Raw genomic sequence first — 70057 nt, 5'->3', positions numbered from 1 at the left:
CTTTGCTAATTTTATCATTTTCATAATATTGATTCTGCCAATCTGTGAGTGGTATGTGCAGGTGCCTTCCCATCTTTAATTTTTTATTACATATTTTCTTTATTTAAATTTCAAGTGTTTTCCCTTTCCTGATTTTCCCTTCAGAATCCCCCATCCCATTCCTCCTCCCCTTGACTCTATGAGTGTGTTCCCCCACCCAAATACTCACGACTTCCTACCCTGGCATTCACATACACTGGGGCATCAAACACCCTCAGGTCCAAGGGCATTTCCTCCCACTGATGACAACGAGACCATGATCTACCACATATGTAGGAAGAGCCATGCATGTGTACACTTTGGTTTGTAGTCCAGTCACTTGGAGCTCCAGAGTCTGGCCAATTGACCCTGTTGTTCCCTCTATGAGTCTGCAAACCCGATCAGCTCCTTCAGTCCCTTCTCCATCTCCACCATTGTGGACCCAATGCTCAGTCCAGTGGTTGACTGCAAGCATTTGCCTCTGTATTTACCAGGCTCTGGCAGAACCTCTCAGGAGACAACCATATCAGGCTTCTGTCAGCAAGCACTTCACAGCATCCACAATAGTGTAGTGTATGGTGAATGTATATGGGATAGTTAATATCCACTTACCAGTAAGTATATATGGTGTATGTTCTTTTGAGACTCAATTACCTCACTCAGGATGGTATTTTCAAGTTCCATCCATTTGCCTGTGAATTTCATGAAGTCACTGTTTTTAATGGCTGGTTAGTATTCCATTGTGTAAATGTTCCTCATTTTCTGTATCCATTTTTCTGTTGAGGGGCATCTGGTTGTTTCCAGCTTCTGACTATTATAAATATGGCTGCTATGAACATAGTGGAGCATGTGTCCTTATTACATGTTGAAGCATCTTCTGGGTATACATGCAGAAGTGGTATAGCTAGGTTCTCAAGGAGTACTATGCCTAATTTTCTGAGGAGAACCACCAGACTGATTTTCAGAGTGGTTGTACCAGCTGGCAATTCCTGCAGCAGATCTACATGTTTTCCTCTTAGCACTGTTTTCATTTTTTCCCAAAACTTTGGGTATGCTGTATCTTTATTTTCATAAAATTCAGAAAAGTATTTCATTTCTTTCTTTCTTTTTCCTTGAACAATTATCAATGAGCAGGGTATTGTTCAGCTTCCACATGTATGTGGGTTTTCTGTTGTTTTAGTTGGTATTGAAGACTGGCCTTAGTCCACGGTGATCTATTAGAATAACTAGGATTGTTTTAATCTTCTTGTATCTGATGAGGCCTGTTTTGTGACCAATTCTATGGTTAATTTTGTAGAAGGTACCATGGGGTGCTAAGAAGAAGGTACATTAAATCGTTTTAGAATGATCTGTTCTATAGATTTGGATATGTCAAATCCATTTTGTCCATAAATTCTGTTAGTTTCAATGTGTCTTTTTTTAGTTTATGTTTCCATGATCTGTCCATTGATGATGATGGTTCAGTATTGAAGTCTCTACTATTGTTTTGTGAGGTCCAATATGTGCTTTGAGCTTTAATATATATATATATATATATATATATATATATATATATATATATATATATATATATATATATTTTTTTTTTAATATTCTTGGTACCCTTGTATTTGGAGCATAGATTTTTCAGAATTGAGAGTTGAGCTTGGTAGATTTTTCCTTTAACCAGTATGAAGTGTCCTTCCTTATCCTTTTTGGTAAATTTGGTTGAAATTTGATTTTCTTCAATATTAGAATAGAATAGAATATTAGAATGGCCACTTCAATTTGTTTCTTAAGACCATTTGCTTGGAAACTGGTTTTCCAGCCTTTTCTCCGATGTAGTGAAGGTCTTTGTCACTAAGGTGCATTTTCTGTATGCAGCAAAGGGCTGGGTCTTATCTTTTGTAGGGCTGGATTTGTGGAAAGATGCTGCGGACCCTCAGGGTCCCTTTGTCTGCGTGGAACGGGTCTCTGGGGCAGGTGGACAGGGCGTCAGTAGGTGACAGACAGAACAACATGCAAGATTGTAGAGAATCTGATTGTATTGTGTCAGGTCAAGCATCAAACTTTTTATACCAAAGAAATAACAAGAAAACAGGCAAAATAAAATCCACAAAGTTACAATGACGCAATACAAAAGGAATATATGCATCAAAAGAAGGTGGGGACCAGGCTGCTGCTGCAAAAGAAGGGAACTAGGTGTAAACTAGTCTATTGTTAAACCCACCACCTGGAGTTCTGCACTAGTAGACCTTTTCATGAATACTGCAATACCCCAACACCCCATTTCCTGTGTCTACAGAAGGATTTACCAAATTGCTTCTAATGTGAAGCTTGCAATACCTAGCTGTAGAGAAGATCTCTGTCTCAGTGGGATTCCCTAGCTCTAATATGGCATTCCCTTGTTTGGGTGAGATTTGCTACTGTCCTTGGTAGACCAGCTCTGAGCTACTGGCTCCATCTTTTGTAATGCTTAATTAGTTACTGAATAGGTAAACTTCCTTACTGCATTCCTATGAGATTTCAAGCTTGGATTTCAAGCTTGCAGGCTTCTGGGACCTTGAAACAATGGGGAGACTTAACTATAACAGAATTTAATCTTAAAAGGCATTTATAATAAAATATTAAAAGAGAGCTCATAGATCCATACACCAGACTAACTCGGGAATAGAGATGAGTATATGGGTAAACGAGAACGCCAAAACTCCAGGAGGTGAGCTTCCTTGAAACTCTTTTCCTCACTGAGTGCTTACAGATGTTTTTCAGCCTGTCAAAGTGACACGACCAGAGGGCATGGCAGAAAGATATTGTGTAAATTTGGATTTGCCATGGGATATCTTAGTTTCTCCATTTATGGTAATTGCGAATTTTGCTGGGTATAGTAGTTATGCTGGTATTTGTGTATTCTTAGGGTCTGTATGACATCTGCCCAGGATCTTCTAGCTTTTATAGTCTCTGGTGAGATGTCTGGTTTAATTCTGATAAGTCTGCCTTTATATATTACTTACTTTTTTCTCTTATTGCATTTAATATTCTTTGTTTTTTTTTCTGCATTTGGTGTTTTGACTGTTATATGACAAGAGAAATTTACTTTCTGTTCCAATCTATTTGGAGTTCGGTAGGTTTCATATATTTTCTTGGACATCTATTTCTTTAGGTTAGGGAAGTTTTCTTCTATAATTTTGTTGAAGATATTTGCTGGTCCTTTAAGTTGGGAATCTTTGCTCTCTTCTATACCTATTACCTTTAGGTTTCTTCTTCTCAATGTGTCGTGGATTTCCTGAAAGTTTGGGTTTAGGAGCTTTTGGCATTCTGTATTTTCTTTGACTGTTGGGTCAATGTTTTCTATGTCATCTTCTGCACCTGGGATTCTCTCTTTTATCTACATTCTGTTGGTGATGCTTACATCTATGACTCCTGATCTCTTTCCTAGGTTTTCTTTCTCCAGAGATGTCTCCCTTTGTGATTCCTTTATTGTTTCTCTTTCCATTTTTAGATCACGGATGGTTTTTGTAAGTTACTTCACCTGTTTGATTGTGTTTCCCTATAATTCTTTAAGGGGTTTTTGTGTTTCCTGTTTAAGTGCTTCTACCTGTTTACCTGTGTTCTCCTGTAATTTCTTTAAGGGAGTTATTTAAGTCTTTCTTAAAGTCCTCTAAAAATCATCATGAGATGTGATTTTTATCAATCAGGATCTTGGTTTTCCAGTATGTTGGGATATCCAGGGCTTGCCATGGTGGGAGAACTGAATTCTGGTGATGCCAAATAGCCCTGTTTTCTGTTGCTTATGTACTTTCCTTTGCTTCTCACCATCTGGTTATCTCTGGTGCCAGCTGGTCTTACTATCTCTGACTGTGGCTTTTCCCTCCTTCAAGCCTGTGTGTCAGTATTCCTGGAAGACCAGTTCTCTCTGGGAAGACTTTGTATATGGAGTGCTGTGGTACAGGCTCAGCTCTGGGCTCAGACAGAAAATGGATGGATCCTGTCCCTTGCTGTTACTTGGTTTCTGTGTCCTGATGGATAATGGTGGGTCCCTCTTGGACCAGTAATTTGAGCAGAAATGGTGGTCTTACCAATGTTCAAAGGTATTTTGGCATTCCTGGGAGTTCAGCTCTCTTCCAGCCACTTTTGGGTATGGAGTCCTTTTGCACAGGATCAACTCCAGGGGCTATCTTACACAAGGAGCTTCTGGCACAGATGTAATCAACAAGGAACCAGTCCATGTTTTCCCATTTTTTAGGTTATTTAAAAAAAAATGGTGTCTTCTAAAGTAGAGAAACAAGGAGGGAAGCCAACTGGGGATATTTGAATCTCACTTAGAAGGGGGAACAAAATAGTCATGGAGGCAGATGGAGTGAAGGAACTTTGTAACTTTGTAAAGAGAGGGTTGGCGGGGGGGGGGATGTGGGTTTCAGGATTAGGTGTGAGGAGGGACAGGAGAGATGTCCAGATGGCTATGAGAATGAATGGAAAACAGCAACTGACAGGGGAGGTTGGAGGATCTGGAAGACATGCTAGAAATCTGGGGTGGGGGAGACATTCAAACTGTGACTCACAGCATTGGAGATATGCAATATGAAGTTGATCACCAGTAGAGGGTAGGTACAGTAATCCACTTACAATACTTTTGACCTAAAATTTATACTGTCTAGAAGAACTATAGTCAGGGAGGTTGGAGGAGATTCTGAGGAAATAGCCAACCAATAACCAGCCCAACTAAAGACCCATCCTATGGTTAAGGAACAATCCCTTATGCTATTAATGATATTCTGTTATGCTTGCAGACAGGAGTCTAGCATGACTGTCCCTTGAGAGGCACTATCCAGCAGCTAATTTAGATAGATGCAGAGACCCACATCCCAACAGAGGATGGAGATTGGGACCTATTCTATAAGTATTTAGGGAAGGATTGAGGGGCCCAAAAGGGGACAGGAACAATGCAGGAAGACCAACAGAGTCAACTAACCTGAACCCTTGGGGCTCTCAAAGCTGAAACACCAACTAAGAACACAAGCTGGACCTAGCCCCTACCCCACTCCACCATATTTATGTAGCAGTTGGACAAATTGTTCTTCATATGGGTACCAAGCAACTGGAGCCAGGGCTATCCTGAAAGTTGTTTCCATTCTCTAGGATATGTTATTTTAGCTGGGCTGTGTTGTCTGGTCTCAGTAAGAGAGAAAGTGCCTATCTCTGCAGAAATTTGTTTTGCCAGTGTTGGGGGTATATCAGTGGGGGTCTACATATCTTAGAAGAGAATGGGAGGTAGTAGAGATAAGGGTTGTAGGAGAGTATGATTGGAATGAGGACAGGAATCAGGATATAAAATGAATAAATAAAACTTTATTTTTATCATAAATTTTTATTGTAAAATTCTTTCACTCCATTTTTCAGAATTATTTCCAATATATTCTAAACTATTATAAATTATATTTTTTCTAAACATGTCCATTGTTGACATTTAGGAATACTACTAATTTTTGCATAGTAATTTTGTTTAATCCAACAACGCAGATAGGCAAGCAGATTACAACATTTTGCTGTCTACAAGGAACACACCTCCAGGATAAAGACAGACAATACCTCAGAGTAAAAGGATGGATAAATTCTGCCAAGCAAATAGTCCCCCAAAAAAGATGGAGTTGCCATTGTCATATCCAATAAAATAACCTTTCAACCAAAATTTATCAAGTGAGATAGGGAAGGAACCTTCATATATATTAAAAGAAAAATCCACTAAGGTACAGTCTCAATTCTGAACACCTATGCCCAAATACAAGGGCAACCTCATTAATAAAAGAAACTTACTAAAGCTCTGAACACACATTGAATCCCATACAATAATATTGGGAGATTTTGCCGCCCCACTCTCACTAATGTATAGGTCATTGACACAGAAACTAAACAGAGACACAGTGAAACTAAGATAGGTTATGAAACAAATGGATTGAATAGATATATACAGAATATTTCACCCTAAATCAAAAGAATATACCTTCTTCTCAGGACCTCACTGTGCCTTCTCCAAAATGAACATATAATCTGTAACAGAACAAACCTCAAATAGTACAAGACGATTGAAATGATCCCATGTACTTTATCAGATCACCTTGGACTGAGGCTAGACTTCCATAACAACCAAAAAACAGAAAACTTATATACCAATGGAAACTTAACAACTCTCTTCCTAGTGAGAAATTGGTCATGGAAGAACTAAAGAAAGTAATTAGATGCCCAGTCCTTTTTGCTGGGGCAGATTCTCTGCTGGTCTGCTTCAGTGAATACACCATATTCTGATCTATTCTATAAAACTTGATGCACTCTGAGCAGTTGAGGATTACTGCACTCAGAGTAATTGAGGATCAGCTGTACTCAGAGAAGTTGTACAACAGATTGAATGTTTCACTGAAGACACAAGAGTTTGAAGGGCTCCCAGGAGTTCTCTACCCCTGTGAAGAGCTCCTAAGTTGGAGGCACACACAAGGTAGTCTGCTTCAACCAAGGATGCAGGAGACCTGAAGTAATCCATGGACAAAACAGGCAGACTCCAGACAGTAACCCAGAGCAACAAACACCAGGGATAAGCAGATGGCAAAAGGCAAGTGCAAGACAATCAACAACAGAAGCCAATATCCAAGGACATCATCAGAACACAGTTCCCTCACAACAGCAAGCCCTGAATACAACAGACCTGAAAAATCAGAAAGATGACACAAAATCATATCTCATGAAGATAATAGAGTTTTTAAGAAGGATACAATAACTCACTGAAATAAACACAAGAAAACACAGATAAACAGGCATAGGAATTGAATAAAGTCATCCAGAACCTAAAAGTGGAAGTAGAAATAATAAAGAAAATACAAATGGAGGCAAACCTGGGAATGGGAAACCTAGGAAAGATGTCAGGAATTACAGATGTAAGTATCAACAACAGAATCCAAGAGATAGAAGAAAAAATAGCTGACAGGACCCTGCTATAGCTATCTCTTGAGAGGCTATGCCAGTTCCTGGCAAATACAGAAGTGGATGCTCACAGTCATCTATTTTATGGAACACAGGGCCCCCAATGAAGGAGCTAGCGAAAGTAACCAAGGAGCTATAGGGGTCTGCAAACCTATAGGAGGATCAACAATATGAACTAACCATTACCCCTCAGAACTGTGTTTCTAGTTGCATATATAGCAGAGGATGGCCTAGTCATCCATCAATAGGAGGAGAGGCCCCAGGTCTTATGAAGATCATATGCCCTAGTATAGGGGAATTCCAGGGCAAGGAAGCAGATTGGGTGTGTTTGGGAGCAAGGCATGGGGAGGTTATAGGGGACTTTTGGGATAGTATTTGAAATGTAAATGAAGAAAATATCTAATAAAAATAAATTAAAATTAAAAAGAAAAAGAAGAGAAAATCTCAGGTGTAGAAGATAAAATAGAAGAGATTGATACAACAGTCAAAGAAAATTTAAAACATTAAAAAACTCCTACCCCAAACCATCCAAGAAATTCAAGACACGTTGACAAAAACAAACAAACAAACAAACGTAGGAATAATCAGAATAGAAGACAATCAAAGGTTCCCAGCTCGTTGGACCTGAAAAAGTTTTCAACAAAATTATAGAAGAAAACTTCCCCAACCTAAAGAAAAAGTTGGCCATAAAGGTACAGGACCCCCATAGAACATCAAATAAATGGGACCAGAAAAGAAAATCCTCATGTCACATAATAATCAAAACACTAAAAGCACAGAACAAAGAAACAATATTAGAAGATTTAAGGTGAAAGGGCCAAATAACATTCAAAGTTATCAGAATTAAGCAAGACTTCTGAATAGAGACTTTGAAAGCCAGAAGAACCTGGTCAGAGGTCATGCAGAATCTAAGGCAACACAAATGTAAGGCCAGTCTACTAGACCCAGAAAAACACTGAATCAACACATATGAAGAAACCAAAATATTCAGGGCAAAACCATACTATATACCAGGCCAGTCCCTATTACAGAAGTTATAGAAAGCTCACATACGTATAGAAACTGAACAACTGTACTCAATGATAACTTGGTTAGGGAAGAATAAAGAAAGAAATTAAAGACTTTCTGGAATTTCATGAAAATGTTGATACATCATACCCAAACTTATGGGACACAATGGAAGCAGTGATAAGAGGAAAGTTCATTGTATTTGCCCTGCTAAAGAAATTGGAGAGATCTTAAGCTAACAATTTAACTGATCACCTGTGAGCTCTAGAATAAAAAGAAGCGTACTCACTTGAGTCAAATAGAAGGCAGAAAACAGTCAAAATCAGAGACAAAATCAACCAAACACAAACAAAGAAAACAATACGAAGAATCAACAAAACCAGAAGAAAAAACAAACGAACAAACAAACATCATATCCTACTCTAAAAGCCTATTCTCAACAAAACCGAAAAATCTAAAAGAAATGGAAGTTTTTATGGACAGATACCACATACCAAAGTTTAATTAACATAGGTAAACTATTTAAATAGGTCCATATCACACATCGATATAAAAGAAGTAATTAAAAATCTCCCAACCAAAAGAACTACAGGGCCTGATGGATTTAGTACGGAATTCTAGCAGACCTTCAAAGAAGTCTTGATACCAATTTTCCTCAAACTATTCCATATAATAAAAAGAGAACGAACACTACCTAATTTCTTCTATGAAGCCATAATTATTCTGATACCTAAACCACACAAGGACCCAACCAAAAAATAAAAACTCAGACCAATCTTTCTTATGAATATCTATGCAAAAATACTTAGTAAAATTCTTGCAAACTAATTGCAAGAACACATCAAAACCACCATTCACCATGAGTGAATTCATCACAACCATCAAGACAAATTCATCCTAGTGATGCAAGGTTAGTTTAATATATGAAAATCCATTAATGTAATCCACTATATAAACAAACTCAAATTAGAAAATCACATGGTCATCTCCTTAGAAGCTGAAAAAGCATTTGACAGATTACAACATCACTTCTTTGCCACACCCACTCCAGTAAAAACTGAGTTGCAGGCCCAAAAGTTTGGATAAAATCCTGAGGCAAAAAGTTTTAGGGAAACATAGTCTTCTGAAGCCTTGGCATCCCATAGCATGAATGCTCCAAACTTGTCCTTGCATTAGACAATGAATCAATCTGTGTTTTGTATTATTGTTTTATTAGAGGTACCTCCAAACAATGACTTGTCAAATACCTAAGCAAAATTCACCTTTGCTTCCTGGCCTTCACCAATGTCCTAGGCAGTCCCTGAACTGACCCTGGTCTTAGAATTCTGTAAGAATGTTACCTATTCAGTAACATTCAGAATTACCACTAGTATTATAAGAGAGATAATGAAAGAAATCAAACATTACTATCTACTACATAGAATTAGAAATTTCTGGGCAACCTTAGCAAAGTGAGTTTAGAATTATATCATAATTATGTATGGCACATTACATTGCTTAATAGAAGAAAGTCCCCAACAATGTCACTTACAATAGCAGCCACATCAATTCCATTTACAGGAATTTACAATGGTTTAGGAAGAAGATCTGGCTGTGGTTTAAGGAGGTATTGCATTATTCATGAGAAGGTTAGCTAGAGTGGAACTCCCTGAACTTGGGCATGAAAGCCCTTAGTCCAGAGTGTAAAGATCTCATACCTGTCTTCTAAAAATGTAGTTGACCTTAGATAGAACAGACTTTGTCTCAGTTGTTTTATTGCCTAGTTCCTATCAGTCTTTATGTATGTAGTCCTCTGTTTTGGATAAGAGTCATTAATCATCAGAAAACCTCAATGTACCTTGACTGATGTGTCACCTAAATTCCTTATTTTCTTCTGTAGTAAAAATGTAATGCTCGCTTTGAGAAATTATATTCAGATACAGCACTCTCTGTGTCTGTCTGTCATCCTCTCCAACTCCTTGCTTGCCTGATTACCGAAATCCTGGTTTCTCGTGGATTGAGGGACTGACTGAGTCCAGTCAATGGCAGCTGGCACCTTGAACAGGGACTTTGGACATGTAAGACTCTCTCTCTCTCTCTCTCTCTCTCTCTCTCTCTCTCTCTCTCTCTCTCTCTCTCTCTCTCTCTCTGTCCGTCTTCCTATTTTCTACCTTCTCTCTTTCCCCTGCATTTCTATAATGAATCTCTTAAACCATAGAAAGTCTCTGCTCCATCAAGATTCCACTGCACACTCTGTTCAGTGTTGGGAACCTCTTCCCCTATTCCTTCTCTCCTGCAACCCTGGTGTGTTAGCAAGGTTGCTCCAATGAGGTCCCTGGTCCGGGGCTGTCCCTTTTCCAAACCCACTGGGTGGGTCAGGCATGCTCACACAGGGACCTGTGGAAAAGTGTCCAGCAGCTCTGCCTGCATCTGCCTGCCCTGTACACAGGAGCACCTTCCCTTCCCCTGGGCCCCCACAGGGCCCCCCTTTATTTTGTTCCATAGGGCTTACAATGGCTTAAAATCGTTCCTTTTTTTCATATACTGCTAATTCTCAAATTTGCAATTGATGTGCTTATATAACTCAAGTTAAGAAAAAACATACTATTCCTTTAAAGGATTGTCTTTGGACAATTAAGAACTCATCCTAATTTGCCTGGTCAAGACCTCAACTCCCTTCCAAATAGCCACAAATAATATAAAATATCTTGGGGTAACTCTCACCAAACAAGTGAAAGTCTTATAAAACAATAACTTCAAGTCTCTCAAGAAAGAAATTAAAGAAGATCTCAGAAATGGAGAGATCTCCCATGCTCTCAGATTGGTAGAGTTCACATCATAAAAATGGCCACCCTATCAAAGGCAATCTATAGATTCAATGCAATTACCATCAGAATCCCAATACAATTCTTCAAAGTCATGGAAAGCACAATTCTCATATTCGTTTGGTGAGGCAAAAAACCCAAAATAGTGAAAACAATTTTTAACAATAAAAGAACAGCTGGGGAAATGAACATCCCTGACCTCATGCTTTACTATAGAGCTATAGTGATAAAAAGTGTCTGGATGAGGAGGAGTTATGGGATGTGGAGCAGTCCAAGTGCCGGCCTGGCAGGTGCTGATAAAATATGGAGTGTGAAAACATTAATATTTAATTAAAAGAAAAAAGAAATAAATTGAAGCCTTATAAATATAAGACCGAATCTCAATATAATTTTGGTTTGTATTTCCCCTCCAGGGCCAATCCCAGTGGGATTCTTCTTTCTTGTCTGTTCTTCTTGATGTAGAGATGAGGGAAGTGCATCAGCAGAGAGTAAGACTTGGTTTCATGAGATACAGGCATAAGACTTTGTCTTACTAGATATTTAGGGTTGTTGTATAATAATAAACAGTTTACTTATTGTACTGGCTATTTTTATGTGTCAACTTCACACAGGCTGGGGTTATCACAGAGAAAGGAGCTTTAGTTGGGGAAGTGCCTCCATGAGATCCAGCTGTGAGATATTTTCTCAATTATTGATCAAGGGGGAAAGGCCCCTTGTGGGACCATCTCTGGGCTGGCAGTCTTGGGTTCTATAAAAGAGCAGGCTGGGCAAAGCCACAAAAGAGCATCCCTCCATGGCCTCTGCATCAGCTCCTGCTTCCTGAACTGCTTGAGTTCCAGTCCTGACTTGCTTGGTGATGAATAGCAGTATGGAAATGTAAGCGGAATAAACCTTTTCCTCCCCAACTTGCTTCTTGGTCATGATGTTTGTGCAGGAATAGAAAACCTCACTATGACACTTAGATCTAAGTCTATGTTACCTTGCTACTGTAGTTGACCTGCCTCCTGAGATCATCTGAGATCAGAAACTAATTTCTTCCTAAAACTGTCAAAGGATTAAGTGAATAGCCTTTGTACTATCTCAGCAGGAACTCTACTGCTCTATCAGCCACCTATTTGTAAATAGCAGGAAGAGAAAGGGACACTTAGAAAAGTGATTATAGTATTTATTACTATGTTGTAAAAACATTCCTATGAAAGCAAACTTAGGAGAAAAGCAGAAAGATCCAAAGTGGGGTAGGGCTAGGGGAAGGGGCAAAAATCCTAGTAAGGGAAAAAATGTTCTAAGGGAAAAATTCTTCTGTATTTGCCTCTCATTATTTGTCCTCAGTACTTATACATCTTTCAGAATACATGGTCACATGTTACAAGGTTCTTCACAAGTTCACACAAATAAATCATAGCATAAATTGAAATAGTTTTCAACAGAGAATATTTACATGCAAATCCAATAGGCGTAATTATCTGGCTAAACATCCTTCACCAGTCACAAATTCACAGGTTTACAGAAGGTTTAAAACCATAACTAAGTTATTAGTGAAGTTTTGTATAGAAAAACCAGTCAATATTTTATCTTCTATCCTCTAACCTGTAAAAAGTCATTAGATCTCTTTTATGACCTTTGATTAATTGTTTTACAACCTCTTGGAATATGCTCTGAGTAGGAGAGAGTCTGGTTACTACTAAGAGAGGTTAAAGTGTGACACATGGGAGACTGGCAGAGTTCTCATTGCAGTTTTTACTATCAGAAAAGGACCTAATAGCAGTCCCACTACAAAAAAGCATATTAATCACAAATATAATTTAGGAATTCTTTTAGGATAATCATTAAGACATAAGAAGTCATCTATTTGTCTATATAGCATCATTTCAAGAAAATGCATCTTTGTGTATCTGCAGTGACCTGCTCCAAAGGCTTGTGCTGTTACTTAATGATTGTTATATAGGTTTAATAACAACAGGAAAAGTATATTAATAGTAGGAAACTTTCCTAAAATGTATTTCCTTAAAGCATTTCCCAATAAGGGCAACCCTGTCACAGATTATATTATAATCAGAAGCAGGCCATCTCAGAAAGATCACGTGCTAGATATTACCTTGTCACATTATGGCTCCTGACAACTGAGAATTGATAAACGGGACCTCATGAAACTGAAAAGCTTCTCCAAGGCAAAGGACATAGCCAATAGGACAAATAGGCAAATTACAGACTAGGAAAAAACCTCAATAACCCCACATCCAATGGAGGGGTAATAATCAAAATATATTAAGAAGTCAAGGAGCTAACCTCCCAGAAATCAACCCACCAATAAGAAAATGGAGAATAGAGCTAAACAGAGAATTTATGACAGAGGAATTTCAAATGACCAAGAAGCAGTTAAAGAAATATTCAAAGTCCTTAGCGATCAGGGAAATGCAAATCAAAATGACATTGAGACCCTTAGACCAAACCTCACACAAGTCAGAATGGCTAAGATAAAAAAAAAAAAAATCAGGTGTTAGCACCTCCATTGCTAGTGCGATATCAAGGTGATAAGAACACTTTGGAAATCAGTCTGGTGGTGCCTCAGAAAATAGGATATAGTACTGCCTGAGGACCCAGCTATACCACTCCTGCACATATACCCAAAAGACACTCCAACATGTAATAAGGACATATACACAAGCTCCACTATGTTCGTAGCAGCCATATTAATGATAGCTCAAACCTGTAAACAACCCAGATGTCCCTCAACAGAGGAATGGATATGGAAAATATGGTACATTTACACACGAAATACTACTCAGCTCTTAAAAACAATGACTTCAAGAAATTCACAGGCAAATGATGGAACTTGAAAATAATATCCTGAGTGAGGTAACTCAGTCACAAAATAGCACATACAGTATATACTCACTGATAACTGAATATTAGCACAAAAGTTCGGAACATACAAGGTTAAATTTACAGACCATATGTAGCCTAGGTGAAGGAAGTCCAATATGTGGATTCTTCAGTGCTTCTTAGAACTAATAAGAAAATACTCACAGTTGGAACTATGGAGACAAAGTGTGGAGCAGAGACTGAAGGAAAAGTCATCTAAAGACTGATTCATCCGGGGATCCATACCATATATAGTGACCAAATATGGATTCTGGGAAGGGCTTGGTAATGGAAGACTAATATGGCTATCTTCTGAGAGGCTCTGCCAGTGTCTTTCAAATACAGAGGAGGATACTCACAGCCAACCATTTGACTGAGCATGGGGGTCTCTGATAAAGGAATTGGAAAAGAGCCTGAGGAGCTGAGAGGAGTTGGTTTGCAGCCCCATGGAGGGAGCAACAGTGTCATCAGGCCAGAAACCCTGGAGCTCCTGGGGACTGAACCACCAACCAAAGAATACACATGGAGGGACCCATGGTGTTGATATCATATGTAGCAGAGGATGGCTTTGTTGGACATCAGTGGGAGGAGAGGCCCTTGGGCCTGAGGGTTTTCAATGACCCTAAGTAGGGGAATGCCAAGGAGGGAAGTTGGGAGAGGGTGCATGGATGGGAGAGCATCCCAATAGATTCAGTGGGAGGAGGGAGGAGGTAGGGATTTTCCAAAGGGAAGACCTGGAAGGGGAAAACATTTGAAATAAGAACAAAAACAAAAACGAAAACAAAAATTACCCTGAGATTCTTCCTCATACCAATCAGAATGACTATGATCAAAAACCCAGGTGACAGCAACTGTTGGGGAGAATGTGGAGAAAGAGCAATATTCCTCCATTGGTACTGGGATTGCAAACTGGTACAATCAATATGGAAATCAATCTGGAGGTTCCTTAGAAAATTGGAAATATATCTCCCTGAAGCCACAGCTGTACACTTGAGCATATACCCAAAAGATATATGTGTCTACCATGCCACAGGGACATTTGATCTACTATGTTCACAGCAGCTTTTCACAATGGAATACTATTCAGGTATTAAGAATGACGACAATATGAGTTTGCAAGCAAGTGGATGGAACTAGAAAATATCATCCTGAGTAAAGTAAGTCAGACCCAAAAGGACCCACATAATATGTACTCACTAATATGTGGCTTTAGTCAAAAAACACAGGATATTCAGGATATGATCCACAGAAGTCAAGAGGTTACCGAGCTAAATGGCCTAAGTAAGGGTGGTTCAATCATACTAGGGAGGTAGCAAAAAAAAAAAAAAATCATGGGGGCAGAAGGAGGGAGAGGAAGGGAGAGGTGGAGAAAAGGGGAGCATGATCAGGTATTGGGGGTGACATAGGAAAAAGCCCTTAGGACCAGTAGAAGGAATGGAAATATGCAATCTTGGGGATATGATGTGTGAGGACCCTCTAGAATGTACCTACAACCTTGGAGGTGAGAGTTTCTCAGTACTCAAAGGGAGGGACCTTAGATGAAATGGACAACACTGGGGAGAGGGAGCTTGTACAGTCCACCTCCAGATGAAAGACAGGACATCTATTTGAGAGATGGGCTTGCCATTCCACAGTCAATAACTCTGATCCAGAATTGTTCCTTTCTAAAAGAACTTCAGGGGAAAATATGGAAAAAAAAAAAAACTGAAAGAAGTGACTGGCCAAATTTGGAATCCATCTCAAGGGGAGGCTCCACGGCCTGTTACTATTATTGTTGCTATGGTGTCCTTACAGACAGGAGCATGGCTGCCCTCTGTGTGGCCCAACAAGCAGCTGACTGAGATAGATGTAGATACTTACACTCAATCAATGGACTGAGTTTGGAGACTCCTGTTTCCCTAGAATTAGGCAAACACTGGAAGAAGATGAGAAGGAAGGCAAACCCACAGTAAGACCAGTAGTCTCAGCTATCCCAGACACCTGAGATGTCTCAGATACTGAGCCATCAATCCAGGCAGCATATACTAGCTTGTATGAGCACCCCAAAACATACATATACAACAAAGGACTACCTGGTCTGGTTTCTTGAGAGAAGATGAATGTAACTCTCTAGAAACTTGAGGCCACAGGTATTATGGATGTCAGAGGGCTGGTGCAGTTGTGGGTTGGAAGTTGAGGGATTTAAAAAAAGGGGAGGAAGAATGGTATGAGGAATTGTGGGAGGTAGGACTGGGAGGTGGATAATGACTGGACTGTAAAAAAAAATAAAGTTAATAATAAAAGAAAAATGCCCTGCAACCAGATCTTATGGAGGCATTTTCTGAATTGAGGTTCCCTCCTTTAAGAAAAGTTGTGTCAAGTTGATATGAAACTGTTATGATATATAATATTATATAGTATAATTACATTATGGATATGGGTCACCACTTGTGTGTGGAGGACAAAAAGAACTCTGTGGGGAGTTATTACTTATTTCTGCTTTATGGATGATATGCAAGGAACTCATTACATTCAGCTTGCAAAGCAGGTGCCGGTATCTGCTGTGCCAGCTATTGATTTTAACATTTTTTTTCCAACTTGAAGAAGGGCACTTTACAAAGTCATGTTAGGAGGCTACTCTGGTGGTCTCTACACTGTACTGGCTAACCAATGGTAATAATAAATGACCCTCTGCTGTTACACAATTATAGCTGAGGAGAAATAAAAGTATTTTTCTCAGTGTGAGGGTTTGGGCAATGTATTTATGTGTCATTGCCAGGGAAGAACACATAGACAATAAAAGGATAGCAAATCTTATTCCTCCCTGGCATAATTAATAAGTTTGGCTTAGGCTAGGATTATCAATAAGAGGGCTGATTCCATCCACACTCTGAGAGGGTGTCAGAGGTTTTGAATTTTCTAAATCCCACTGGTTTATGGTCTGAATTCCTTCATTGGATTAATGTTAGAAGAGGAATACATAATCAGAGATGGTATTGGCACCTCCAGAAAGTTTCATTTCTTTCCCTCATAATTTATTTTTTTATTCACATTACATCCCAATCGCACATCCTCCCTTCTCTCCTCCTATCATAGTCTTCTGAAAATGTGGACCTTACAGCTACTATCCATTTGTTGTGGATTGCCCTGTTGCTGTTTGTATTTTGATGCTAATTCTGCTTACCCAAGAGGAGGCTGCCTGGAACAAGGAGTGAAATACTCAGGTGACTTCAGGTGGAATTTCCTCTAATGAATAAAGATTTCAAGGAATCAATCATTGGGTTAATAGGCAGAACTTCCTGGTTGGAGAAAGGAAGAGGAGAAGCAGGAGAGAGATCTTTTGAATGGGAGAGTGGATGGAGGACATATGTAGGTACCAAAGGCCCCAGGTTCAGTTGGTAGATCCACTGGAATTCATTACCAGAGGATATGTAACTCAGAAGAGCTTACAAATTAGAACACTACCTGCTGCACTTAGCGATTGTGTTACCTGTTGATTTTAAACTAAGTTGTGTGGTGTTTGTCTTCATGTGGCAAGTGAGTTCTAGAGAGAATGGTACTGCAGCAAAGCATGGGAATGTGAGAAGTGCCATGTGAACTTAGTGAGCCAGGTGGAGAGATTTCAGAACTCTGGGTCAAAGAGTCTGCTGGGCTGAGAAGAGTCTAGCCTATCCACTGGTGCCTAGTTGGTGGTAGTGTGGGATTCTTATTTCATAATTACAGCTACAGGTGTTATTCCAAACTGTGAGGCAAAAATCTACTATGAATTTAAAATTATTAGCCTATGAGTTAAAAATTTGGAGGTTTGGAGAGCTGAGCAGAGTCTAGTGATGTGATGACTCAAGCATGGAAACCTTGAAAGAAAGAAAGAGGGCTCTGAGAAGGAGTGTGAAGAGTCAAGATGGCTGCTCTGAGTCAGCAAACTGGAGAATGCAAGCTGCCTACTTCTTGTGTCAGATATTGATTGAACTGTGAATTTATAAAATTGGGACTATTTGCTTTTAGGATAGATTTATATACACACTAATAAATCAAGAAAGACAAGATACAGACCAGAAGATGTAGGTAAGGTAGCTGAGAGTTCATATAAGTTGGTCCAAAAATCTGAATTATATATAATACTCATGGTGTTGTCAGATTTTCAAGGGTCTCTTACTACATTAACTGCCTCTCAATATGCAGAAAGCACTGTTTTACACATAGAGACTACTAAACTTATTCAGGATGATTTTGAATTGACTTCACTATATATTCAGCTACAAGAAATGATTAGAAATAGGAGTAATCCACTATATATAATCTCATACAGGTCTGCAAGGCCGTCTGTTACAAGGTAATAATGAAATTGACCAGCTATTGATAGGAAGTATATGAGAGGACTCAGAATTCCATTAAAAATAACAAAACATGTTAACAGCAAAGAATTAAAGAATTCTCTATCACTTGGCATCAAGCCAAGAAAATTGTGAGGCACTTTCCTACTTGTTTACTATATAACCATACTCCATTACCTCCTGGAAGTAACCTTAATGGTAGGCAAAGAAATGAAATTTGGCAGAGATATGTTCCTTTTTACAGAGTTTGATAAACTGATATGTGCATCATACTATAGAAACATTCAGGATTTCAATGGACAATAACCAAAGGCTGATTCTGGTATTACACATTTGTTAGAAGTTATGGCCATTATGGGAATACCCACATAAACTAAAATGGACAACAGTCTGACATATGTCTTTAATAAGATGAAACAATTTTTAATACATTATATGATAAAACATGTTATAGTCATATAACATAATCAATATAGGACAAGCAATTGTGGAACGATCCAATTGAATTCTAAAAGAGATGCTTAACAGGCAATGGCGGGCAACAAAAGCACCCAGAGATAGATTACATAGTGCTTTATTAACCTTAATTTTTAAAATGCTAATCAAAAGAAAACTAACACTGCTAAAAGATATTGAATTTTTGAAAAAAAAAAAAAACTGCTAAACTAAACCAGCCTGTTTTACTTTAAGGATGTTCAGACATCAGAATGGAAGATGAGAAATGTGTTAGGCAGAAGGGTTATGCCTATATTTCTATAAGGAGAGAAAAGCTATGGGTTCTTTCCAAATTTGTAGCTTTCCCCAGCCTGAAGTGGGCTGGTACAAACCTTGTTGCCACTGAGGTGGTGCCACCTGCTGTACAGCTTTCAGACTTGGTTTGCTCCTTTTTGAAGTGACAACTGCTCTGAGATTCTATTGTCTGCAGAGAGGCTGAACCTCTCTTCCTGAGACATTACTGAATAAGCAACCAGTCTGGTGACCAAGAGCTGACAGAATGGCTCCAGGCACCAAGAATGGATTGGCGGAGGTGGTAGGGGGTGGGAGGGTGGCTTCCCCCTTATAAACACCATCTCTTAGTACACTCACAGGCCTTGAACAGAAATGTGTCATGGTCTCCATTAATTTCTCTCGTAGTCTAAGTCTCTTTCAGCTCCAGCCTGCCTCCCAGGTGTACCTGGTTCATGTAGGCGGTGGGCAGGCATACAACAGATTGGCGCCTGAACAGCTACCAGCTGGAAACATGGAAATGGCAGGGAAACACTGAGGGAATTGTTGTCTTGTGTGGAGCTCCATGAGAAGGAAGAATCAGAGGATCATATCTGGCACAGTGAAAAACAGGTATTTATGCTAGCGCTGGCTTTAAACATCATTTTTTAAAAGTGTTTCTGGAGGTGCGATAGGAATAGGGCTAAGTTTGAAATAGTGCTGACCTGGCACTAGGTCCACTTAGGTTTGACAGCAAAATATATGTGGGACTAGAAACTTTGAATCAGGGTGTTGTCCGCAGCTTTCAAAGCTGCTTCAGGCAAGAGGGATAGGGTTTAAAATAATAAAACATGTGGTTGTCCGCAGTCGAGAACTGCATCAGGCTAGAGGAATAGTGCTTAAAATAATAAAATAAAATAAAATAATATAATATAAAATAAAATAAGATAATAAAATTAAATAAAATAGAGGAAAATGGATTTTGAAACTCTCCCGGAGACAGAGAGAAAATCGGGGGATGTCCTGCTTTATTCTCTCTGGCCCCTACAGGAGACACTCTTAGATTTGGTTACATCAAGTTCTCTACATTCTCTGTGTTGTTTGTGTTTGGTGCACCAATATTTGTCCACTTGTCAATTCATGTCTGTCTTTATTTCCTTGTATGTATGCCTGTTGTTTTGTGTTTTATGTTGGAAAATAAAAATGGCTAAGACTATCTGCTGTTTCAGCAGAGCCTGAGAGTAGCCAAGAATCAAACACAGCAGGGGAGCCACTGCTGGAAAAAACTGCTTTTAAAGAAAAGGAGTCTGCAGCTTCTTAGTTTTAAGGCAAAAAAAGCTGATAGTTGTTTTTTCCTAAAAAATTCTCTGCAATCATTATTGTGTTTAGCAAATGACAAAGTGCTTTTTTATCTTATAATTATAGCTATAAACAGTAAAATTCTTTGATTGGTTTAAATTTATAAGACTCATGTACCCGCTGCATTTTTTTTTTTTTTTTTTTTTTTTTTTTACTGGTCTTAAAGGTGTAACACTGGTAGCAAGACAGCTTTAAATTGGTAACTCAGGGGTTTGGAGTCTTTCAAACTTGTGGCATAAAGCAGGCCAAAAAGTAGGCCTCTAAAGACACTTCTAGTTGAGATAATATTTAATGTGATTCTTATCCTAAAAGGTAGACTTAAAGATAAGATTTAAAACAATGTCTCTTTAATGAAGCATTAAAATTTGCACTGTCATGCACTCATAGGTATAAAATGGCAGCCAAAATTTCATAACATGATAATAATGCTTCTAATATTGATTTTAAAGATGATAAATTGTTTTAAAATTGGGTTTTGCTTTCCCAAGGTTGTAGATATTATCCTAACGTTGCAAAAGAAACTTAAAAATTATGGTTAAAACTGCCAGTGTTCCATTGACTGCCACTTGCAGTTTGATCACAAATTTAAGATTTTCTACTCACCCATATAGTGTTAATTAAGATTATTACGAGAGTAATCATCTTATGAGAGTACCAATACAGCTCTCTGTGGCCATAAAGCCATACAAAGCTCAGAGCAGCCTCAGAGAGGATTGTGTGACTTTCTTTAGTTTTGCAAATGGTGTGCCTAAGTTAGTTCTTGAAACTTGCCTCTCCCTGCCCCAGGGTAATTTCTCTTTAGCTAAAAGAACACAGTTGCAGATATATCCAGATGTTGTTCTAATGAAGTTCAAATTCAAAGTTTATAAAAGTTCAACCAGACTGTAGAACTTATAAAGGTATTGCAATCTGGCTTGCCTACTTCATGTAAAGTTGTTATAGGTTTAAAGGTTTGCTTTTTCCTTTGCATCTGGATAACTGTAAAAGGTTTGCTTCTAGTGAACTGGTAATCACTGGAAAATTTTGTCTCTGTGTATGGCTAATATAGCTTTACATTATGTTAGAAAAGTTTTTATTGTCTCTGCTTCAATACAAGAAGCTAAGAGTTCGAATCTTTCACTGTACATTGTTTCCTAAGTGGAAAGTATTTTACTAGCTAATGCCTCTCAGGGGAAATTTACTTCAAATGTTTGCTCTCACACAATGAGCTCTAAATTTCTTGGGAGTAGCTGTTGCTCCAGAAAAGATTCAGAGGCAATATCTTTTTAATATTTAGGGTTTTAGTTATACTATAAAAATGTGGTACAGAAATTCTAGAATGAAAAATTGATTTGCTTCAAAATTTTATTTTCAAAAGCTTCCAGAAGATGTTAATTGGCTAAGGTCTCACCTTAAGGTCTTAAAGTGACTTATACCTTTGGTGGATGTTATCTTGCCTGGACAAGACCCCTTAGGCAATGCCATGCTGGATTTATATCTCAGGCAGATTACAGGCCTAACATAAGAATACTCTCGTTCTTTATATAATCAAAAGAGTATTGGCTTAAGATAATAATATTTTGGTAGTTTTAGAGAATGTGCATATCAAATTGTAAAGAAAAGAATTTGTTCTTGATGTCTTCAGATTCTACCTGTTTCCACATAATTGTATTACTTATTGAGGACCTATACTTAATCAATTGCTGCAAATGAATGCTCTTATTTCTGATAAATAAATAAATAAATTATGCACATGTGACTATTAATAACTTTTCATGCTTTCTAGTAACAACCACTGTTCAAGAGAAACAACTGAAAGTGTAATTAGTCACTGGCCATGTTATATTGAAACTGACTATAACAGTCAAGTATTTGAGATGTTTCGTCAACAATTTAATAATTCTCAAAGACAAGGTATTAAACTATAGCTTCTTAAAACACAAAAGGGGGAGGAATTATATCCCTATGCACATTATTTAAATCATATACTTTTTAAGAATTTTGAAATTTGGATATCAAAGAACTTAATAAATGCCTTATAGTACCTTAAAACTAGACCTAATCATGTCTAGGTGAGATGAAAAGGATCTACTTATTGGCATATGGCATGATCCGGAACAGCTACCCTATTGGGGAAAGGGAAAAAGATTAGGGTCTCTCCACAGAATGCTCAGAAGCATGACAATTGTCACAATGATTCATGTGACAACCTGACCTGTGAGTTTGCTGAGTGCCCTGACTATGGTGAAAAAATGCTGAATTGGGTATATGTTTTTGAACCACCTATTCTTGCCTTTGTCTTCGATTGTCCCACCATAGATCCAGTGGTCTGGGTGGGTGGACACGGTAGGATTGCCGGAAGCTTTTCATGCGGCCCTGGATGGGCACCTGGCTGTGTTAAGTCACTGACCCCACATGGCAGATGTTGGACAAGGGGCAGCTCCAGGTACCAGGTTCTCAGCCTCCAGTATTACATGCTCAATATGGCAGAGGAGCTGAGAACAGAATAGGGGCCCAGGGGTGGCAGTTGGCCCCAGAGATAAGGGAAGAAGGGAGGGAGAGAGGCAGGTGCTGTGTGGTTCCCACACAGGCGGGTGTCCTTATTCCGGTTCTTGGCTGCAGTATAGAAGGCCTTATGTCAGGAGTTTAGACCTGGATTGTTACAAGAAAGCCTATCCCATTGTTCAAGCATGGTAGGTCTTGATAGTCAGAGACATTCTATAATTTTAGAGCTTTATTGGACAAAGGCAGGGGGAAAGAGAGAAGGGAGAGAGAGAGAAAGAGAGAGAGAGAGAGAGAGAGAGAGAGAGAGAGAGAGAGAGAGAGAGAGAGAGAGAGAAGGTAAGAGAGGGTAAGAGAGATAAGTTTCCAGAGTAAGAAAAGTGAAAGCTTAAGAGAGCAAAGAGTGGCCAAGCAGCCTCTCTTTAGTGGGCTAGCTATCATGCTGTTAATACATTAATTGGGGGAGGAGTCTAGCAAGAATGCCAAAAGCTTGGGACATTTTCTACATGACTGCTAACAACATGCTTCTGTTGTGGAGGATGTGGTGTTTGTAACTTTAACAGGAGCCGGGGTCCAGGAGACATGATCAAATGCCTTCTATCCCATGTAGTTGTAAATTACCACCCTACGGGTCCCACTGGAGTTCAAGCCCTCAGCTCGACCGGAGACCAGGCTGTCTGTGCATAGCCCATTGCCCCACAGGTGGCCCTGGTGCTGTTTGTAGTCTGATGTTAATTCTGCATCCCCAAGAGGGGCTACCTCAATTAATAATAGATCACATACTCAGGTGATTTTATGTGAACTTTCTCCCATTCTAACTAGTCAAATAAATGATGGGGCCCGTGATTGGACAGTAGAAGGGAAAAGGTGGGGCTGGAAGTTTTAGAAAGTGGAAGAAGGTTAGGCATGATAGAGAAGAAGGTCAGAGAAAGAAGAGGTAGAAGGAAGTTGGAAAAGAATCACATGGCTTGGAGAAGCTGCAAGTAGCAAGGGATCTATGTCATACTTGGGGAATAGATTGGTATAGTGGTAGTACTGCCCAATCTAAGCATACAGTATATAAACATAAGAATTGAGTTGTATGTTATCTTCATGGGCTTATTGAGGTTGAAAATTTACTGCGATATGAATTAACAACCATTGGTAATTAATATCTCTCAACATCAATGTACTCAACTCCTCAATACAAAGTCACAGGCTAACAGAATATATGTGAAAACAGGATCCATCATTCTGCTACACACAAGAAATACACTTCAGCCACAAAGATAGACATTATCTCAGAGTAAATGGCTGGGACAAGATTTTTTAAGCAAATGTACCCAAGAACCAAGCTGGAGCAACCATTCTAATATCTAATAAAACAGACTTCCAACAAAAATGAATCAAGAGATTGGGAAGTACTTTTCATACTCATCCAAGAAAAAAATCCTTCACAATGATATCTCAATACTGAACATCCATTCCCCAAATGCAAGGGCACCACATTTATAAAAGCATCATTACTAACACTTAAATCACACATCAAACTTCACATATTGGTAGTGCAAAACTATCATCTCACTCCTACCAATGGATATGTTATCTAGACAGAAACTAAACAGAGAAATAATGAAACAAACAGATGTTAGAACTCAAATGGACCTAACAGATACCTATGGAATATTTTGCCCAAACATGAAAGCATATATTGTCTTCTCATCCTGTCACAGAACTTTCTTAAAAATTTACCATGTACTCAGTTCCAAAGCAAATTTCAACAGATACAAAAAATGGAAATAACCTCCTGTATCTTATCAGATCCCCACAGATTAAGGTTGGGCTTCAACAAGAACAACAGAAAGAGCAGAAAGCCTACAAACTGAAGGAGACTGAACAACTCTCTACTGAATGACTACTGGGTCAGGATGAAATACAGAAGAAATTAAAGACTTTCTAGAATTCAATGAAAATGAAAACACAACATACCAAAATTATGATACACAATGAAAGCAGTGCTAGGAGGAAAATTCATAGTACTAAATGCCTTATAAAGAAATTGATGAGTTCTCATGCTAGCTATTTAATAATATACCTGAAAGCTCTGGAACATAAAGAAGCAAACATACACAAGAGGAGTAGATCAGAGGAAATAATCAACCTCAAGTCTGAGATCAATAAATTAGAAGCAAAGAGTACAATACAAACGTACAATGCAGCAAATAACTCTTTGTTTGTTTGTTTTTGAGAAAATAAATAAAATAGACAAGATTTCAGTTAACTAAAGACAGAAAGAACTTCCAAATTAACAAAATCATAATGAAAATGGGGACATAACAATAGACACCAGGGAAATACAAAGAATCATTATGTATTACTTTAAAAGCCTGTACTTTTTAAAATTGGAATATAGAAGTGAAATCAATGATTTTCCTGATAGATTTCACTTAACAAACTTAAGTCAAGATCAGGTAAACAATTTAAATAAAATTATAACCCGCAAAGAAACAGAAGCAGACATAAAGCTCTTTCATGCCAAGGTAAACAAACAAACAAACAAACAAACAAGCCTCGGGAGAGATGGTTTTAGCACAGAATTCTACTAGACTTTCAAAGAAGAGCTAATGCTGATATCTTTTCAAATTATTCTACAAAATAGAAACAGAAGGAACATTGCCAAATTCATTTTATGAGACAACAGCCACCCTGATTTCTAAACAACACAAAGACTCAACCAAAAATTAGAAATACAGATAAATTTGCCTTGTAAACATTGATGCAAAAATACTCAACAAAATACTTGCAAAACCAATCAAAGACCACATTAAAGCCATAATCCATGATGAACAAATAGGCTTCATCCCAGGACTGCAGAGATGTTCACATACAAAAATCTACCAATATTCTCGATCATATAAACAAACAGTATGGAAAAAAAAAACATGTGATTACCTCATCAGATTATGAGAAAAGCCTTTGACAAAATCTAACATTCTTTCTTTATTTTAAAAGTCTTGGAGTTATCAGGGATGCATGGTACATACTTAAACATAATGAAAGTAATATACATCAGGCTAATAGCAAATATCAAATTAAATGGAGAGAAATCCAATGTAATTTCACTAAAATTAGATACAAGATAAGGCTGTCCACTCTCACCATAGCTTTGAAATGTAGTACTTGAAGTTCTAGATAGAACAATAAGACAACAAAAGAAGATCAAGGAGATACAAATTACAAAGGAGGAAGTCAAAATATCACTATGTGCAGATAATGTGGTAGTATACATAAGTGAGCACTAAAATTCTATCAAAGAACTCTTACAGGTGATAAACTTCTTCAGCCAAATTATTAACCTTCACTTACACAAAAGATGAAAGGGCTAAAGGCCGGGCATGGTGGTGCACACCTTTAATCCCAGGACTCCAGAGGCAGAAGGAGGTGGATTTCTGAGTTCCAGGCCAGCCTGGTCTACAAAGTAAGTTCCAGGACAGCCAGACCTATACAGAGAAACCCTGTATCAAAAAACCAAACAAACAAAAGAAAAAAGAAAGAAAAGAAAAGAAGAGAGAAAGAAAAAGAAAAAGAAAAAAGGAAAATAAGGAAACAAACCCTTCAGAATAGCCATAAATAATATGGCTACATTTGGGTGACTCTAACCAAGCATGTAAAAGAATTGTATGACAAGAATTTCAGGTGTCTGTAAAGAAATTGAAGCCGAAATAGAAGATGGCATCATATTCTATGCTCATGTACAAGTAGGATTAACATAGTTAAAAGAGCCATTCTACCAAAAAACAATCTATAGATTCAGTGTGACTTCTATAAAAATTCCTAAAGAATTCTTTACCCACCTTGAAAGAATAATTTTTCATTTTATGTGGTTAAAAACAAAACAAAACAAAAAACAATGAGAAAGCTAAAAACTCCTGTACAAGAAAAGAACTTCTGGGATGTGTCACCATCTGTGTTCTCAACCTCTACTACAGAGCTCAGGGAGTCTTATGAAAGAATTGTGGGTAAGATTGAAGGAGCTGGAAGGGTCAAGATCATCAGAAGAAAACCTGCAGAGCCAATTAACCTGGGTCTTAGGGGGCTCCCAGAGACTGAACCACCAACAAAAGAGTATGCACTGATTAGACCTAGGCTGCCTGTACATATGTAACAAATATGAATCTTAATCTTCATGTGTGTCTCATGAAGACTAATTGAAGCAGGGGCTGTCTCTGGCTATGACTCTGTTGCCTCCTTTTGTATCCCTTTCCCACAGTTGGACTGCCCTGTCTGGCCTCAGTGGGAGAGGATGTACTTAGTTCTATGAGATTTGATGCACCAGGGTGGGTTTTTCCCTGAGTGGGTGAATGCAAGGGAACCCCCTTTCTTGAGGAGAAGAGGAGAGGGGATGGAGGGAGGAAGTTGTAAATGTGCGGCTTAGAGGAGAGTAGGGAGTTGGTTGCAAGCAGGATGTAAAGAGAATAAATAAACAAATGAAAACATTAAGAATATATATATATATGTTTATATATATGCACACATATATATAAACACACACATATATACACATGTATATATGTATATATATACATGTGTATATATATACATACATATATATATATATACATGTGTATATATATATATGTTTCTTTGCAAACAATGGAGCTGATATTCATGAAAAGTTTGATTAATACACAAATACTGAGTAATACTTGTATAATTTTCATAGCGTCACACTTATAAACTTTTCATGTCCAATCTCAGTCAATAAAACTAGAAATAAATGACTTATTTAAATGAAAATAAAATGTTTTAAAGTTGGAATTCTATAAAGTGCATTGGAATTTGCTGATAATACACAACAAAACAATAATAAAAGTAGCAAATATATGATGACTCAAGATTCCATGATTCTTGGCTTAAGAGATGACTCTCAAAGATGGACAGATTTTAGAAGTATTGTATTGCTTAGGTAGAGTACCTAAGATCAGTTCCTACAACTCAAAGCAGGAAGTTTACAGCTACATTCAACTGCAGGTCCCTTGGAACCAATGTATTCTTCTGGCCACTGAAGGCACTACAAACATAAAGGTATACACACCACCAGCAGCACCAGTGTTGCTACTACTAGTATCAGTAACACAAGTTTTTAAAAATTCACTCTCACAATTCCACAACAGGATTTATTCTATGACTACATCCAGGTATTCAGGATACAGAACAACAGGAACATAAACATCAGTGTTCATATATTATTTAAAAGTTTTGAAAACTTATTCCCATGGAAACATCCCTGGGGGGAATCCAGCCATTTTCTCCTGGAACACTTTATCGAAGGCTTCAGCTTGGGCTACTGTGAAGTGATTCTTCCAGTCCCCAGTTGTGCCTGTAAAATGTGAAGAAGATACATAGGTGGATTTATAATGGTCATAATACTAAACTAGTTCTTCCCATCATATGCTTTTACCTTCCGTTTGATAAAGATCACACAGTTAATATCCTACATCCACTCCAGTAGTGACTCACATTACAGGTTTAGAAATCTGGAAGCAGTCCTGAGGCACAGTTTCAAGGAAAGAGCCTCCTGGAACCTTGGCATTCCCATAGCTAGAATGCCCCAGATTTCTCTCTGCAATATTGTGGAGGGTCTTGCATGCTTTCTTAAGTTATTTACTGGATAAGAGTTAGAAATCTCAGGGCAAGCTTAGCAAAGTATACTTAGACTCTTCATTACAACCAGGTATAGCAGTCTACATTGCATATTAGAAGCAAGTTGGTGAATTCTTCTGACAAATGGAGATTCCCTACAGACACTTTAAAGAACAGCCAAGTTACACTCATATGCAAGAATTTATCAAGGCCTAGGATATAGAAGGGTTGTGGTATTATATTACTCATGAGAAGGTCTGCTTGAGCAGAACCCCCTGGTGCTAGCTTTCTAAAGGCTCAAAGGAGTAGAAGAAATTGTGACTAGGTTGTGAAGTCCTTACCTGACATTAGCTGACTCTAGGCAGGGCTGTTTTATCTTTACTGTAAATATTACCTAGTTCCTGTAAGTCTTTTGAAGTCATTTCTCTGTTTTGTGTCAGATACTTCAATGTACTTTGCCTGCTGTGACACACTACTCCTTTCTTTTCTGTATTATATAAGACTAGTGTTTGATTTGTGACAATACATTCAGATTCAGCACACTCTCTCCTCTCTGTGTCTGTCTATGCTCACCTGTTGGAACCTTGATTCCCACAGGTTGAAAGGGGCTGAATGAACCTGGTCTGTGGCATTAATAAATCAAACTACCATTTTCTGTAGAAAATTAACTCCTTTCTTTCTTTCTTTCTTTCTTTCTTTCTTTCTTTCTTTCTTTCTTTCTTTCTTTCTTTCTTTCTTTCCTTCCTTCCTTCCTTCCTTCTCTCCCTCTTCTCTCCTTTCTCTCTCTCTCTCTCTCTCTCTCTCTCTCTCTCTCTCCTCTCTCTCTCTCTCTCTCTCTCTCTCTCTCTCTCTCTCTCTCTCTCTCTCTCTCTCTCTCTCTCTTCTCTGAAACAGGGTTTCTCTGTATAGCTCTGGCTGTCCTGGAACTCACTTTGTAGACCAGGCTGCCTCCCAATGAAGGGATTAAAGGCATGTGCCACCATGCCTTGCCAAAAATTTCTTAAGTCCTGAAATCATATATACAAACTTCTCCCTCTGTCTAAATTACGTCCTACCTTTTCCTCTCCCAACCTATATGCTAGACAATCTAATATCGGCAACAATGGCTTGATCTTTTTATATATACACAGATTATTCCTGCTTCCCATCAAACCTGTTCCTATCATGCTATCCAACTCAGAAGTGTTTATCATCTCAATGATCCAAATAAACTTAAACTGTTCTGTCTACATCTTAGTATTTACTTATAGAAGTAAATAATTTTAAAGCAACTTTTAACTAATATCTTAAAATAGTTTCTACTTATGTGTGTGTGTGTGTGTGGTCACATGAGTGCTGCAGATACACACAGTTATGAGCAGCATTTCAGCTGTCTTGATTTTCTCACTAGATACAGTGAACCCAGCCCCTCACAGCTGAGGGCATTGAAGGACTCTGTTTCACTCATCCATGGTGTTTTGTGATGCATGGAGATCTGCATAATTTCTGCATATGTCCAATGTAGCACTGTGTCTTCTGACCATATATTGTTTTTCACCACTCCATTCCAGAATGTTTTTAGTTATAACCTTAGAGGTTAATCAATTGTACATTCTGTGTTGTGTCTTCTGTCATCCTAGAGGACTAATAATTTTCATATAATTACATCTTGCTCTTTGTCTTTTTATTAATGACACTGTAACCTTCTCTTCCCATCTTTCCTCCATTTATAACCCAGCAGGTCCCATCCTTGCTTTGTTTCCTAGCTGTGACACTGTTATTTACACCATGTATTTATGCTTTGAATATACACACAGAATATGCATCAAATATATTTGGAAAGAAAGTGTTTCTGAAATTACTAAATGGTTCATTGTACAGAGTGACTGACATGTAGGATATACTCAGTGTGGGATTGTTAAATGAATTCGTGCATACCTGAGAAAGGTATAGGCAGTGCTCCTATTTTGCTGATGACGAAAAATTAGTCTTTGAGATGTTGCCAGTATGACAGTGATGGATGTGTATTTGAATCCAAAAAGAATGACAATAGAAGCCATTCTTTTCTTTATCACATTACTTTCTTTCTATATCATCACATAAGTTAATTTTAATTCCCCAGAGGGCTATATTAAAGAAAATATAAAGAATTCATAAAAATGTAAATCCTTGATACAGCATATTAAAATAATATACTATAATTGATATGAATATAAAAGTGTCATCTAATGAGATGGGTACCTATTAATATTCATTGTGCTCTCAGGTTCTTTCTTTTCTTTATTAGAACATGATATCTTATGGTTTTTGACAGCATGCCTGGATCCTGATAGGCCAAACCAGATAGATGTTAGACTCAAGCATCTCAAACAAATTCAATATGGATTCCCAATGGAATAAATCAGTCCATCTGAGAAACCACATCTTTGGAGGTACACACATGGAGTTGTAAGTTCACCTATTTGCAAATTCTGTGCACCTTATTGATGCACTTTTATTTTCTTTCCTTGTTTCTAAAAATCTCTACAAACTTTTGTGTGCCAGATGTCAGGATAACCCTAACATGTGGTGGCTTAACTCTTGTTGAAAAAGAACTTCCTCATAGTTCTGGAGTCTGCAGATCTCACATCAGAGTACTGTCCAAACCTTTGTAGGATTTTCTTTATGGCCTGAAGATGGGAGGCTTCTTCTTCTGTCCTTGGGTCATCTTCCCCTTTTGACTCTGATTCAGGTCTTCTGAAGATACCAGTGAAAATGATCGATGGCCCAACTACTGTGTCCATTAAATTATACACTGTGAAGTAATGAGTGCTGGGAATTTTGAGGTTTGCCAGAATATATTTCCTATACATATCTAGATTGTGGCATTGTCTTTATAAAGTCTTGTCACCCAAAGAGTAGCTAAATATCTCTCTAGTATGCATTTCCTGCAGAGCCTAAATATTGAATTACATTGACTACAATTGTACATGGAAAATCATTGCTTGGAGATTAAAAGCAGATGCATCTCAACAACTTGAATGATTGAGTCTCTGGGATAAAGCTTACAAAGCAGCTCTGCAGAGGCAATAAAAGGTAATTTCTTGTGTCTTAAGATAAGAACAATTAAAGGATTTTGGAAAATAGGTCTAGTGAATTCCTCATTGCCCAAGCAAGTCTAACACTTACTACAGCTTTTTAATGCTTTATGATATAGGGAATTAGGTTGCCTAATGGTAAATAATGGAGTGTGTTTTAGCATTATCTTAGATTTGCACATATTTTGATGATTCAAAACTGGCACCAATCTGATAGAGAAATTGAGAAGACAAATATTATCTTTACATACATTTTTCTTTCAAAGTTATTTCCAGACATATCCATTTCATCATTCTCTATAATGAATTAGTGAAGCAAGTGGGCAATGTATTTTGTGTCCCTCATCAGTGACCTGGTTTCCAGAATTACCTGGCTTAAAGGATATTGGTGTCACACTAGTATAAGAAAAATAATACCCCCAAATAAAAGCTGTCTTCAAATGCAAAACAAACAAACAAACAAACAAACAAAACAACAACAACAAACATATGCTACATATAATCACTAGGATAATTAAATTTCTAAAGACTAATGAAGTCTTATCAAGAATTTTGGCCGAACTATATTATAATTACTGTATGTATGTATATATGTATGTATTTCTGCTATCATCTGTGCTGCATGGCAAATAGTATTTGTATTTGGAAGAGAATAAAACCAAGTATGGTCTCATCCTAAAAGAATCTTCCTGGCAAAGCAGAAACAACAGTTGTCTTCATGGAATTTTGTCTTAAATTCTATTCCATCTGCTCTGATTTGTCTCTGCTAATGCTTTTGCTTGTCAGTTTCCTTATCCCTTTGCTATTAACAGAGCTACTTCATTCTTTTAGGTATGTAATAACAGACTTATTTTCTTACAATGTTTTAACACTGCCAAGTTCTCATTCATTATAGAAAATCCAGAAACAGACCACTTTGCTTAGGTGAGACCATTTTTCTAGTGCAGTATGTCTCCACAGAGTCAGGAGTACAGTAGTGTGATGGCAGCTGGAAAGAAAAGTTTATTTTTCCACATGCCTTGAACTTTAGTGTATAGATTTCCATTATCTTTTAGTTAGTGGTGACATATCTTTATGTTTACATCTCAGTCAAAATTTCCCATTATTTGGATAGTACTAGTCCTGGACTAAATACAATCTGGTATCTACTTTGACTTCATGTTTTCTTTGAAAATTCCTTATATCCTTATATTGTTCATTTCCAAATTTCACACTCCAAAGCTGTCAATGGAAGGCAAATGCTGAAATATTTCAATTATGTATAAAGGAAAGATACTAACATATATTGTTAGTATCCAAATTTCAGACTCCAAAACTGTCGATTGAAGTTAAAGGCTGAAACATTTAAATTATGGATAAAGAAAATTAAACTCATAATTTATACTTCATTCATTTATACCTATATTTTTATTCAGTGTTAAATATCTGATGACTGACACCTTCTTTCTTCTACTCTAAGTTCCATCTCACCTATCATTATCTAATTAGGTCTGGGTGAGGTTCAAGGTCTGATTCATTCTGGCAAAGTCACTCCAGAACTGTACAGCTATGACACCACACACACAAACAATCTGCTCCCATCATAGAGAGGAGTTGGCAAATAAATAGAGAGCATTGAAATTCCCTGTTCAGGAAAGATAATTCCAAAGAAGAGAGGGGTCATGACCCTAAAGCAATCTAAACATAGGTTGGCAAATAACATCAGATTTTAACATTAGAGATTTTTTTTTACTCCTATAGGAGTATCATCTTGGCTTACAGTCGGCAGCAATCTTGACCTGTTCAAAATCTTTTCCAGCAGTTAATGTAATTTTTGCAGTTCTATGCTTATCATCTTAGATATATCTTTGGTCTACTGCATTACACTTTTTATATTTTAAAAATGAGGAATGTGATACAGGAAACTTTACAATGCCTCATAGAATACTGACTACTTTCCCATTTTCTTCATTGAAGTTATTAGACATGACCATCTCCAATCCCAAGTTCATCTACCAGAATAAATAAACTTTGCAGAGTGTCTTAAACCCACATCTTCTCCACAAAAACCTTCCCTGTAATGTCTGTGAGAAGCTATCAGTGATGAGCAGTGACTTTCAGTACATTCCCAACAACTACTTAGAGTTTCATTGGCACAAGCCCTTCACTTATTCTGACATATTCTGAAGCTAGATGATCTCTTTACCTTTTCTCATGAGCTTCAAGCCATTGGGAACCCATTCTTCCTTAATGAGACTAAAATTGGACATGTTGTTTTCTTTCATGGCTTGGAAGGAGCTGTATTTGAGGACGAGATCCAGCTCATCTGGCCCTAAATTTTTCCCTAGGAAGTCACAGATCTTCTTTATGGTTTCCTTTGTATCCTAAAAGAAGAAAGTGAAATGAGGGCAATCAACAGAGAGCACTGAGAGAAAAGATTCAAACATGTGATCTGTGGATGGAGATGATCAAAGTGTTGTGAAAAGGTCATCATCAAATGAGAGAGCATGAATAGGAATTAGGCAATAAAGGAAATGGAACAAAGGGAGGAAGGACTCAGACTCAACATTTATATATTGAGTGGGCTCTCAATGTGGCTCATCTCTGCTCTCTAAAAGACAGAGACTGGGTATTCTTTTTAGGGAAGAGGAAATGTAAGAGAGAGGCTCTCATAGAACCAAGGTTAAATTTAAACTTGCTTTTTAGAGGATCATGACCTTGAATTTCAGACCTTCCTGGGTCAATCTCCATAGTACTAAGGTCACAGGTGTGTGCTGACACAGTCTCTCAGTATACTGAGTTTTTTTTCTTAAGACAGGGCCTCACTATGGAATTTTTTCTTGTGTGTTGGAAGTTGCTGTGGAGATTAGTATATGTCATGCTCACAGAGATCAGAAATCCATCTATCTGGCTTTTTCCTTCCAAGTGCTGGCACTGAAAGTATGTACAAGCATACCTATCCTGCCCTGGCAGGTTTAAAGAAACTTATAGAAATGCTGCTAGACAATGATCAAGGCAAATGAAGATATGTGCACAAAATCATCAGCAGAGATTACTGTTAGTTCCAGATAATAGTGTTTGCTTAGGTATCTGAAAACAATACAGATTTTAGGACAGTTTCATAGAAATGTTCTCAATATTTGTTTTTTGAGGGTACTTCCAAGAGATTTTGTTTTGAGAAAGTATCTCAGGTTGCAGCTTATATGGGCATCACATTCCCAAATTTTCTGTCTCAGATCTCTAACTGTTGTAATGATATCTGTGTACTACCACAATTAGTTTAATCTTCTGATATAGTCATTACAAGGTAAAATCTTAGAATGTCAAAAATTGTGCTTTTAATCCTAGCCTTCCCCATGGGGACAGGAGGTTTTCTTGGTTTAAAACATTTTTTGCATATTTATTAGAATTCTGCTTAATATTTCATATGTATGTAAACAATCATAACAATAACTAAAAAGAATGTGTTAATGGTCAGATAGAAGACTTATTAGAATGTGTAGTAGTGTGTAGCAGACAGATGGGTAGTGATCCTTTCTTGGGAAAAGTGAACTTAATGATGATTAAGTAAAAGAATCTACATATGGAAAAAGGAGTGTGATGAAACTTTTTTAATTGTAAAATTAATTTATTTTGTACACTCTATATGTTATTTCCCCAAAGCCGACCCTATGACTGTTCCATACCACATATCTCCTCCCCACCATCCTGTCTCTATGGGGATGTCCTCCCCAAACCAGCTGACTTCTAATCTCCCTGTGTCCTCCAGTCTCCCAAGGGTTAGGTGCATCATCTCTGAATGAACACTGACCAAAAGTTCTCTACTGTATATGTGTTGGAGGCCTCATATTAGCTGGTGTATGCTGTCTGTTTGGTGTTCCACCTTTTGAAAGATCTCAGGGGTCCAGATTAATTGAGACTCTTGGTCATCTAAAAGGATCACCCTTCTCCTCAGCTACCTTCAGCCTACTCTAATTCAAAAACAAGGATCAGCTGCTTTTGTCCATTGGCAGGGTACAAACATCTGCCTCTGATTCTTTCAGCTGCTTGCTGGTGTTTTCAGAGGCCATTTATGATAGGTCCCTTTTTGCAAACTATCCAGAGCCTCAGGAATAGTGTCAGGCCTTGTGACCTCCCCTTGAGCTGGACACCACTTTGGGTCTTTTGCTGGACCTTCTTTTCCTCAGGTTCCTCTCCATTTCCAACCCTGTCATTCTTTCAGACAGGAACAATTATGGGTCAGAGTTATGACTGTGGGATGGGCCCACTCTCCCTCATTTGATGCCCTGTCTTCCTGATGGAAGTGCAGGTAGGGTCTATAACATCATTCTCCCTAATGCATGGAAATTCATCTAAGGTGTCTCTCTTTGAGTCCTGAGAGTCTTTAACTTACCAGGTCTCTGGTAAATTCTGGAGGGTCCCCTAAACATCCTAATTTTAGAGGATGCTTTTATCCATTCTTACTGCTGGCCATCAGAGTTTCAGTCCTTTTCCTTCACACTATACTAGATCAGGTTCACCTCTCCCTCCCAGTTCCCCCATATACTTTCCCTCCCAGGTTCCTCCCTCCTATTTCCTGAGAGAAAACTCTATGAGGTCAAATTTGTTTTTGAATAATTTCATCTTTCAGTTTTTGTCTGGTTGCATTTTTACTTTTTATTAATAATTATTTTTCTCCATTCCTTCAGGGAAGCAGGTAGGCTGAGAGCAGATTTTTGGCTTTCTCTCTGCTTTTCTAGATCCTATGACCAATATTCATCTTTTGTTGTTGTTGTTATTATTGTTGTAATGGATTCTCGTTCTTAACTGAGTGATAACTGTAAGCTCACCTTTTTCAAGTCTTCATAGTATAGTACCAAGAAGTTGTCCCATTCTCTCATGGATAACCAGTCACGGACATGCTCAAACCATGATCCAAATATGACTGTGTGCAGGGAGAAGTGGAGTGTCAGTTACAAAGCACTAACAAAGGGTCTGCTTGACTTTCTTCATTTTCTGAAAGCAGCAGCAGAAAGCTTCACTAAGAAAAATCTAACTAGTCTGTATTTATAGCATTAAACATGATGTTTGAGGTTGATACACAAATAGAGAACTGATAAAATCAAGTTCATTATCAAACTCATTACCACTAAGATTTACCATTGATGCCATGAGGAGATATTCTACTGCCAAGGTGCAAGGTCAGAGGTGTGTGCTGGGGGAAACCTATCACACCAATACAGAAATCCAGAGGTGATTTCTGTAAGTACCTGCCTCCTAGTGAGGTATATGAAGACAACAGAAAGATTTGATAATGGAGATGGGAGAACAGTATTTTATATGGTGTTGGAAAGAAACATTCCAATTTATACAGCAACCTACTGGCAGAAATCTAATAGATGTATAAAACAAAGCTATATGACATCATTAATAATCACATCAACAAAGTTAGTTAAGGGGATAAGGCACCTTTATGGTGTGTGTGTGTGTGTGTGTGTGTGTGTCTGTGTGTGTGTGTGTAAGGGGTAGGGAGAGAGAGAGAGAGAGAGAGAGAGAGAGAGAGAGAGAGAGAGAGAGAGAGAGAGAGAGAGAGAGAATGTGAGGTTTTAGAATTATCTTAGCATATGTTTGGATGCAGATCTGTTGATTATGAAAACTATATAAGGCACTGCCAAGTGGGGAAGACAAGAGACAGAGGAATTTTAACAGATTCCCTCAACTCAGCATACCTATGTCTACAATTCCCTTTGGGAGTATATAGGGGTATCATTTCCATTTCTCAGTGTTCAATTTTCAGCCCCTGATTTTCCACATAATGCTCTTATCCTGAGCTGAATTCACATGCTACAATATAGATGTACCAGGCCAAAAGTGTCTTGTAGTGCAATAATGACACAATTGTTATGGGGTTACATAAATGATGGCTGATTGGATTTGAGCCTTGATCCTTGAGATGGAATTCATGCCTGGTACTATAATCCTGGTCATGAACCCATGATTGATGATGTCATAGTTCCAAACTAGGGTTCCTACTGTCATTTAACTAAACGGTCATATTGTCAAACTACCGTCTAAATATTTGTATTTATACCTGTGGAATTGTGCTGTTCTATATCTTTGTTAGAGATTAATTTTGCAACTGGCTCTGGATAATGTAGACTCAGAAGTGATCAAATTGTGCAGCCTAATTGTGAGTGCTCAGTCATTGATGTACCGAAGACTCAGGAAATACCATGGGACAGGAAGTAGAAAGTAAAAGCTAGAGAATGTGGTGGAGTGATTTGAAATATTCCTCTGTAAATATTGTCCTTTGAACATGAATTAGCTGTTATTATGCAAATGTGTTCATATCACCAATGGTTGCCTATAGCAAAACTGCATAACATAAAGCCGATCAATATTCCAGGATGCATGGGAGAGGGTGTCCTGAATCCTCACTCCTCACTGAAGATCCATTTGCAGTTGATGACTGCTAGATGAGAAAGACTTCCACACCCTTTTCATATAGGGCCACTTTTATGTTTCTAGTGCACACATGGATGGCCCTACATCCATGCACATATGAGCACCACAAATTATCATTAGTGGGTTGTACTGTTTTGAAAAAATTAAGTTCTGCTATGGACATATTATGCAATGTATAGTGTGTTGGAATGCATACTGGTAAATCTGGTAGAATGTGATATAACATATTCATTTTTAATTTTTTAAAGAATAGAAATATTATGTATAAAAACACAAAAATTTTGAAAAATAAATCAAGTAAAAACATAGGACATATGCAGCTGGAAACACGAATTTCTGGGGTACTGGTTAGTTCCTATTGTTGTTCCACCTATAGGATTGCAGACCCCTTCAGCACTTTGTGGACTTTTTCTAGCTCCTCCATTTGGGGCCCTGTGTTCAATCCAATAGATGACTCTGAGCATCCACTTCTGTGTTTGCCAGGCACTGGCATAGCCTCACAAGAGACAGCTATATCAAGGTCTTTTCAGCAAAATCTTGCTAGCCTATGCTATAGTGTCTGCGTTTGGTGGCTTATTATGGGATGGATGCATGGTGCAGTCTCTGGATGTTCCATCCTTTCCTCTCAGCTCCAAACTTTGTCTCTATAAGTCCTTCGATGGGTGTTTTGTTCCCAATTCTGAAGGGGCAAAGTGTTCACACTTTGGTCTTAGTTCTTCTTGAGTTTCATGTGTTTTGCAAATTATATCTTGGGTATTCTACATTTCTGGTCTAATATCCACTTATCAGTGTGTGCATATCATGTGAGTTCTTTTGTGATTGGGTTACCTCACTCAGGATAATACCCTCCAGATCCATCCATTTGCCTAGGAATTTCATAAGTTTATTGTTTTAATAGCTGAGTAGTTTTCCATTTTGTAAATATACCACAATTTCTATATCCATTCCTCTGTTGAGGGACATATGGATTCTTTCCATTTTCTGGCTATTATAAATAAGGCTGCTATGAACATAGTGGAGCTTGTATTCTTATTACCAGTTGGAACATCTTCTAGATATATGCCCAAAAGTGGCATTGCTGGTTCCTCCAGTAGTACTATGTCCAATTTTCTGAGGAACAGCCAGACTGATTTCCAGAGTGGTTGTACAAGTTTGCAATCCCACCAACAATGGAGGAGTGTTCCTCTTTCTCCACATCCTCGCCAGCATCTGCTTTCACATGAATTTTTGATCTTAGCCATTCTGTCTGGTGTGAGGTGGAATCAGGGTTGTCTTGCTTTGTATTTCCCTGATGATTAAGGATGTTCAACATTTTTTCAGGTTGAAAAGCATATGAAATGAATTAATGGCCACCAAGCCTGTTCTACTTGAGAAAAACGATTTTATCTTAAAACCCCATCCACATGAGTTAGTTTCAGCAGTCAACCATATACATCCCTGTGTCACCTTAGACTCTCAGTTTAGAAATTTTCCCCATGAAATTTGCCTATGAATGTGTATTTGAGTGATTGTCTTTATTGACCAATGACGTGGTAGCGCAAAGAGCATAAACCTGTCGACCTGGTCTGAATGAAAAAACTGAGAGTGAGACATTGAGAAAATTAGTAAGCTGATTTGTAAACTGTTTTCACTTCAGCTCTTTCTTAAGATCCTCCCTTGATTTCTCCTGTTGATAGATTTTTCACCTGAAAGTGTAAGTCAGATAAACTCTTTCTGCTCTTAAGTTGCTTCTGGAAAGACTATTTTATCAGAAAAAACATAAACCAAACTAGACCAATCATTAAACAGGAAATAGGAGAACACCTTGTGTACCTTAGCAAAATCATCAAAATGACAGGCATTGATAGTCAACTTACAATTATAACAACTTATTAATGTGACTTTTTATTTATTAATTTAAGTTTTATTGCATTATGATGAGAAAAGATAATTTCAATTTATCAGAAATTAACATTTAACATTTAAAACATATTTTAACATTTAAAAACATATTTTGAGTACATACAATTATATCACATTCTTCTTCTCCTTTGGTTCCCCAATTCCTCCCAGAGAACCTCCTTCAATACCTGCCATATCTTTCAGGATTTTTATCATATTTTGTAAAATTTATAAAATAATATAACAATAAAAATGAGTACTCTAAAAGTTACTTGATATAAAACCACAATCAACTGAAAAATCTTATATTGATGCTTGTCTACAGCAATACTGAAAATACATACCTTATTCTCAATATAAATTTCAAATAATTCCAAATATATGAGTATATCACATTTTAAAATAATATATCACCTCTTCAGGTCAGTGCCTGCTCTAGGCCACCATGTGTGCGAACTCAGCAGACAGTCCACTGTCCCCAGAGGATTCTACACTCTCTTGGTGCCCTTGCATGCCCAGGATCTTAGGATCCCTGGTGAGTAGAGTGTAACATCTGTTCTAAAACAATCATGATGGGCCTGTGCCAGCAAAAGAAGGACACAGGAGTCCTGCCTGACCAGCAGCTCGGGTTCCTTCAGATCAGTGCTGGTCTACCTTGGGTTCGAACACAATGTCCCATGGTCCCCAGAGGAGATTCCGATTCCAGATTCTCTAACACACCGGCAATCTTAGGATTTGAGGATCCCAGTACCCAGGAGCGTGGTCACAACAGGATTTTAGGGTTTCAGAGGAAGCTTGACTGCCAAGAACTCTGACACACCCAGAAAATCAGGTTCATAGGATCCTGGAATCATAGGATCATAGAGAAAGCTGGACTCTGAGGAGTTCTGAATCAACTGGGATTACAGGAAGGACAGGCTCCAATCAGACATATTGAGGGCAGCAAGCACTTGAGATAATCAGGTAACAGGAGACAAGTGTAAGAATAGAAGCAACAGAAACCAAGGCTACTTGGCATCATCAGAACCAAACTGTCCCACCATAGCAAGTCCTGGATACAGCATCACACAAGATATGGATCTAATGTCACTTCTTTTGATAATGATGGAGGACTATAATAAGGAAATAAATAACTCTTTTAAAGAAACACAGAAGAGCACATCCAATCAGGTGAAAGAATTGAACAAAACCATCCAGGATCTACAAATGGAAGTAGAAACAATAAAGAATTCACAAGGGAGACCACTCTGAAAAAAGAAAACCTAGAAAAGAAGTCAGGAGCCATTGATGCAAGCATAATCTACAGAATACAAGAGATAGAAGAGAGACTCTCAGGTGCAAAGATACCTTAGAAAACATTGACACAATAATCAAATAAAATGGAAAATGCAAAAAGATCCTAACCCAAAGCATTCAGGAAATCCAGGACACAGTGAGAAGACCAAATCTAATGGTAATAGGTATAGACAAGAAGAAAGATTTTCAACCTAAAAGGCCAGTAAATACCCTCAACAAATTTATAGAAGAAAACTTCCCCAACCTAAAGAAAGAGATCCCCATGAATATACAAGAAGTCTACAGATCTCCAAATAGTTTGGACCAGAAAAGGAATTTCTCCCATCCTATAATAATCAAACCACCAAATAAAATCAGTAAAGGGAAAAAGTCAAGAACATATGAAGGCAGACCTATCAGAATTTCACCTGACTTCTCCCCACAGATTACAGAAGCCAGAAGATCCAGGGAAAATGTCATACAGACCCACAGTGATCACAAATGCCAGCTCAGGCTACTATATCCAAGAAAAGTCTCAATTACTATAGATGGAGAAACTAAGGTATCCCATGGCAAAACCAAATTCACACAATATCTTTCCACAAACCCAGCCCTTCAAAGGATAATAAAGGGAAAGCTTCAACACAATGAGGGAAACTACGCTCGAGAAAAAGCAAGAAAGTAATCTTTCAACAAACCTGAAAACATAGCCACATGAACAGAATTCCAAATCTAAGAATAAACATAACAGGAAGAAATAACAACTTTTCCTTAATATTTCTTAATATCAATAGACTGAATTCCCCAATAAAAAGACATACAATAACAGACTGGTTAAGTAAACAGGACCCCACTTTTTGCTGCATACAGAAAATCCACCTAAGGCATAAAGGAAGACACTAACTACCTCAGAGTAAAAGGCTGGAAAAAAATTTTCCAAGCAAATGGTCCCAAGAACCAAGTTGGAGTAGCCACTCTAATATCAAATAAAATGGACTTTCTCTCTTTTTTAAAAATGGCTCATCATAATTTATTTTATATTAAAATGTACAGCTTTTTGGGGGGGAGGGTGTTTACCTTCTTTTTTTTTTGAAGTAACTGAATAAAAAGAAAACAGGTAAATACAAGAGTTCTTCTGGCTCCTACTTTATAAAAGGTCGTGCACACCTGTTATGCTTAGCCCTTACTGCCATCTGTCCAGGTGCAAAGGCTACAAAAGGAAGCAATAGAAACAGACACAAATAAGTTTTCTGCTTTTTTACTTGAGATTTGTAAGCTTACTTTGTGCTATTCACAAGCTACTTTTCTATTTTTCTTTAAAAAATAATTTCAATATTTTTTAAAGATAGAAAAATCTACAGATGAAATGAAAATGTAGAGGCATTTCCATAAAATAGCAACTTTACACCAAATTCATGATTAAAAAAAAAATCTTGCCAAGTATTTGGACATATATGAAATGCTTCAAAACCTGACAGATAAACACTGAGACATGCTTCATTTAATAAATAGAAGTGTGCATTTATAAAACAGAAAGCTGCCTCTCCCCAAAGGAGCCTGCCACCAAAATGGAAAATGGTCTTCTCAACTTTACACCAAACATTTAGCAATAAACCCCCTTCACTAACCAGAAGGGAATAGCTGTGATTGCTCTTTACAGTTTTATAATTAACAAAAATAGATACTTTTTTAAAACCTCAAATTAGGGTACCCTAATCAAGGCAAAAAAAAAAAAAGCAAAAACCTTAAGAAGTGGCTTACCGTTAGCACAACACTTGTACAGTACTACAAAATGCACTGTCACCATCAAAGAAATTAGTGGCATACTGAAGGGTCACCTTAAACAAAATATACAGTAATTGAAATGCTAAAGGCATTTCCATGGAGTAGACAAGGAAGAAGAAAAGCTGGAGGTTCAGTATTAAAACAGGTGATTTGGGAAGGGGCTTGTATGCACACTGTTAAATGGAAACAGGCAAGATGTGTGGCTACTGCCAACTAGAGTCCTAAGAGAGGCCTTCCTTTGCAAAGAATTTTATATAAAAGTAACAGAAATAAAGGTATCAAAAAAGAAAAAAAAAGGAAAGAAGAAAAACGACTTGTATAAGGCATTCTGCTGCATACAGCTTTTTTTTTTTTTTTTTTTTTTTTTTTTGAATAAATGGTGCCAACAAATGTTTTTGTACTCACACCAATGCTGGTTTTGAAATCGTACTCTTCAAAGGTATTTGCGCAGATCAATCCAATAGTGGGGCCCAGTGGGCTGGGTGGGCTGCCAGGCTGTCTACCTTCTCATGTAGGATCCATTGGGAGACTGTTTGGACATGCCCATGTTCATGTAGCCATGGGGTCCCAGGGCCGTGTACATCATGTTAGTGTGGGGTGGGGTCTGCATCGGCTGCTGGGCATATGGCTGGCTTCCCATCATATGCCCAGCAGATGGGCACATATGCAACTGCATCGGGTACTGGGGGGGTTGATTCATGGAGCCATGGTAGCTGTGGTAACCACTCTTCATCATCCTGTTCATCATCGGCTGGGACATGCTATACCCATTCATGGCATTCAGAGTGTTCATGTTCATATTTACGGAGATGACATTGTAGGCTGGTGCTGGCATCAAGTTCACACTCATGTTCATGCCTCTTTGCATTGTTAAAGTCCATGCAGGACCCTGCATGGCTACAGTTTGGGAACGCCCATCGATTTGTGACTGATGGGTGGCAGCATCTGGTGGCAGAGATTCGGACTTAGTTCTTATGGAGACGTGGTCCTTGCTGGCTATCTGAGTTTGCAGTATTTGGCTGTGGGAGATGCCAATATTCGATGCTGACTTGTTCTGCTGCAGGAGAGATGGTGGCAGATTCATGGGAGGAGGAGTCAGGTTAGGGGTTGGGGTCATGGTAGCTTGTGCTTGAGGTCCTTCAGGGACAGAGTGTAGAGACTGTGAAAGCTGAACAAGCCCTGTGTTGCTTAATGGTGTGGACAAAGAGACACTGTTTGCATAGGAGGTCACAGCAGTGGAATGATTAATAAGTGTATTAGTTAACTGCTGCAGTTTGTCAGGGTTGAAGGTGGCAGATGGCTGTGGGTAGTGCCCATCCCCAAAATCACTTTGACCCATTCACTCATATAAGCCAATGTTGGTATTGCTGGTCTCGGGGATGTCAGCCAGCTTCATGGGTGGGGTGAAATTGGTGACCATGCTGCACTGAGCTAGCTGCTGACTGCTACTGGGAGGCCTCTCCACCACACAGCCTTGGGGAAACTTGACGCTGCAGGTTGGAGGGGAGCTGATGCTGGTCTGCTGCATCATGCTGCAGTTACCGCTGATGTTGGACATCTGCTGGGTGACAGCACAGCTGTTCTGTGTCAGATTGCTAGAGGTGAGACTGCTATAGGAGCAACTATTCTGGGAAGAGCTATTTCCACAGATGCTGCCTCCCATGGTTGAGTCATAGCTGCTTGGGTTCTCGTTGTTCTCTCTTGTGCTCTCAATACTGCCCAGGTCACTGAACCTGCTGTCAATGACCTGCTGTGAGTGATCTGACACTGACAGGATGTCCATCATTGGACTGGTCTCCATGTTCTGCAGAGGTGGCACTGTGATGGCAGTCTGATCAGGGCTAATTTGGATAAAGCTATTCTCTAGCAGGGACACTGGGGCTATTGACAGAATGAACTGACTTGCCTGGAAAGGAATGGACAGATTAAAGTGGGCTACCTTGGACTGTTGGCACTCGTCCAGTATGGTGGGAATTTGAGGACTTTGGTCTGTGTGCATTTAGTTTTGCAGGCTTCTACAGGCCTCTTGAGTCTCAGCACAATCTGGAAAGGTGTCATCTTTTTCCCTGTTTTCTTGGGTCAAAGACTGAATAGCCTGGGCAGTCTTGGAGTCAATTTCCACAGCTGCTGGGCCTCCCTCTTTGAGATCAGCATCCATACCATCACTGTTCTTTTGGTCCTGCTTCTGTGTCTTTTCTTCCTGGTGCTCCCTGTCAGACTCAGGTGCAATTCCAGTGTCCCCGGCAAGCTCCTTTGGCTCACTGTTACATGACACTGTGAGATCAACACTGCAGTTTATCAAGACCCCAGAGTTCAAGTGGCTCAACTGAATGTTCAGGTCTAAATAAGTCTCCTGGCCCTTTAGTGCATCTTTGAAGGTTTCTCTTGGGAGGTCTCCTCTCTCCATGTTGGCAGCCTCCATGTGGCCATATTCTTCATCATCTGCATCATGGTCCTCATTGTGAGATGGCTCTTCTTCCTCATCCTCATCCTCTTCATGGTCATCCAAATGCACAGGGTCTTCCTTTTCCTAGGAGATTTCCTCTTCTGTGTTTTGTTTACTTTCAGCACCACCTTGGTCTTTTTCTCCTCTTCCTCCTCTTCCTCCTCTCCCTCCTCCTCCTCCTTCCTCATCCTGTTCTTCCCATACAGATTCAGCTTGAACTCATCTATCCTCTCTTTGCTTTGCTTCCTCTTGGAGAGCCCTTGCTTCACTCCTTTTGGCCACACTTGTCTGCACTTTAGAGGCTCAGGATTGTCTTTACTGCCTACTTTCAAGTGTTATGCATCATTGCCTACATCTTTTCTACAAAGGGCAGCATTCTTGAAGAAATGATTGTCGATTCCTTCCTCTTCCTCTGTCTGCCTTTTCTTCCCTGCGTGATGTTGGAATGCTTTTCTAAGAACTGACTTTCTGTCCCTCTCTCACTGGGACCTCACAGGTAGGCTCCAGCTGCAGCATTGTTCTCTCCTCATCTGAGTTGTCAAAGGGCTCATTCAGCACTTCTGTCCTCTTGGAAATGGTCTCAATGGTTACGCTGCTGTTGATCCTCCTGCGTTTATGACCTTTTTTCTTCTTTACTACAAAAGTCCTCTTTCTTTTAATGGAATCTGACTGTGGCTTAGTCAACTGTGGGGGAGATGTGTGAATGCTCTCCTCCTCTTCCCCATCATCTTCCTCTTCCTCATCATCGTCCTCCTCCTTTTCCTCTTCCTCTTCTTCACTGCTCTCTTTTGACAGTTTTAACTACTGTCCTCTCTCCCCGGCCACTGGCTGCCTATCTGGACAATGCAAGTATTTATTTATTTTTATTGTACTTTTGCAGATGATTGCCCACTGGTAACTCTAGACTACAGGATCTCTTGATCCTCCTTCTCCCAGCAGCTGGCTTGTTCCACTAGTCATTCAGGCTCTTTCTCAGCTTCTCACTCTTCCTCAGAAAACACAGCAATAGAAATTAAAATTGGAGTCCATCTTAGAACGTCTGGATCAATTTTGTTGGTTTGGGAACAGTTCTTCAGCTTTTCCATGTGGCTCAATATCAACTTTTCCCTTCTTATGATGACAAACCTGCCATCTCTCCATCAATCATGTGGAGGTGCTGCAGAGTGGTGGCAATGACATGTGGGCACATACCTGTGGCTCTCCTAATGACCTTGATGCTGATGTGCCTCTTGTGGTGGTTGTAGAGGTATTCTAAGATGACACTTTTCCAGTAGGTCAGATAGGAGAGCTGGCCCAGGTCAGAGAGTGGCTTTCGTGAGACCCTGCTTGGCCTTCTCCTTGAGAAAGCAAATAGATGAATTCAATGAGAAAGCATCCAAATCCTTCCCTTTGGTGCTGGGGCATGATCATTATGCTGGCCAAATTATACATCTGCTGGCAGAGCTTTTCCTTGGAGAATTATCCAACCACATGACAGCCTTTTTCATAATTTTTTGTAAGGACATTAAAAAGGAATGGCTCAAAATCATAATACAAGGTTTTGTGGTCTAGTAAGAGCTTGGCGAAGTAAATGTTTTGGCAGTACATATTACATATATTTCCACTAACTTCAAATACCGAAAGGTCTTTCCTTCAGGAAAATTTATTTGCTGTAGGACGAAACCATCCACACTTCTTTGAGTGTCATAGCAAAATATTTTTACTCTTCATATATTTAAGAAAGAATTCACACAGGTAAAACTTTGATAATCTTGCATATTTCTGTGGGTAAGGCAAGGAGTACCAGGTTTGGATATCATATTTTCTGAACTCTATTACTGAGGGGTAGTGACCACAGTCTTCCAATCCACTTTCAAATTCGATTTTCTCCCAAGACAGTCCTGGGCCTGATTAAAATTGTCCAGATACTCTTCAGTCACGATATCTGTGTTTCCCATCAGACTTACATCTGCACTTTCTTTTTTGATGCTTATTTTAATTTCAGTATCAGGTGACCCCTTCCTGTGAATGCACTTATGGATCCTTTATCACTGGTTACAATTCTTTTGTCAGTCTGGAAAGTGGTGGGTCACAGCACGCCATATGGAATCTTTTATCACAGGAATAAAAAAAAAAGTATATTATCTGCATATTTTCCCTGGACTTGACATGTTCTGCAGGTCTTGTACTTGATGCACTGCCACTTCAAGGCCTTCACATTTGTGGTTAATTCAGGAAAAAATTCAGACAGGATGGATATCCACTACTGACACAATCTGCACAAGATACAAGTTCTTCTGGTTTCTTTTCACAATTTGACTCTTTAGTCCTCAAACAGAAGCTACATATTGGAATGGGATCAGCAGGGTTTTTTTTAGTTAGGATTTTACTGCTGTGAACAGACACCATGACTAAGGCAACTCCTATAAGAACAGCATTTAATTGGGGCAGGCTCACAGGTTCAGAGTTTGAATCCATTATCATCAAGGCAGGAACATGGAAGCATCTACACGAGCCTAGTGGAGGAGGAGGTGAGAATTCTACACCTTCAACTCAAAATGGACTTTCAAACTAAAGTTCTCCAAAAATATAAGGAGGGACACTTCTTACTCATCAAAGGTAAAGTTTACAATAATGAACTCTAAATTATAAACATCTATGCTCCAAATGCAAGTGCATCCACATTCATTAAAGAAAATTTGATAAAAATCAAAGCACACATTATAACTCTAACAATAATACTGGGATATTTCAACACCCCACTCTCATCAATGGACAGATCCTGGAAACAGAAAATAAATGGACACACAGTGAAAATAATAGAAGTTATGAAACAAATGGATTTAAATGCTATCTTTACACATTTCATCCAAAAATAAAATGATATATCCTCTTTTCAACATGTCAGATTACCTTCTCCAAAATTGACCATATAATAAGTCACAAAACAGGCCTAGGCAATACAAAAATATAGAATGAATACCATGTGCTCTATTAGATTTCCACGGACTAAGGCTGATCTTCAATAACAACATAGATAATAGAAATCCCACATACATGTGGAAGCTGAACAACACTATACTCGATGATAACTTGGTCAAGGAAGAAAGAAAGAAAGAAATTAAAAACTCTAGAGTTTAATGAAAATGAACCCACAACATACCCAAATGTATAGGTCACAATGAAAGCGGTCCTACAAGGAAAAGTCATAGATCTGAGCGTCTCCAAAAAGAAGCTGAAGTGAGCACACACTAGCAGCTCGACTGCATACCCAAAATCTCTAGACCAAAGGGAAGTAAAAACACCCAATATGAATCGGTGGAAGGAAATAAACTCAAGGTAGAAATCAACCAAGTGGAAACAATAAGAACTATTCAAAGAATTATCCAAACCAAGAGCTGGTTTTTAAGAAAATCAACAGGATAAATAAACCCTTAGCTAGACTAACTAGAGGGCAGAGGGACAGTATCCTAATTAACAAAATCAGAAATGAAAAGATAGATATAACAACAGAATCTGAGGAAATCTAAAAATTCATCAGATCCTACAACAAAAGTCTATACTCTACAAAACGGTAAAACCTAAATTAAATGGACAATTTCCTAGACAGATACCAGGTACCAAAGTTAAATCAGGTTCAGATTAATGACCTAAACAGTTCCATTTCCCCTAAAGAAATAGAAGCAGTCATCAATAGTCTCCCAAACAGAAAAAGCCCAGGACCAGATGGGTTTAGTGCAGAGTTCTATCAGACCTTCAAAGAAGACCTAATTCCAAATCTCCTAAACTATTCCAAAAAATCAAAACAGAAAGTACTCTACCCAATTCATTCTTTGAAGCCACAATTACTTTGATACCTAAATCATATAGAGACCCAACAAAGAAAGAGTACTTCAGATCAATTTCCCTTATGAATATCGACTCAAAAATAATTAATAAAATTTTAACAAACCGAATCTAAGAAAACATCCAACCATCATCCTTCATGTTCAAGAAACTTCATCCTAGGGATGCAAGGATGGTTCAATATATGGAAATCTGTCAACATAATCTGCTATATAAACAAACTCAATGGCAAAAAACAAATGATCATCTCTTTGGATGATGAGAAAACATTAGAAAAAGTCCAACACCCCTTAATGATAAAAGTCTTGGAAAGATCAGGAATTCAAGGCCCATACCTTGACATAATAAAAGCAATATACAGCAAACCAGTAGCTAACATCAAAGTAAATGGTGAGAAACTGGAAGCAATCCCACTAAAAGCAGGGACTGGATAAGGCTGCCCACTCTTTCCCTAACTGTTCAATATAGGACTTGAAGTCTAGCTAGCTCCGGGGTACTGGTTAGTTCATAATGTTGTTCTACCTATAGGGTTGCAGATCCCTTTAGTTCCTTGGGTAGTTTCTCTAGCTCCGGAGCTCTTGACTCTAGCTGCATATGTATCAAAAGATGACCTAGTCGGCCATCACTGGAAAGAGAGGCCCATTGGACTTGCCAACTTTATATGCCCCAGTACAGGGGAATGCCAGGGCCAAAAAGTGGGAATAGGTGGGTAGGGGAGTGGGTGGGAGGATATAGGAGACTTTTGGGATAGCATTGGAAATGTAAATGAGGAAAATACCTAATAAAAAGTATTAAAAAAATAAAAAGTTTAATTTCAGTATCCAAGTTCGTCATTTATAAACACACGAAAGCATAGTCCAGGCAAATTAAATACAGAGCCTACATACACTATTTCAACAAAACATTTTTTTTTCTAAAATATCAGAGGCAAATGAGTGATTTGTTTCACCCATAATATTTAACTGATTTGCAATGAGAAAATGAAAAACTTTTTTTTTTTTAAGACATAAGCAAAAACTTTGGAGTCAGGTAAAGTGTCTGATAGCTGATACTTCATTTTGATATCCTTGGCACTCTATAATGTACCAATGATGGTTTAGGCTTCCCTATCATAGGAAAAAAATCTAAATATCTAAGATTTTTCTCATGACTGCAATATACAAGCGCTTTCCTTGTCAACAAGCTACCTCCTCAAAGAAGAATCTGAGCTGTATCTGGTCAAGCTCTGAGGGGTCAGCACATACTTCTTACTAGATAGCTTTATTGTATAGAGATGCAAAAAGTAAACCAGAGGCAAGGATATTTGATCAACAGGCCCTATCTCTTTTATACATGTCATATCATGCACTGGTGAAGTCCTAAGCATGACTTTAAAAATTGGATTAAATTTCAAGGGACTCATAATAAGCAGGATATCTCTGAGTTAACTGACCCTGTAAAACCTGATTGCAACACCTGACATTGGAACGTGCTCATGACCAATTCGCCATGTGATTGACACTCCATGATATGCCCAAGTTGAGTTTTGTTTTCAAATTCCTGGTTCTGTAATGTAAACAGCTTCCAGAATATTCCCTCTAGGACATACTTTTGGAGCCTGTGGTTAAGAACTGTTCAGTCAGGATGGCTTAACCTCCACCTCCTATTTACAGGTTTCATTTAACAGCCACAAAAGCTGTTTTGTTGCAAATAAAATATTTAATTAAAATACAGCACCTAATTTATGGTTTTTACACAACTGAATAAAAACCCTACATAATAAAATTGTTTACATCTTCCTTTCATTCTAGTAAAACAGATTATTATCCTCTCAAAACAAAACAAAAAACCTTTATAGTTTTAAGCCTGATCATCCTAATTCATAATTGCCAAGACTTTGTTTCTAGTGGGCTTCTGAAAATGCACCTTGACACCTGGCCTGAAGGAGGAGTAAGGCACATGTGGGTATTATGGTGAGAACTGGCAGGTAGCCCCAGATGCCTGGTCTGGGGTCCTAAATGGCCCATCCAGGCAAGTCAGCCCTGGTACAATAGCTAGCACTCTGAAGGACGTTTACAGTCTGGTGGCTCCATCAATGAGTTCAATACTGAAAGCATATCAAAGGAAGATTCACTTTTTAAAAGACTAGCTTTTCAAAATGCTCCATCATGAGACTGGGCTGGCCAAAGCTGCCAGCATCTTTGGATATGCTGAACAACTTTTCTGAGGGGACTGTACTTGGGGGACAGCCCAGAAATCAGACTGCTAAGTTAGACTGCCCAGGCCACAATGACTGCTTTAGGTTCCAGTAGGTAAGTGGGTCACAGCTGTGTTCCAGCACCTCTTCCTCCAAATACGCAAGCACCATGTCTTCAGATAGTTTCTCTCTCTGATCTCTCTCTATCGGTGCGAGTGACCACAGGCTCTCCTCTGTGCCAGTGTCTTTAAGTGGGGTCCCTGAGTCACAGCCATTGGAGGTGGCAGTGTCCTCTGAGGTAGAATTCAGTATTTCTAGCTCCCTGATTAAGTCTTGCCTGTACTGCCCTGCCTCCTCTTCTGTGAACAGGGAAGCTTTGTAGCGAGGGTCCAACAGTGTGGCAATGATGTATCTGTGGTCATGAAGGGTGGCAGACAGGCAGCTCGCCATGGCTTCCCTCAGGGACTTAAGCATGGTGTCAATGCCCATGGTCTCCCCAAACAGCATCTCCACTTTTCTGCTGAGGCTGTGGATCATGGGGATTACCTGGCTCAGCGTAGATATGTGGGCACTCATCTCTCGGATTGCAGCATCAAATGATCTCAGCACATGGCACACAGACCTCATGACCTTCCACTGGTCACAGTTGATCAATTCTCTGAAGTTACATTCAATGGATACCTGGTTAACTGCCCTCTTCTGCTCAATCAGATGTTCAAGCATGTGGAACAATGTGCTTCACCTAGACGGTACATCCTGGATCACCTGGTGCTGTGGCAGCTCGTAGTCTTTCTGCAGTTCTGCTAACTTCTCTCTTACTCTGGGTGACTGATGGACCCGCTCACACAGCTTCCGGGCAATACTCAGTAAGTTCTTGAGCATCCTCTGGCTCTTGATAGCCTCACTCACAATCAGATTCACTGTGTGACTGAAACACTGCACACTTGAGTGTTCACCCTCACTCAGCATCTTCCCTATGCTTGGATTGTCAGTGACAGTGATGCCAATCTGAAGGCCAATGGAAGTCACCTAGGCTTCCCACCAACACTCCAATTGCTTCTGAATGCTATTTCCACTATTGTCACAGTCAATATGTGACACATCTAAAAGTGCTGAGCAATGGTGGTCCTCACAATGTGGTTGGACAGTGGGTGTGAAGGTGACCCAGTGAGCTATAATGGTCAGATATTCACGAGTCTGGCTACTCATCCATATTCAAGAGGTGAAGTGAACCACACCACTCTCAGCTTCCTTCAGATGTGACATAATTATCTGTTTCATATTGTCATACATATCTGGGATAGCTGTTCTAGAGAAGTAGGAAGGGGAGAGTAAAGAGTACAAGGTTTCAAGTATTCGAGCAGCCTGTTAAAGCCAACATTGTCTACAAGGGAATGTGGGTGAAGGTCAAGTGCAATCATTTCAGCTATGAGACTTGTGATTTTTTTGGCAACTTGATGAGAGTCATAGAACTTCTCTGTGGAGTCACAGAAAGGGAAAGGCCCTAAGAGCTCTATGCCCAGAGGCCTCCAGATGCCTGGAGAATGGGACAGAGTGGTCTCTGAGATGCCATTCTTGAGTACATGGCCATGGAACTGCTGCAGATGGTTCAGAAGACAGCTGATGCCCAGGTTTGTGGGCTTCTTGCCCCTGCTGATGGTCCGGTCACAATGCAGGCACACCACCTTTGTTGAGTCTGCTGAACAAATAGAAAAGTGATTCCATAGCTTGGTGGTCTTCTTGCTATTAGTAGGAAACACACCTTGAGGGTTTTTTTTTCTGACCACTGCTGGCAAGTCAGTTAATTTGGAGGATATTTCTGCAGAGGCCAAAGTGGCATATGGAGAGATTGCCAAACTTGCACCCAGAAAGTCCTTGGGTTCCCAACCACCTCAGGGTGGCGTCTGTACAGGTGTTGCATCAAACAACTGGTGCCAATATCTCCCTTCTTCCCCCGACTAATAATGCAGCTACAGTACTGGCACACTGCTTTGAGACTGACCATTAGGGACAGGGAAAAGTGATGCCAGACTTCTGACTATAGTTTTCTCATCACCTTAATTTTGCTGGAAGACAGTGCCTGATTCCAACCTTGGATTTACTGTGTCTGGTGGCTGCTTCTCTGGAGAAAACACTACAGAGGCCTCCCTCAAGTCATCAGAGGATGACAACATGGTCACATCTTCTGGGGACACATCCCCAGGATTTATGTGTGATGACAGGACCTCAGGAAGTCTGTCAGGGGATGAGGAGGCAGAAGGGGACTCTTTGACTCATTTGCCTGGAGATAACGATGCAGAGTTGAGATCCCCTTCTTGGGGCAGCAGGGCAGGCATCAGGGTTCAGGGCACAGGGTACAATGGTGGGATGCCTGTGTTGCTCCCGTTCTCCTGCAGTACAATGGAGCAATATGCTCTCCACATGTGCCTGATGAGGCAGCTTGTGACCAGGTCCTTCCTGTTCTTCCCTCTACTGAACTCATTCATACAGTGGACACACACAGCCTTTGAGCAACTAAGGGGTGACAAGTAGAAGTGCTTCCAGATGGCTGATCTCTGCCTGGACCCAAATGTGCTTTGGGGAAAGGAAAGGTTTCTGTCTGCCATGGTTTCTGAAGTGTTATCATAATGGAGCATGGAGAGGTTGAGAGAGGAGCCTGCCAAGGCCTCCTCTCTGCTGTACTTTTCAGTGACAGACACATCAGACACCTCTTCAGAAGAAACTACAGTTACAAACTCTTTCATTATTTGGTGAGGAGATGGGATCTTGGGAGCCATTTTCTGGAGAATTCTGACAGGTGATAGCACAGTGCTAAGGTCTCCCATATCTGAAATGCCACCTCCTGTAGGCGGATAGGATTCACAGTGGAGGGATAAGAATAGCAACCCATTCAGAAAAACCTTTGGCCCCAAATGTGTCCTAACCAGAAGATGTCCAGAAATAAAGATGGAGCAGAGATGGGCAATCAATTACTGGCCAAAATTGAGACACACACCATGGACAAGAAACAATCCATGATACTATTGCTGATACTCTTAGATGCTTACCTACAATAGCCCAGAATAACTGTACTCTGAGAGGCTCCACGTAGCAGCTGAATTACAGAGATATATAAGTCCACAGCCAAACATTAGTTAGAGCTGTGGAAGTCTTTTGGAAAAGTTGGGGAAAGGATTGTTGTACCCAATGGGGTTAAGAACTCCAGATGAAGACCAGAAGAGTCAACTAACCTGGACCTTTTAGCACTCTCAGATACTGAACCACCAAACAAAAAGTTATCCAGAGCTAGACCTAGGGGCCCTGCACATATGTAGCAGATTTGTAGCTTGGTCTTTGAGCAGATCTCCCAACAATTGGAGCTGGGGCTCTCCATGGACATGTTTCCTCTCTGTGGATCCTATTCCTTTATCTGGGCTGCCTTGTCTTGTCTCTGTGGGAGAAGACACACCACGTCCTGGGGAGAATTGTTGTGTCATGGTAGGGAGGTACCCTAGGGCAACTATCCCTTCACCGAAGAGAAGAGGATGGGGATAGGAGCTGTGAGTAGGGGTCATTAAGAGGAGAGTGGTGCTGTATATTGTGACATAAACAAACAAACAAACGAATAAATTTATAATATATATATAATATGAATAAATAAATTTATTAATTTATAAATTAATTAATGAAATTAATTTCTCTGAGTTTCTCCCCCTCCTATATTTAACAGATTACTCACCATTTCCTTTGAGAAACCATTCAAAATATGTTCCAAAAGACCCTGGATTCTTCACAAGGTTTGTGTTTCCCCAGAAAAAGTAACCAGACACAAGAATATCTCTGGGATTTCTGATGAGATAGATCGCCTTGAATGGATGAAAATGTAAATGAAGGTCAACAGTTATTCCTCACATTTTAACTGTCATAATTTACATGATATATTCTAATATCTAATTATTTCTAATTACATTTGCTATTTCTATGTGGGAAAACATATACACAAGTGAAAAATCTATAGTCATAATTCCCCTTTTCTAATTTTATATGATTTGTAAAAAATGAACAACAAAATGACTAGTTCATTAATAATGAAAAAAAGAAACAGACTGATTCGACAGTTCTAAAGATTATAATAACAATTGGTTATCCAACACCAAATGCCATGCCTGTAAAATAAACATACAATTAATACTGTAGTGACTGAGAAAGGTGCACTGAAGTAATTTGGGATATACAGATTCATTTACGAATACATTGATTATTTATTTATTTAGGAATATATACTGTATACATTAGAAGCATGTAAATATATATCTCTATAGGAATACATAAACATAGGAATATATTTAGAAATATATATGTATATTCATATGTATATATATGCAACATAATTAATGAAAAAGGAAAAAATAAATTTGAAAGAGAGAAAAAATTATATATTAATTTTGCAGGGGAAATATGGTAGGGGAAAATGATTATATATATAATTATATTTTATTATAAAATGTCAAAACATAAAAGAAATAATTTAAAAGAAATCATTATTTTTTAAAAATATATTTATTTTATACATAGGAATACACTGTTGCTGTATTCAGACATACCAAAAGGCACTGGATCTCATTACATATCGTCATGAACCACCATGTTGTTTCTGGGAATTGATGTCAGTACCTCTGGAAAAGCAATTACTGCTCTTTACCTTGGAGCCAACACACCAGCACCCAAAGTAATCATTTTTAATAAAATGAACTTCATATTTTGTACCAATTATTCTATATCTCATCTTTTTATCTTCAAATGTATTGATTTATGCATGTCTGAGTGCACACATTCATTTTTGCACACCATATGTGGACAGAAACCCACAGACATTAAGTAAAAGGGAGTTGGATGCCCTGGCACTAGAGTTGCAGAGAGTTGTGAGACACCATGTGGGTGTTGGGAACTGAACCTAGGTCCTTTACAAGAGCAGCCAGTACTCTTAACAGCTGAGCCATCTCGCTAAGTCGTCTTAGAAATTTTAAATATTTTTATTGGATGTTTTTGTATACATTTCAAATGTTATCACCTTTTTCAGCTTCCTACCTCCTCCCTGTAAACCCCCAATCCAATCCCCTTCCCCCTGCTTCAATGAAAGTGTTTTCTGACAACCATCCACTCCTACTTCCCAAGGATAGCTAAAGTTATTCTCAACAATAAACGAAATACTGGGTGAATCACCATCCCTGATCTCAAGCTGTGTTATAAACAATAATGATAAAACATTTATGCTATTGGTACAATGAAATGCAGGTGGATTAATGGAATAGAATTGAAAACCCAAAATTGAACCCACACACCTATGTTCAGTTGATCTTTTGCAAAGCTTCTAAAACCATCCACTGGGAAAAAGAGAGCATTTTCAACAAATGATGCCTGTTTAATTGGCTATCAGCTTGTAGAACAGTGGGAATTGATTCATTCTTGTCTCCTTTTACACAGCTCAACTCCATGTGTATCGAGAACTTCCACATATAACCAGATACACTGAAACTTATAGAAGATAAAGTAGGGAAGAACCTAAAATACATGGGCACAAGAGAAAAGTTCCTGAACAGAACAGAAATGGTTTATGCTCAAAGGTCAAGAATTAACAAATGGGACCTAATAAAATTGCAGAGTTTCTGTAAGGCAAAGAACACTGTCATTAGGACAAATGGAGAGAGGAACACTCCTCTATTGCAGGTGGGATTGCAAGCTGGTACAACAACTCTGGAAATCACTCTGGTGGTTTCTAGGGAAATTGGACATAGTATTACCTGAGGACCCACTCCCGAGCATATATCCAAAAGATGCTACAACATATAACAAGGATATGTTCATAGCAGCTGTAATGATAAGAGACAGATTATGGAAATATATCAGATGTCCTTCAACAGAGGAAATGATACAGAAAGGGTGATACATTTACACGATGGCATACTACTCATCAATAAAAAGCAATGACTTTTGAAATTCATAGGAAAATTAATAAAAATAGAAAATATCATCTTGAGTGAGGTAACCCAATCAGAAAAGCATACAAATGGTATGCATTAACTGATAATTTATTACTAGCCCAGTATGTCAGAATAACCAAAATATATTTCACACACCACATGAAGCTCTAGAAGGACGACCAGAGCGTTGATACTTCCATGATTCTTAGAAGGGGGACAAAAACTTATGGGAGGAAACATGAAGACAAAGTGTTGAGCAGAGACTGAAGGAAAGACAATACAGATACTGCTCCATCTGGGGATCCATCCCATATTCAGTAACCAAACCAAGACACTATTTTCGATGCAAAGAAGTGCATGCTGTCAGAAACTGTCTTCTGAGAGGCTCTGCCAGAAATATAGAATTCATCTCTTTAAGCTTCAGTTTCCCTGGTCAAAATTTTCCAAATCCAGATAAGACACACACATATATATGAATGGCCACAAACATTGTGCCATTTTAGTGAGAGATTATTCTAAGTTTGTCTTTGTAGTTGCAGCATAAACTATAGCTTTTATGGATGGAGGAATTTACACAAAAATTTCTTACTAACTAGGACCTTTCATAGGTCAGTATGTGGATATCTCTGATTACTTCTACTGTTCCTCTTTCCATTTCATGGGAGACTTCTGTGGCTACTGATCTCAATAAACAGCTACACACGTGATGACACTGTATATATAACTGTCTTTGAAAATTGATGGCTGGTCAATTTTCTTCCCCTATGAGCAATTGTGTCTTTGGTGTTTCACCCACAGGGCTTAGTTATACATTATATAAGAAAGATTAGCTTTTTGATGACAATGATATAGTAATATCCATTGTACATTAGAGATTGAACTCTATTTGGCCTTTATATGTAGTTCATGAATGTTTCAGTGTGATATTTCACTTTATTTCTTAAAGCTGCCCAGGATCACTGTGTGCTGGTCCACATCCTTGTACTCTATCTAATATAGTCTGAGGTGGGGAAACATCAGCATCACCTACTGCATGAGAATCCCATCTTCACATTTCAGCAAGACCTCCAGGATTTGTCAGGTAAAATAAGTTCAGAGTGTTTAGTCAAAGAATATTTCAACCACTGGACACTGACCTTGGCCTTGGAACTGAAGAAAGACTTGGGGAAGAGATGGATGGGAAGATGGGAGGTTATGAGTCGTGGTCCTTCTTTATTGATTAATGCAGGATATCCTGTCTCAGTCTCTAGCCAGGGTGAGCGGTCCCAAATGGGCACAGTTTGGATCCATTTCGGATCTCCCTTGGTCTGAATCAAGCAGACAATCTCAATCAGCCAGTTTGTTCCTGAAGGAAAAGGAAAAGTGACTGTCACTCATTTCAACATTACTTGTGAAAAAGCCTCAAGTAGAATATATGCCCATAAAATTTACAGTGCTGCCCAATTTCAAGCACACAGAATTGTATTCACAATGGCTGTGTGACATAAGTGCAAAGTATATTCACTCATCATATTCTAGACTTCATTTGCAAAACCTTATACTCAGTAAACAGCAACCTGGCAATGGAATATCTCCTCCAGGCCTGGGCCAACATCATTCTATATTCTGGTGGAATGAATTTGTATCTCATATATTTCAGAATGTTATAATCATATCACATGCCCTTTGAGACTACCTCATTTAATTTAATTCACTGTCATTGAGATGCCCCCATGCTGAAATATATGACTGAGTACTTCTCCTTTTTAAGGTGAATCAATTCCCTTGTGCATTTTTATCACACACACTTGATTTCCGATTATGTGCTCATTTATCACTGGATGTTTCTCTAGCTTCCTTCTCTAAGATAGTGTCTTGTACTTTTTTCCTATATTCCCACTGCCTATGGAATTTCTGTGTCATTTTTCTTTATATGTCAACAACCTAATACTTGCTCAATGTTCAGTGCTCCTTCCACACAGCAATCATCCATATCACAAAACTACCATGATGTTGCTTTTTGCTTTCTTGAGTGTTCTGATTCTTTCTACATCCTGGACAAGGTCCATAGCAATTTTACCTGAAACTGTCCTCTCTTCCACATATCCTCACATACATGCCTCTATCTCTTATTTCTTGCATTTATTCTCATCACTCTCTCTCTTCTATCTCTTCCCCAGAGAGAGGGACCAATGACATATTCTGCCTCAGGGAGCACTGTCATTGTTTTGGAGCCATAGCTGATCTCCTCTGCCCACATAGGTCAGTCTGAGTGGAACACACACAAATCTCCATGCCCACAAGTCATTTTACACATTAATATATAGAACACTCTACTCATCACCCGAAATGAATTAGGATCAAAGTACTAATCTCCCTTATACATTTCTGAATTAGTTTTACTGATGATCCTTACCTGACTTGGGGTAAGTCAATATCAATAAGTCTTCTTCTTTCACCACAAACTTATTACGAATATCTTCCAAAATTTCTCTTTGATGTAATATGGCAGGAAAAGGTATGCCTTCAAACCAATAATATTCTGACATCATGAATAGCTCCTTGTAGGTGCTGTTAGGATTCCAGCCAAGGACACTTATTCAACTTATAACAAATGCTGAGAGGTAAGATTTATAGTGCAGGTAAAAAATTATTAACATTTTTTATGTGTTTTGAAATATTTACTGATGGCGAGAAATAAATATTATCACATACAGTCAAAGGTTACTATTGAGCAATTTTAAAGTTGTACAAAGAGACAGCTTCTGGGACAGGCGGGAGCCACAGAGCCACTGAGGCAGCACCCTTTTGGGGCCGCAGACATCCTGCACCCTCCCAGCCGGAGGACAGTGATGTGCTCTGCAGGGAGCGCCATCTTGGCTCCGGGACTCCGCCAAACTTAGTCTGTACAGGTCAGAGTGAGGACCACAGAGGCAGACAGCTTCTGGGACAGGCGGGAGCCACAGAGCCACTGAGGCAGCACCCTTTTGGGGCTGCAGACATCCGGCACCCTCCCAGCCAGAGGACAGTGACCTGCCCTGCAGGGAGCACCATCTTGGCTCCGGGACTCCGCCGAACTTAGTCTGCACAGGTCAGAGTGAGGACCACAGAGGCAGACAGCTTCTGGGACAGGTGGGAGCCACAGAGCTGCTGAGGCAGCACCCTTTTGGGGCCGCAGACATCCGGCATCCTCCTAACTGGAAGACAGTGGTCTGCCCTGCACAGGAGCCCTCTGCCTCAGGAGCAGGGAGCACACCTTGGATCCAGGACTCCACTGAACTTAGGAACTTAGTCTGCACAGCTGAGAGTGTGCACCACAAAAGCCTACAGCTTCTGTGACCTGCCAAAGCAACACAGCATCTGGGAAAGGTCCTGTTTTCCGCCTTCTTCTTCGGCCAGGAGGAGGTCCAAACGCCAGATATCTGTACACCTTCCCTTTAAGAGGAAAGCTTGTCAGCAGGGAGTGCCCTAACCACTGAAACTCAGAGGAGAGAGCCTGTCTCCCAGCTCTGCTGACAGACGATACTCAGAATCACCAGAAGAACAACCTCTGAACAGAGACAACGATAACAACTCCAGAGATTACCAGATGGCGAGAGGTAAACGTAAGAATCTTACTAACAGAAACCAAGACCACTCACCATCATCAGGACCCAGCACTCCCACTTCGCCCAGTCCAGGGCACCACAACACACCTGAAAAGCTAGACCTGGATTTAAAAGCATATCTCATGATGATGGTAGAGGACATCAAGAAGGACTTTAAAGAACTACAGGAGAACATGGCTAAAGAGTTACAAGTCCTTAAAGAAAAACAGAAAAACACAACCAAACTGGTAGAAGTCCTTAAAGAGAAACAAGAAAACACATCCAATCAGATGATGGAAATGAACAAAACCATACTAGACCTAAAAAGGGAAGTAGACACAATAAAGAAAACCCAAAATGAGGCAACACTGGAGAAAGAAACCCTAGGAAAGAAATCTGGAACCATAGATGCAAGCATCAGCCACAGAATACAAGAGATGGAAGAGAGAATCTCAGGTGCAGAAGATTCCATAGAGAACATCGGCACAACAATCAAGGAAAATGGAAAATGCAAAAAGATCCTAACTCAAAACATCCAGGAAATACAGGACACAATGAGAAGACCAAACCTACTGATAATAGGAGTGGATGAGAATGAAGATTTTCAACTCAAAGGACCAGCAAACATCTTCAACAAAATTATAGAAGAAAACTTCCCAAATCTAAAGAAAGAGATGCCCATGAACATACAAGAAGCCTACAGAACTCCAAATAGGCTGGACCAGAAAAGAAATACCTCCCGACACTTAATAATCAGAACAACAAATGCACTAAATAAAGATAGAATACTAAAAGCAGTAAGAGAAAAAGGCCAAGTAACATATAAAGGCAAGCCTATCAGAATTACACCAGATTTTTCACCAGAGACTATGAAAGCCAGAAGATCCTGGACAGATGTTATACAGGCACTAAAAGAACACAAATTCCAGCCCAGGCTACTATACCCAGCCAAACTCTCAATTAACATAGATGGAGAAACCAAAGTATTCCACGACAAAACCAAATTCACACATTATCTCTCCAGGAATCCAGCCCTTCAAAGGATAATAACAGAAAAAAACCAATACAAGGACGGGAACCACGCCCTAGAAACAACAAGAAGGTAATCCCTCAACAAACCTAAAAGAAGACAGCCACAAGAACAGAATGCCAACTTTAACAACAAAAATAACAGGAAACAACAATTACTTTTCCTTAATATCTCTTAATATCAATGGACTCAACTCCCCAATAAAAAGACATAGACTAACAAACTGGCTACACAAACAAGACCCAACATTTTGCTGCTTACAGGAAACTCATCTCAGAGAAAAAGATAGACACTACCTAAGAATGAAAGGCTGAAAAACAATTTTCCAAGCAAATGGTATGAAGAAACAAGCTGGAGTAGCCATTCTAATTTCTGATAAGATTGACTTCCAGGCCAAGGTCATCAAAAAAGACAGGGAGGGGCACTTCATACTCATCAAAGGTAAAATCCTCCAAGAGGAACTATCAATCCTGAATATCTATGCTCCAAATACAAAGGCAGCCTCATTCATTAAAGAAACTTTAGTAAATCTCAAAGCACACATTGCACCTCATACAATAATAGTGGGAGACTTCAACACACCACTTTCACCAATGGACAGATCATGGAAACAGAAACTAAACAGGGACACAGTGAAACTAACAGAAGTTATGGATCAAATGGATCTGGCAGATATCTACAGAACATTTTACCCTAAAACAAAAGGATACACCTTCTTCTCAGCACCTCATGGTACCTTCTCCAAAATTGACCACGTAATTGGGCACAAAACAGGACTCAACAGATACAAAAATATTGAAATTGTCCCATGCATCCTATCAGATCACCATGGACTAAGACTGATCTTCAATAACAAAATAAATAATAGAAAGCCAACATTCACGTGGAAACTGAACAACACTCTTCTCAATGATACCTTGGTCAAGGAAGGAATAAAGAAAGAAATCAAGGACTTTTTAGAGTTCAATGAAAATGAAGCCACAACATACCCAAACTTATGGGACGCAATGAAAGCATTTCTAAGAGGAAAACTCATAGCTCTGAGTGCCTCCAAAAAGAAACTAGAAAGAGCACACATTAGCAGCTTGACAACACACCTAAAAGCACTAGAACTAAAGGAAGCAAACTCACCCAAGCGGAGTAGACGGCAGGAAATAATCAAACTCAGAGGCGAAATCAATCGAGTGGAAACAAGAAGAACTATTCAAAGAATCAACCAATCAAGGAGCTGGTTCTTTGAGAAAATCAACAAGATAGATAAACCCTTAGCCAGACTAACTAGAGGGCACAGGGAAAGTATTCTAAATAACAAAATCAGAAATGAAAAAGGAGACATAACAACAGATCCTGAAGACATCCAAAACACCATCAGATCCTTCTACCAAAGGCTATACTCAACAAAACTGGAGAACCTGGATGAAATGGAGAAGTTCCTAGTCAGATACCAGGTACCAAATTTGAACCAAGATCAGGTTAATGATCTAAACAGCCCTATATCCCCCAAAGAAATAGAAGCAGTCATTAATAGTCTCCCAACCAAAAAAAGCCCAGGACCAGATGGGTTTAGTGCAGAGTTCTATCAGACCTTCAAAGAAGATCTAATCCCAGCTCTTCACAAACTATTCCACAAAATAGAAACAGAAGGTACTCTACCCAACTCATTCTATGAAGCCACAATTACTCTGATACCTAAACCACAAAAAGACCCAACAAAGATAGAAAACTTCAGACCAATATCCCTTATGAATATTGATGCAAAAATCCTCAATAAAGTTCTTGCTAACCGAATCCAAGAACACATCAAAACAATCATCCATCCTGACCAAGTAGGTTTCATCCCAGGGATGCAGGGATGGTTCAATATACGGAAATCCATCAACATAATCCAGTATATAAACAAACTCAAAGACAAAAACCACATGGTCATCTCGTTAGATGCAGAAAAAGCATTTGACAAGATCCAACACCCATTCATGATAAAAGTCTTGGAAAGATCAGGAATTCAAGGCCCATACCTAAACATGATAAAAGCAATATACAGCAAACCAGTAGCCAACATCAAAGTAAATGGTGAGAAGCTTGAAGCAATCCCTCTAAAATCAGGGACTAGACAAGGCTGTCCACTTTCTCCATACCTATTCAACATAGTACTTGAAGTCCTAGCCAGAGCAATTTGACAACAAAAGGAGATCAAAGGGATACAAATTGGAAAAGATGAAGTCAAAATATCACTTTTTGCAGATGATATGATAGTATATATAAGTGACCCTAAAAATTCCACCAGAGAACTCCTAAGCCTGATAAACAGCTTCGGTGAAGTTGCTGGATATAAAATTAACTCAAACAAATCAATGGCCTTTCTATACACAAAGAATAAACAGGCTGAGAAGGAAATTAGGGAAACAACACCCTTCTCAATAGTCACAAATAATATAAAATATCTTGGCGTGACTCTAACTAAGGAAGTGAAAGATCTGTATAATAAGAACTTCAAGTCTCTGAAGAAAGAAATTCTAGAAGATCTCAGAAGATGGAAAGATCTCCCATGCTCATGAATTGGCAGGATCAACAGTGTAAAAATGGCTATCTTGCCAAAAGCAATCTACAGATTCAATGCAATCCCCATCAAAATTCCAAATCAATTCTTCAACGAATTAGAAAGTGCAATCTGCAAATTCATCTGGAATAACAAAAAACCTAGGATAGCAAAAACTCTTCTCAAGGATAAAAGAACCTCTGGTGGAATCACCATGCCAGACCTAAAGCTTTACTACAGAGCAATTGTGATAAAAACTGCGTGGTACTTGTATAGTGACAGACAAATAGACCAATGGAATAGAATTGAAGACCCAGAAATGAACCCACACACCTACGGTCACTTGATCTTCGACAAGGGAGCTAAAAACATCCAGTGGAAGAAAGACAGCATTTTCAACAAATGGTGCTGGCACAACTGGTTGTTATCATGTAGAAGAATGCGAATCGATCCATTCCTATCTCCTTGTACTAAGGTCAAGTCTAAGTGGATCAAGGAACTTCACATAAAACCAGAGATACTGAAACTTATAGAGGAGAAAGTGGGGAAAAGCCTTGAAGATATGGGCACAGGGGAAAAATTCTTGAATAGAAAAGCAATGGCTTGTGATGTAAGATCGAGAATTGACAAGTGGGACCTCATGAAACTGCAAAGCTTCTGCAAGGCAAAAGACACCATCAATAAGACAAAAAAACCACCAACAGATTGGGAAAGGATCTTTACCTATCCTAAATCAGATAAGGGTCTAATATCCAATATATATAAGGAACTCAAGAAGGTGGACTCCAGAAAGTCAAATATCCCCATTAAAAAATGGGGCTCAAAATTGAACAAAGAATTCTCACCTGAAGAATACCAAATGGCAGAGAAGCACCTGAAAAAATGTTCAACATCCTTAATCATCAGGGAAATGCAAATCAAAACAACCCTGAGATTCCACCTCACACCAGTCAGAATGGCTAAGGTCAAAAATTCAGGTGACAGCAGATGCTGGCCAGGATGTGGAGAAAGAGGAACACTCCTCCATTGTTGGTGGGATTGCAAGCTTGTACAACCACTCTGGAAATCAGTCTGGCGGTTCCTCAGAAAATTGGACATAGTACTACCTGAGGATCCAGCAATACCTCTTCTGGGCATATATCCAGAAGATGTCCCAACCGGTAAGAAGGACACATGCTCCACTATGTTCATAGCAGCCCTATTTATAATAGCCAGAAGCTGGAAAGAACCCAGATGTCCCTCAACAGAGGAATGGATACAGAAATTATGGTACATTTACACAATGGAGTACTACTCAGCTTTTAAAAAGAATGAAATTATGAAATTCCTAGCCAAATGGATGGACCTGGAGGGCATCATCTTGAGTGAGGTAACACAATCACAAAGGAACTCACACAATATATATTCACTGATAAGTGGATATTAGCTCAAAACTTAGGATACCCAAGATATAAGATACAATTTGCTAAACGCATGAAACTCAAGAAGAATGAAGACCAAAATGTGAACACTGTGCCCCTTCTTAGAATTGGGAACAAAACACCCAGGGAAGGAGTTACAGAGACAAAGTTCGGAGCTGTGATGAAAGGATGGACCATCTAGAGACTGCCGTATCCAGGGATCCATCCCATAATCAGCCTCTAAATGCTGACACCATTGCATACACTAGCAAGATTTTGCTGAAAGGACCCAAAGATAGCTGTCTCTTGTGAGACTATGCAGGGGCCTAGCAAACACAGGAGTGGATGCTCACAGTCAGCTATTGGATGTAGCACAGGGCTCCCAATGGAGAAGCTAGAGAAAGTACCCAAGGAGCTAAAGGGATCTGCAACCCTATAGTTGGAACAACATGATGAACTAACCAGTACCCCGGAGCTTTTGTCTCTAGCTGCATATGTATCGAAAGATGGCCTAGTCGGCCATCACTGGAAAGAGAGGCACATTGGACTTGCAAACAATATATGCCCCAATATAGGGGAATGCCAGGGCCAAAAGAATGGGAATGGGAGGGTAGGGAAGTGGGGGGCGGTATGGGGGACTTTTGGGATAGCATTGGAAATGTAATTGAGGAAAATATGTAATAAAAAAAAAGGAAAAAAAAAGTTTTACAAATAACATTCTGCAGAATTTGTGAGACCAAGTTCATGACCCCGAATCAGAGACTCAGGAAGACGGAATAGGACATAGAAATGCAAGTTAATTTAAAATGTCTAGTAATATAATCTAGCTTTCAGAATGATTTTGAATGTGCAGAAAAATTACAGATATCATACAGAACCTTTGCATGGAATTTCTTTCTTTCTTGCTTGCTTGCTTGCTTGCTTGCTTGCTTGCTTGTTTCTTGCTTTCTTCTTGCTTCTTTCTTGCTTTCTTGCTTTCTTTTTCTTTTTTTTTTAATAGTGGTTGCTTTTGAGAAACTCATAGTACATTAAGTTCCCTTTTTCTTCCCCTCAAAGCCTTCCCTCCTTTTCCCATATTTTTGATCTCTTCTTTAATATCTGTTGCTATTTATATATGCACACATGTATATAGTCAAGCTACTGAGTGCATGCACTTGAGGTTGTACACGATGTATCCTGAGGTGTTCAGTTGAGATTAGAAAAATCAATGTGAGATTTCATCTTCAGACACAGCCTATTCTCCATATTTTAGCAACAATTGATATGAAGTATTTCTTCTTTTTTATATTATTTTTTTAATTTTTAATATTTTTTATTACATATTTCCTCAATTACATTTCCAGTGCTATCCCAAAAGTCCCCCATAGCGCCCCCCACTTTCCTACCCACCCATTCCCATTCTTTTGGCCCTGGCATTCCCCTATATTGGGGCATATAAAGTTTGCAAGTCCAATGGGCCTCTCTTTCCAGTGATGGCCGACTAGGCCATCTTTCGATACATATGCAGCTAGAGACAAGAGCTCCGGGGTACTGGTTAGTTCATCATGTTGTTCCAACTATAGGGTTGCAGATCCCTTTAGCTCCTTGGGTACTTTCTCTAGTTTCTCCATTGGGAGCCCTGTGATACATCCAATAGCTAACTGTGAGCATCCACTCCTGTGTTTGCTAGGCCCCTGCATAGTCTCACAAGAGACAGATATCTTTGGGTCCTTTCAGCAAAATCTTGCTAGTGTATGCAATGGTGTCCCCGTTTAGAAGCTGATTATGGGATGGATCCTTGGATACGGCAGTCTCTAGATGGTCCATCCTTTCATCACAGCTCCGAACTTTGTCTCTGTAACTCCTTCCATGGGTGTTTTGTTCCCAATTCTAAGAAGGGGCACAGTGTCCGCATTTTGGTCTTTATTCTTCTTGAGTTTCATGCGTTTAACAAATTGTATCTTATATCTTGTGTATCCTAAGTTTTGAGCTAATATCCACTTATCAGTGAATACATATTGTGTGAGTTCCTTTGTGATTGTGTTACCTCACTCAAGATGATGCCCTCCAGGTCCATCCATTTGGCTAGGAATTTCATAATTTCATTCTTTTTAAAAGCTGAGTAGTACTCCATTGTGTAAATGTACCATAATTTCTGTATCCATTCCTCTGTTGAGGGACATCTGGGTTCTTTCCAGTTTCTGGCTATTATAAATAGGGCTGCTATGAACATAGTGGAGCATGTGTCCTTCTTACCGGTTGGGACATCTTCTGGATATATGCCCAGGAGAGGTATTGCTGGATCCTCAGGTAGTACTATGTCCAATTTTCTGAGGAACCGCCAGACTGATTTCCAGAGTGGTTGTACAAGCTTGCAATCCCACCAACAATGGAGGAGTGTTCCTCTTTCTCCACATCCTCGCCAGCATCTGCTGTCACCTGAATTTTTGATCTTAGCCATTCTGACTGGTGTGAGGTGGAATCTCAGGTTTGTTTTCATTTGCATTTCCCTGATGATTAAGGATGTTGAACATTTTTTCAGGTGCTTCTCTGCCATTTGGTATTGTTCAGGTGAGAACTCTTTGTTCAGTTCTGAGCCCCATTTTTTAATGGGGTTATTTGATTTTCTGGAGTCCACCTTCTTGAGTTCCTTATATATATTGGATATTAGACCCTTATCTGATTTAGGATAGGTAAAGATCCTTTCCCAATCTGTTGGTGGTTTTTTTGTCTTATTGATGGTGTCTTTTGCCTTGAAGAAGCTTTGCAGTTTCATGAGGTCCCACTTGTCAATTTTCGATCTTACGGCGCTAGCCATTGCTGTTCTATTCAAGAATTTTTCCCCTGTGCCCATATCTTCAAGGCTTTTCCCCACTTTCTCCTCTATAAGTTTCAGTGTCTCTGGTTTTATGTGAAGTTCCTTGATCCATTTAGATTTGACCTTAGTACAAGGAGATAGGAATGGATCGATTTGCATTCTTCTACATGATAACAACCAGTTCTGCCAGCACCATTTGTTGAAAATGCTGTCTTTCTTCCACTGGATGTTTTTAGCTCCCTTGTCGAAGATCAAGTGACCTTAGGTGTGTGGGTTCATTTCTGGGTCTTCAATTCTATTCCATTGGTCTATTTGTCTGTCACTATACCAGTACCACGCAGTTTTTATCACAATTGTTCTGTAGTAAAGCTTTAGGTCTGGCATGGTGATTCCACCAGAGGTTCTTTTATCCTTGAGAAGAGTTTTTGCTATCCTAGGTTTTTTGTTATTCCAGATGAATTTGCAGATTGCACTTTCTAATTCGTTGAAGAATTGAGTTGGAATTTTGATGGGGACTGCATTGAATCTGTAGATTGCTTTTGGCAAGATAGCCATTTTTACAATGTTGATCCTGCCAATCCATGAGCATGGGAGATCTTTCCATCTTCTGAGATCTTCTAGAATTTCTTTCTTCAGAGACTTGAAGTTTTTATTATACAGATCTTTCACTTCCTTAGTTAGAGTCACGCCAAGATATATTATATTATTTGTGACTATTGAGAAGGGTGTTGTTTCCCTAATTTCTTTCTCAGCCTGTTTATTCTTTATGTAGAAAAAGGCCATTGATTTGTTTGAGTTAATTTTATATCCAGCTACTTCACCGAAGCTGTTTACTAGGTTTAGGTGTTCTCTGGTGGAATTTTTAGGGTCACTTATATATACTATCATATCATCTGCAAAAAGTGATATTTTGACTTCATCTTTTCCAATTTGTATCCCTTTGATCTCCTTTTGTTTTCGAATTGCTCTGGCTAGGACTTCAAGTACTATGTTGAATAGGTATGGAGAAAGTGGACAGCCTTCTCTAGTCCCTGATATTAGAGGGATTGCTTCAAGATTCTCACCATTTACTTTGATGTTGGCTACTGGTTTGCTGTAGATTGCTTTTATCATGTTTAGGTATGGGCCTTGAATTCCTGATCTTTCCAAGACTTTTATCATGAATGGGTGTTGGATCTTGTCAAATGCTTTTTCCGCATCTAACGAGATGACCATGTGGTTTTTGTCTTTGAGTTTGTTTATATACTGGATTACGTTGATGGATTTCCATATATTGAACCATCATTGCATCCCTGAGATGAAACCTATTTGGTCAGGATGGATGATTGTTTTGATGTGTTCTTGGATTCGGTTAGCAAGAACTTTATTGAGTATTTTTGCATCAATATTCATAAGGGATATTGGTCTGAAATTTTCTATCTTTGTTCGGTCTTTTTGTGGTTTAGGTATCAGAGTAATTGTGGCTTCATAGAATGAGTTGGGTAGAGTACCTTCTGTTTCTATTTTGTGGAATAGTTTGTGAAGAACTGGGATTAGATCTTCTTTGAAGGTCTGATAGAATTCTGCACTAAACCCATCTGGTCCTGGGCTTTTTTTTGGTTGGGAGACTATTAATGACTGCTTCTATTTCTTTGGGGGATATAGGGCTATTTAGATCTTTAACCTGATCTTGGTTCAACTTTGGTACCTGGTATCTGTCTAGGAACCATCCAGGTTCTCCAGTTTTGTTGAGTATAGCCTTTGGTAGAAGGATCTGATGGTGTTTTGAATGTCTTCAGGAT

General features: G+C 39.0%; 1 protein-coding gene and 1 pseudogene across 3 annotated transcripts; both read right to left on the bottom strand.

Annotated features, from left to right (window-relative positions):
• Window positions 1-27634: 27634 nt before the first annotated feature.
• On the bottom strand, window positions 27635-59478 carry LOC147003529 (sulfotransferase 2A1-like). Of its 3 annotated transcripts, XM_085842183.1 has the most exons (10): window positions 59343-59475; window positions 58084-58292; window positions 54706-54832; window positions 53339-53358; window positions 48038-48057; window positions 43958-43985; window positions 42554-42593; window positions 35985-36079; window positions 33362-33539; window positions 27635-27857 (listed from the first exon to the last, which is right to left on the bottom strand). In XM_085842183.1, exons 1-10 carry the CDS (start codon window positions 59473-59475, stop codon window positions 27745-27747), a joined length of 963 nt encoding a protein of 320 aa, XP_085698309.1. In that variant the 3' UTR covers window positions 27635-27744. The 3 variants fall into 3 exon arrangements, with proteins under 3 accessions (XP_085698309.1, XP_085698310.1, XP_085698311.1); XM_085842184.1 differs by lacking the exons at window positions 42554-42593; window positions 43958-43985; window positions 48038-48057; window positions 53339-53358 and having other exon boundaries at window positions 59343-59478; XM_085842185.1 differs by lacking the exons at window positions 33362-33539; window positions 35985-36079; window positions 42554-42593; ... (1 more) ...; window positions 48038-48057; window positions 53339-53358 and having other exon boundaries at window positions 59343-59478.
• LOC147003530 (histone acetyltransferase KAT6B pseudogene) lies at window positions 44885-47897 on the bottom strand (annotated as a pseudogene).
• Window positions 59479-70057: the final 10579 nt, after the last annotated feature.

Source organism: Mus caroli, unplaced genomic scaffold (assembly GCF_978045245.1).
Source record: "Mus caroli unplaced genomic scaffold, Mus_caroli_1 scaffold_8, whole genome shotgun sequence".
Lineage (NCBI taxonomy): Eukaryota > Metazoa > Chordata > Mammalia > Rodentia > Muridae > Mus > Mus caroli.
Note: the sequence above shows the minus strand (reverse complement) of the source record. Positions and strands in the feature narration are given on the sequence as shown.

Coding starts and splice junctions, on each gene's coding strand:
- LOC147003529 (XM_085842183.1), bottom strand. CDS start 59,475: ATGTCAGAATATTATTGGTTTGAAGGCATACCTTTTCCTGCCATATTA. Junction 36,080..42,553: donor TAATTTCTTTGATGGTGACA/GTGCATTTTGTA, acceptor CCCTGCACACAG/TCATATTTGGATCATGGTTT. Junction 27,858..33,361: donor CTTGAAGCTCATGAGAAAAG/GTAAAGAGATCA, acceptor CACATTTTACAG/GCACAACTGGGGACTGGAAG.